This window comes from Diadema setosum, chromosome 12, assembly GCF_964275005.1.
Source record: "Diadema setosum chromosome 12, eeDiaSeto1, whole genome shotgun sequence".
NCBI lineage: Eukaryota > Metazoa > Echinodermata > Echinoidea > Diadematoida > Diadematidae > Diadema > Diadema setosum.
Window position 1 is genome coordinate 12,532,748 of NC_092696.1, and position 72,089 is coordinate 12,604,836.

The following is a 72,089-nucleotide window of genomic DNA, read 5'->3' on the forward strand; positions in this document are numbered from 1 at the left end:
ACTGACATTCCCCAAATTGGCAAGTCCCAATTTAAGCATTGCCTCTAGTATTTATAACACAAATGCCTGGCATGTTACTACCAAGGAAAGAAATCACTAGATTTCTCCCACAGAGTGCAAAGGGATGATGCTGATTTCTCATTTCCACGCTCTTGTTCTTGATTGCAAATACAGTTTATAATTAGCATACTCAGTAACCACTCCTGCAATTGTCTTGCTTGTCCCAATACTGTATACGCCATTATTTTCACGTACAGATATTTCCGCAAATAAGGAAGTCATCTAGACATTTTCGCGAGATGTTGTTTTCGCAAATTGACACCAACGCTAAAATAAATACACTGTCACCCAAGCCCATCGAGACATTTTCGCGAGTTGTTAAATTCACGATCCCACTGTGATTCATAAAATTCACGAAAATTAACCCTTGCAAAAATAACAGCTTTATAATATGAACTACAGCATATGAAAAAAACTATAGGCCGTAAACAGCAGATGTTGCACAATCTTGACTTCATTGCCAAGATGCAGTTTTTTATTCTTTTCTCTTCATGAAATTTTGTGAATTTCACAGCTTAATTTTCCAGAGCTACACATTTGCCATGTAACTATGCTCAGAAGAAAAATTCATTTAGTATGTTTTGATGTGGATTCATTCTCCATAATACAAAGATAATCAAATCCTCACCTTCAATGAAAAATCACAGATAACAGTCCCTTCTGAAACTTCTAACAACTTTTTTTCATTGGTCATCATGTGGTTTGCTATTAATCAGAAAGCATTAAAGACTTATATATCATCAATCTTCAACTTGATATACAAGGTTTGACACTAACCTCTCATTTTAGTTGTCAGACAATGAAATTTGGTGGCCCAATTGGGCCCAAAACACATCTTTTTAATATCTTTAAAATATGATGGCCTGATGTACAGTATTTCTAATGGCCCTAGGCCACCGTGCCACCTCTTATGTTGAGCCCTGTTTACTTTGTTGAATAAAATTCAAATAGCTACAACTGAAATGCACTACAACCTCATGAGGTATGGTACATTTTACGCTCAGAGTATTAGGACTACACAAAAGAATTCAGGGATGAACTGTCTTTTTTTCTTCAAATTCATGATTTTCTTCCGTCGAGATGTTTTCATTGCAACTGATTGACAAATTGCCCTGCATCGACGTAAATAAGCTCTGAATTGATCAGTGTTTTAGTAGTAGCCATGATAAAAATCATGGGCGTACATACTCGGGCAGGATTCGAACCTACGACCTCCTGATCACCGGACAGGCGTCATCTCCACTAGACCACCGAGCTTTCGCCCGAAAGCAAGTGTTGGTTCTAATCCTTATAGCATGCAGCGGGTACTGCTTTGTTATTCAAATTCATGATTTTCTTCCGTCGAGATGACATCTCGACGGAAGAAAATCATGAATTTGAATAACAAAGCAGTACCCGCTGCATGCTATAAGGATTAGAACCAACACTTGCTTTCGGGCGAAAGCTCGGTGGTCTAGTGGAGATGACGCCTGTCCGGTGATCAGGAGGTCGTAGGTTCGAATCCTACCCGAGTATGTACGCCCATGATTTTTTATCATGGCTACTACTAAAACACTGATCAATTCAGTGCTTATTTACGTCGATGCAGGGCAATTTGTCAATCAGTTGCAATGTCTTTTTTTCGTTTAAAATCTACAGGTACAATGTACTTTGTACTTTAACTGCTCTTGTACCTACAGCGAACATACAGAGCTGTACAGAGCGTAAGTGTGGAAAATATGTACTAAATGGTGTATGAAGTGACAATGATGATTGTGAAATTCAGAAGAAAAAAAAAAGTATAAAAAAAAATGCCCACTGGATTATCCAGGGTCACGTATATAAGGCTAAAAAAATTAGTGCAAAAACAGGAACCCTATCATCTTCTCAGGTCAATGTCATGTTTATCCTCTTTAATGTTACTGTTTTTTATATGAATGCAGACAAAATATGTAAGGAGTGCGCACCAACTGCAGTAAACACAATATTACAATTTTCCCTGTACAAAAAGTACCTGTCATGTGCACTACAATTGTAAAACATGGGTCAGTGTACTCAGTACTTGGCAAGCCTAGGCTGTATACTATACAGGAAACATGTGGTACACTGTACGACCTGTAGTGAGTAAAATATTTTGCAAATTGGATCTTGCAAGGCTATTTCACAAGAGGTTGAAGTCGAATTTTAGAACCATACAGATAGATTGACAGCCAGCAAGCCATGCAATAGAACACCTGTGTGTGCACAAGCTCACTCTGAAAATCCCACGGTTTGCATGACTTGCATGCTGTCTCCGCTGGATGCAGTAGGACGCTTGCACAAAAGGTACCCAAAGGCTGGTGGACGGCGGAATTCACGATTAAGAAAGTGAACCCGTAATACCTACAAAGTGATTAGTTTGCTGACAAATTTGAGTACCCACTTACTCTATCAGTGTGGAATCGTAATTTTGGAATACAGTTTGTATGCATTTAAGATCAGGTTAGTTCTGATTTTATTTTTCTCTAGTTACAAATTTAATTTTGTAAAATGTTGTCAAATTTCAGTTTCATGGGGCTGATTCATGCATGGAGAGGTAAGAGCAGGCAAAAAAAGCACCGAAAATGTCAAGTCGGATCGGTCCAATAGGTGCGGCAGCCTTGCGAGCGCTCTTGTTTCGGTTGGTCAATGCACATCAATTGATTAAAACTCAATTTTTGTCAAACACGCACACAGAAATTTTTCTTCTTTTCATCACGAATGTGCCTGTAACAAAAAAAAAAAAAAAAAAATCACTGCGCGAACTTGCAACAATTTATATGTCAGATGTGAGATGGATGATAAGTGAAAAGGGGGCCTCATGAGCATCTCGCCCCAAGGGCCTCAGCATGGCTGGGGTGCTCATGAGGAGAAGGGATCCTCGTACGAGCAGGAGCCCCCCTCATGAGCAGGTTTCCTGGACTGATCTGTGGAAAATTGGGAGCACTGAGCCAATCCGAAGATGGGTACGTGTTGACTTCGGCCAAGTAAATATTGAATTATTCCATTTTAACATGCATGATCAGATAAAGAAGAAAAACTTCATTTAAAGAATTACTGGAACTTTATGTTTGGTCCTGCAAAAAGAAGAAGTTTACAAAAACTACCAGTACAATAAATGCTAACTGCACATTACATGTTTACCGTCATTGCAGAAAGGGCCTGTAAACATTTACAAAATAATGCCACACATGGAACTGTATCTCAATCACACAACTGCTGATAACAACATGAACAATCAATCTATAATTGTACTGCAAGTCATACAGCATAATTCAAATCAGACCTGACCTATTTTGGATGAAAATTTCAGCTGTTCACCTCGCTCTCAAGTCTTCCCAGTGTCGACTGAACATGCTGAACATCACTGTGAATGAGTGTGATTTTAACAACCATCCACTTCTTCACACTACACATTTGGCTAGTGACTAAGCAAATGTTCCACGCGTGCAAGCCACAAAACCACACATGGATTAGATTAACAGACTGCAGAACATCTTTGTGTGTAAAGTTGTAACTGCCTGCTAGTAGCTGTATGTGCCTGCTACATAACTCAACTGTATTACTTGACACTACACTACACGAAAACATTGAGTACACACTCACACTAAGTCACGGACAGCTCAGTTACATTCCTGGATGCTTAATCATTAAAAATGCACTGTCTTCAACTCCTTTTTTCTTCTCACATATCTTGGATCTGATAGTTTCTAGTAGTAAAGTTAGAGTCTAGACTTTTATTGTCACACAACGGGACACCTACATTTAGCAGTCAGCCGTAACTCAATGAATGGGATGCGATGGGGTTGGGACGGCCGACGGACGGTCGGTCACAAATGCTCAGCATGCACGTAACGTCCCTACTTGAACACTGCACTGTGTAAGACGTGTAAAGTCTGACGAAGAGATTTTCATCGTGTTCGTGAAGCATAGTTACTTATTTTACAACTGTGATCAACGCTAGACACAAAAATCGTCACCAATTTTAGTCCTGCTCAAAACGATCAATGTTTCAATACTTACAATTCACGTCTTTTCCGGGATTTTCGATGAAATAGCCCCCTAAACTTGTTGTGATGTTTTCAAATCGGATGTCGGTCGATGTGTATGAGAGCGCTGTTACGATTGGTCGATTACGGCAGTTGAATGTTTGAGTCAAAGGTCTGTTTGCATTCGCCGATTAGGCTCTATTGTTAACCGAAACGAGAAGTCGGCGGGTCGTTTAAAAGCCCTGTATGACACATGGTGATATTTAGAATTTCCTCCTCTTTTCGGAGAGAATATTACGAGTATAGCAGTTGTTCTGTCGTATGGCATAAAGATGAAATTTGTACTATTTTCATTGAAAACTATCTAACTTACAGAAACTGTTAGACGGAGATTGTTTACCGCATGGTAACATATTCAGGGGAACCATGCGGTGGGAGCAACTAGTCACTTTCAGACAGATATAAAGAATGTTTTATGAGACATTGTGCCTTCCAAAGTAGGTAAATAGGTAGATTGTTTAGTGTAGATAAAATGTGTCATTAAAAAAAAAAGAAATGTAAAATTCATTTGGAAAAGTAATGTTGTACTTCTCTTTAATAATCATAATGAAATCAGTTGATAGGAATATATCCCGGGAATATAGGGACCTATACAAGAGTGAATGTAACTATGGTATACCTAACCAGAAGTGGCATGATGAGTCGAATGTGCACCCATTTTACACATATTAATAGGGCCTACCTATGGACAAAAATAAATAAATGAATGAATAGCGTTGAACGTAGCAACCAGCTGGTGCGTTAATGTTATTGTGCTAAATATAACTATTATTAGTTTGTGTTGTTTGAAGGCACTGGCGTATGTAGGGAAAACGGCGCCCGGGGCAAGCGCGGAAATATACGCCCCTAATTTCTGAAAAAATGTTCAACCCCAACCCCATCCCGGAACGGTAGGGACTTATATGCTTTTTCATAATATATCCTTTTTCAAGCACTTAAAAGGGGTCTTTTGAGAGTGATTTAAATGTAATAAATTGTGATAAATTTTGGCGAGCGAGCGCAGCGAGCGAGCCGAAGTTTTGTATTTCAGCTTACAAAACATGGAATTCTTGTCATTTTTTGCTTACTAAATCTTACAATTCTAATCAAGGTATAGTGACGGCCTTATAGATAACGATTTATACCAACAAACTAAAATACTCCAACTTAGTACGCGCGAGTGAGCCGAAATTTGTATATTTTCGCGTCATCATCACGTTTTGTTCTTATCTTTTTTTTTGTGACAAATTTTGGCGAGCGAGCGCAGCGAGCGAGCCGAAAAATTTTTGTATTTCAGCTTACAAAACTAATAGATAACCTTACGACCAACAATCTGAGGACTTGGAAAAAATACTACTACGCGCGAGTGAGCCGAAATTTGTATATCTCCGCGTCATCATCACGCTTTGTTCTTATCTTTTTTTTGTGACAAATTTTGGCGAACGAGCGCAGCGAGCGAGCCGAAAAATTTTTGTATTTCAGCTTACAAAACTAATAGATAACCTAACGATTTATACTAACAAACTGAGGACTTGAAAAATACTCTAAATTACTACGCGCGAGTGAGCCGAAATTTGTATATTTCCGCGTCATCATCACGTTTTGTTCTTATCTTCTTCTTTTCTTTTTTTTTTTTTTTTGGATAAATTTTGGCGAGCGAGCGCAGCGAGCGAGCCGAAAAATTTTTGTATTTCAGCTTACAAAACATGCAATTCTTGTTATTTTTTGTTTATTAAATCTTACAATTCTAATCAAGATATAGTGACGGCCTTATAGATACGATTTATACGAACAAACTGAGGACTTGAATTAGTACGAGCGACTGAGCCGAAATTTGTATATTTGCGAGTCATCATTACGTTTTGTTCTTATCTTGTTTGATTTTTTGCGCCCGCCCCCCCCCCCCCCCCCCCATGTTCGAAACCGTTGGCGCCCTGCTTTGATCCAATCGGCGATTGCTTCAGAACGAATAAAGTCGGTGTAACATTTTGCCTGCTAAATATAAAAATGGTTGAACACAATATACATTGTCATTTTGTCCGCATCATCATCATGTTTTGTTTTTATCTTGTTTGATTTGGTTTTCTGCCCCCTACCTCCTCCCCCCCCCCCCCCCCCCGGGTCCGGGCGAGGGTTTTTTTTTTTTTTTTTTTTGTCTTCATTTTTTTTTTCTTCTTCTTCTTCCTCTTCTTCCTCGTTTTTTTTTTTTTTTTTTTTTTTTCGTTTTTTCGTTTTTGGCGCCCCCAAGGAGTGGCGCCCGGGGCACGTGCCCCCCTTGCCCCCCCCCCCTAGATACGCCACTGTTTGAAGGTTTGCATAGTGAAGTAAATGAGGGAGAAAGATTTGCGGTGACACCATGTGTATGTAGTCCTTAACCGGATCGTTGTTTGGCAGAAGAGCTCTATAGAAAGAGGAGAACTGAAGAGGGAAGCGACATACAGCACAATGGGGGTTGTAAGGAGGGCAAAAAGTGAGAAGAGTGGGGGACGGTGAATGGGCTAGAAGTTGAAGTTGCAGTAGTGGAGACGGTAGAGAAAGGAACAGAGAGAGTGGTAAGGAAGAATAGAGTGAGAATCGCAAGTAAGATGTTCGGACATCGTTAGAAGGAGAACATGAATCGGAAGAGAAGAGGAAGAGGGAGGAGTTGTATGCTGGAAAATCATGGAGATAGGAGAGAGAAGTGAAGATTCATGAAACCAAGAGAAGAACGAAGTCGGCGAACAATGTGGACTATGGAATGCGGAATCAATAGAGAAAGGGCGAATAATCCCGCGAAGGAAAGGTAAGTAGAGGAGAGATGAGACTATGTTGAGAGAAGGGAGAGAGAGGGGGGGGGGGGGGAGAAAACAAAGAGAAGAAGAAGAAAAAGAAAAAATGAAATTCAAGAAGTACAGGAGAGGGGACTTGGGTGGATCTTAGAAATAAATGCTGCAGAGGAGAGAAAAACTAGAAATGTCGCTACGGCGACTGATGCCTCCGCCATAATGCATGATTCTCCCAATAGGTGTATAGTACAATGTCTTGACAATGTGTGATGACAGTTTCACATAACTGGCAAAATATCGAAATAACAGGTTTGTCAGAAATATCTTGAATGTTCACTTTCCACGAACTGGGTTTGCTATAATTGTCTATTAAAGAGTGCAGGTACACATATTTGGGGAATTGAAAATTTTTACTTGACTTCTGACCGACCTTATTATAAGTTTATGCATTCATGAGTATAATTTTCAAGGTATGAAGAAAGAGTGTAATTACAGTACAAAATATTTTTTTTTTCATTTAAACCTGACCTTCGACCCTTAACCTTTGACCTTTGACCTTCTGGCTGGAAATTTCCAAGAGAATCTCCATCAAGTAATACATGTACATATATTAAACACTTTTAAAAGTAATAATACAATCATTGCATATACTAGTATACATGTATGAGGGAAATACAGTAGTAACATTTTGAGGAGTTGACCTTGACCTTTGAACCCCTGACTATTGACCCATGACCCCTATATTCCCTAGATAATCCCTGCCAGTCAGTACATGCATATGTACCATGTTCCATGAAGATACATTGAACCATTTGCGAGAAAAGTGATATTGCAACATTTTCACCTAACCTTTGACCTTTTGACCTTAGACCTTATGACATGAAACTCTCTCTGGAGAATCCTTACGCAGTAGTACATGTCTACACTAAGTTTCAAGAAAATAACTGCGGGCATTGCATAGATATGGGGGAAATAGCAACATTTTTAGCATTTGACCTTGACCTTTTGACCTTTGACCTCTTGTCAATGTCACTAGAATCTACTCAACTAATTGTCCTGTGGTGAAAGCTGCTTCATCCAGTTTTGAGTTATCACATAAACAGATAAATTTTAGGATTTGACCTTGATCTTTGACCTTTGACCTCTGTCCGATTTCACTGAAAAACTAATCAAGTAATTGTCCCATCATACATCATCCTCCAACAAAGTTTGGTGAAATTTGCTCCATACAGTCTTGAGTTATCGCGTAAACGGATACAATTTCATGATTTGACCTTGACCTTTGACCTTTGACCTTTAGCCGATTTCACCCAAAATCTTATCAAATCGTTGCCCCATCATACTTCATACTTGGACCAAGTTTGGTAAAATTCCAGTAAATATTACTCAAGTTATCGCGTAAACGAAAGCGGACGGACGTACGGACGTACGGACGTACAGACGTACGAACGTACGGACGTACGTACGGACGGACGGACAACCCGAAAACATAATGCCTCCGGCACCACTTCGTGGCGGAGGCATAAAAAATATGGAGAGGAAAATTGATGACAGTTAAATCCTGAAAAGGTTCCTGTGGGAGAAATGCAAAATGAGAGATTAAAATAAGGTTAAAGTGTAGTCCTGAGGGGTGAAGGCAAGAGAAATAACCTGTGAAGAAAACTGTGAATTAATACAAGTGGTCCTGAAAAGGACCGTTGGGTTGTATGGAAGGAAGAAATAGAATGAAAAAGAAGAAAAGAAGAGAAGAAACAGACAAGAAAAGAAAAGATAAGTAGCGTAGAAACAGACAAAGGTGTAGGAGAGAGAGGAAAGAGAAATGAAATGCTGAGTAAAAGATGCTAGTGAAGGTAGAGCAAGGGATAAGAATAACTAGGAGAACCGAGGAACTTGACGTTTTGGGTAGGTTGACTGTCCTTCGTCAGAAGTGAAGCGTGACCTGAGACGAGGCGGGCTATGGAGAATTATTATTAGTTTTAACATAATCATAATCTGGTTTAAGAAAAAAATGAATTACAATGCAAACGTTTGTATTCATTACTGTAAATATTTTCATTTTATGCACATATAAGGCCTATTCATTACAGTAAATATAAGTTCATTTTTATACAGTTATTCATTATGTTCTTGTTCAGACTCTCATACTCCCGATCGGGGGTGATAGAGTTTAATAAAAAGATTAAATGAGAACTTACCTGTTTGAAATTTTATCTTTATTTTACGAGGAAGTTGTACTGTTGTAGGAAGCGAATAGAGTATCCACATGTATTACACAGGGCCTGCCAACGATGTTGACAGCGCTCTTTTTTGTACATCTAATGGGATAAGATAATTTTATAGGCCTACACCCCCTCCCGCTCCCAGTGCCTGATCCCCCCCCCCCCCACAAGCTTTCCTGGCTCTCGATGCTGTTCCTCCATACCGCAGTCTATTGGATGAGAGGGAGGGAGGGGGTGTAAAGGAGGAGGAGCTATAGTCTTCGAGAGACCGTCAGAAAATCATGCGTTTTGTTGAGTTTATTGATGATATTATTCCTTCTTCTTGTTCTTGTTCTTCTTCTTTTTCTTCTTCTTCTTCTTCTTCCTCCTCCTCTTCTTCTTCTTTTGCTCAAGCTTCTTCTTCTTCTTCTTCTTCTTCTTCTTCTTCTTCTTCTTCTTCTTCTTCCCCTTTTCAAGTGGAGAACGAAAGCCATGGGTGTAGCCTCTCCGGGTTCGGAAGTCCATGATTCAATATAGGGCCTATAAAGTGCACGAAAAGTTAGTTGGGACTGCCAGTGGATAATGTGTACAAAAGTCCACAGCTCAAAGCAAAAACAGATTACGCCATTTTCATCATTTTTAAAGTGAAGGGAGGTCATTAATGTAAGAAATAAAAACTTTTCAATGATACAAAACCCATCAACAAGGTATTTCTTATTTCGAAGCTATCATTCAATTTAGCACTTTTATACATCGTGATTAGCAAAGCTGTGTCACCAATGTCATGATTGATAAGCGAGTCAAATAATGACTGACATCGTTTGGTTGATGAAAAAAAAAGCAACGCCGCTTTAATGATAAAACTATTGACATCAGTATTTTAATAGAATCCACAATTCCGTAGATTCGTTATTCCGAATCATAAGTGATAGGTTCGTTAATCCGAGCGTCAGTGAACAACATTCGTAAACAATATTCGTAAATCCAAAAATTAACATTAGATAAGGTTCATTAATCCGAAAATGAACAGTGATTCGTTTCTCCGAAGGTCCCTTAATCCGAAGACGAAAATTTATGGCCCTCCTGTATAAATCCGAAGGTTCATTAGTAGGTCTAAATTATATACGCACCTTTTTGCACATTCTGATTAACGAATTCTACTTTTACTTTCGGATTAGTGAATCCTCATGATATCGAACATCACCCATTAAATTATTTATAATACCTAAAGATAATTAGAGAAAGGTGTGGTTTGCCGTTTCCTGATTTCTGTCTTTGCAAAAGCAAATTATAGGAAACAAATCGCGCCATTTTATTTTTTTCTGAGTAAAAGTTATACACGCAAGATTCTCTCCAAGGACTAGTGCTATTATGAATGATACACAATGTAAACCAAGGTACTCGAATCAGTAATTGCCAATCAAACGACAGTTCGATAAATTTTAAATGACAATGAAAACGTAGTAAATCTGAGAAGGCTCTGATGTTTCTTTATTTTCTCTTCTGTAATATTTACAGAAAGTGCAGTGAAGTTTTATAGATGTTTATTGTTGACAACGGATGGATTTGAATTGGTTGTTGTGGTAAGACGTGTGATCTTCTGATCTGTCTTATATAGGCATACTTTGTTTAGAATTAGTATTGAGCATACATGCTTGCCAACTGACAGCAACTTTTCAATTAACGTTTTGTTCAAATTTAACGGTCCCGAATAGTTTTACCCTAATTTCAAATTTAAGTATAAAAACAAAAATCAGCGATCAATTTGTATTGTTTCCTGGCTAGGAAAATAAGCGCTGCACTTTTCCATTTTCACCATTTTAAAGTTTACATAAGTGTCTCATAATTATTGGTTTATACTAACTATAATGCTATGGGGGGATTTAGTGCCTTTTCCGTTCGTGCACTCGTATGTTTGATCCAGTTAAAAACAAACAAACAAACAAACAAACAAACAAAAACGTTCGTTGTAGAGCTAATTCACCGCTAAGTATGTCATCGTAGAACGTGATGACCCTTTCGATAATTCACCGGATCATGATTATCTGTTTGAATAAACCTTCAGAAGAGTTTTGTAGTTTTTGTACTACAGAAATTATAGGTGTCGGATCAACAGTACGACTGGGGATTACAGTAGCCGCGGCGTCGGTACCAGCGATCTTAGAAGTAACGTGCCTGTAGATGGCGCTATTTAGAAATGTCTCTAGTCGCTGATAGAATAGATACCCCGAAACGTTTTGCTTTCCCGAGCATTACATACAAGTACAAATACCACGCATAAAACCGTTTCGGGACCATGACAATTATTAAAATGTAATCTTCATCACTACCGGTGAAGCCAGCTGAACCCTAGAATATTATCATAGTGATGATTTGAAATGTCTACTTTTTATTAGTTTTTATCATGAGTTGTACTCGTTATTGCATATACTGCTCGCTCTAAAAGCATTCTTTCAAACGCACCTTTCTCTGTGTTTCATACTCATGAGTTAGATTCGTGAAACTGGAAAAGAAACATACTAATAGGTCGATGGAGATAGAGAGATAGATATCTAAATAGATAGATAGATGTAGGTAGAAAGGTGGATCGCTGACAGACAGACAGATTAACGGGTAGATGGATAGATAGGCCTATAGTCAAATATATAGACAGACAACTAGTAAATAATACATGCATGTGTTTCTTTGTATCAGGCTCAATAGAGTTTACATAAAACATGATGAGTTTATCGATCTCACAGTGTTAGTTTTCATAATCTGGTGGGGGATTTTGTTTTTTTCCAGAAAATATTTGTTTTGGTATATAAACTTACAGACAATTTCCTAAACACATTTGCAAGTTGAGAAAATGACTGAAATGAAATAGATTAAAAAAAAATCAACAAACAGGAATACATGACACAAAAAAACCCCAAACAAACAAACAAAATAGTATGAAAGCACTCAGAGAGCACATTGATACCTTCGCCACACAACTCATTTTCACCCATGTGCTGAAATTGGCACTATTTCCCAATAATAAAAAAGTCCTTCAAAAAAACTGCAAAAAATCTTGGATCCAGACAATAACATCCACATCCTACCAAATCATATCTTGTGTCATCAACTTTTCCTGAAAGTTTCATCCAAATCCTGTTAAAACTTTTTGAGTTATCTAGCAAACACACAAACAAACAGACAAAAAAAACCAACACCAACAAAAACATAACGAACTTGGTGGAGGTAATGACAAAAAAGATGAATCTGAAGAATGAACACATATTCAATATGCTGCACGAATACTCTTTTAATATAATTCATCTGATGGTTGAACGTCAACACGAAACTCTTGTCTGACCACATTCAACAATAATATCAGTGTCTATACAGTCATTCCTTGCAAGCTCCTATAATGCACAGCTTACAGCATAATATATTTTGTAGCATGCACAGAACCCAATAAGATGCTGGTCACATTACTGTAAGTGGGTTCTAGCATAGTGCTCTGATTTGCAGCATTGCCTTGAACAGATGCAGCATTCTTTGCTGCCAAAAAACTTTCCACCGTACTTTGGTTTATCCTCCCTATCAACAAATCTACTGCCTTCTTCAAGTGAGTGTTGCACACATTCCAACCTCCAGATGTCGTGGTTTTATTTCAATCAAAAGCAATTTTAAACTGAAAGCGTTCTTTCACCGCAGCAAAGGGAGTTTTGCGATGACAGATTTGAACCTTCATTTCTGACTGGGGAGCAGGGGTCATCCTTTGAAACCGACACCCACGAGTCATACGGCCCACGAGTTCGACATTGCAAAAAGGTCCACGAGTCATACAGCCCACGAGTCATACACCTCATGAGTTTGACGATAGGCAAATATGACCCATGAGTTCGACACTAACAAGCCCACGAGTTCAACATCACAACATGGGGCTTAATATGTTGGTCTTGTGGACCTAGTTTGGTTAGTGTCAAACTCATGGGCGGTATGACTCATGGGCTGTATGATTCGTGGGTGTCCGTCTCGTGATGTACATCCGGGGAGCACACGGCTAGATGCATGCACATAGACTCATAATTTACTATCTATCTTTGCAACTGACCAACATTACATCTCTCAGCCCAACTCACTTAAATTTGTTCATTAATGCTGTGTATGTTATAATGTAACAAACCGGGAACAAGCATGGAGTCACAGACATCATTTTTTTACAGTAAAATGTTCAAAACTTGGTAAAATGATTTGATTAAATGATAAAAAGATGAGGTACACAAATGCATCATTGGTCTCAGCCTTAGCATTATGATGATAGATAAAAACCACATAAAAGTTAATGACTACAAGAAACTGTTACACTAAAACCTTGGGGCTTATTTAAATCCAAAGGATTAGTATAGTATGTTTACATGACAAGCCCCTGAATTAAGCTACATTCACACATCATGCTTGATAACAACATCAGACCACAAATTCACAAAAAGGTTATGCATTAAAAGAAAAAAAAAAGGAAAAGAACTACAAATTACAAATTGCATGCATTCCCATAAACACAGCAAATATTTTTGTGGGCCTTTTCAGCTCGTACAGCATTTTTGTGGTACATTGTAATTAAAATCCAACTATTTAATCACATTTTATTACTGTTACACACAAAAAAAAATTAATGACGATAAATTTGAATATTTTTATACATTTTGTATCTTTCATTGACAATATGGCCGTTCTTCTACGTAACAGTCAAAATTCAAAAATTCCATTTTGCACTGTTTTATACTTGTAGATACATATTCTTTCTCTTTATTAGTTGACTTCACTTTATGCGTTCTGAGCGGGGGTGTTTCATAAAGCTGTTCGTAAAGTTACGAACAACTTACGAGCGACTGGTGATCAGTTCTTGTGCTGAAATATGGAAATTCTGATACATTTAGCACATCAGAACTGATCACCAGTCGCTCGTAAGTTGTTTGTAACTTCACGAACATCTTTATGAAACAGGGCCTGATTATGAAGTAAACCTTGACTTGATGTCATTCAGTAGTGTGATCTGATTTGAATTGATTTGATTCTCTGACCACTCATGACCAGATGCTACCACAGTGCTGATTGGCACAGAAAACCCCATAGCATTGTACACACTGTTCAAAGTTCCCGGTACAGAAAGGATTAAGATAAAGAGTTATCACCATCTCTGTACATATCACCCAATGTCGCAACTACTTTCACTCAATACCTACATGTAGCACCAAATTCACAAACAGGGGGTTCTAACAAATCTAGGGTCTAAATTCAGACAGTGGACTAGAGCAATTACAAAATTGTTCATTTTGTATGCATTGTTCAATGAGCACTCATCACTGAAGGTCAGTTTGGTATAAAAGATTATGCAAAAGAATTGTGTGATATGTGAATTAATCTACCTTTGTGAATCCTGATCTTAGTGTTTCATGAAGCTTCAGCAAATAAGAGGACTCCCACATCAAAGAGAAAAGTCATATACAAATAAGTATTGCAAATAACAAATTGGGACAATCTTGGACAGATTACATTTTGCCTAGTGCCTAATTTGATACTCATATCAAACTAAAACATGATCACATAGGTTATATATGATTTGAATACTTCATTCTTGCAGTGTGTGTGAAGGGAGATTTAAAGAAGTGGTTTATTGATATATTTTCATTTCAAGCAGCAACATAGCAGGAGAAAATGGATGGAACGAAAATTTTAACCACACTTTGTCAATCAATGTAGCTACTATTAATGTGGACAGGGAGGATATCTCAAAGCTACTAACAACTGATTTTATTCTCAGATACCAAGCATATTGTTTACATATGAATTCCCTCTTTAGTCCAATTTCTCCCTCTCTCTTGATTTTTTGATTTTTTTTTTCCATGCTTTCTTTTTACCACACTTTCTCTTTCTCCATTTTTCAGGATCTCATAATCATATATTTTGGCTTTCAAAGATATCATCTAAATTGTATACATTTCATATGTACATACAGGCAACCTTGCTTAAGTCGACCTTGCATAAGTTGAATAATTGCCTAAATTGAAAGTCTTTTCAAGTCCTCTTTATATTCTATTGATTTCAATACCTCATAAGTCAAATCTTCTCTAAGTCTAAGTTTATATTTCTTCAGTCCAAATAGATTCGACTTGGGCAAGGTTGACTGTAATATTAGTTCATCTCTTTCTCTGTTGTTGGCAAAAGGAATACACATGTATATGAAAATACAGTATCAATCTAAAATAGGGAATAATTGTGGAGATATACTCAGAGCTATTCAGAAACCTTTTAAAAGCACATATCTGCTAGTTATGTGTGAACATCTTACAGTACAATTGATCAGTGCATTTATAAGTAAACAGGGTTAGTGAATGACACCAGAGGTTATCCATGTGAATACACGTATATGGTAAATTCATATAAGTTGCCAATAGTGAGGTACACACATTTGACAAAACTGTTTACAAGATGTGAGCAGATGCTATTTCAGGTCTACCAAAAAATATAATACTCTGTAGCAAACTTTATCAATCACACTATTCAAAATGAAATAAAAACAAAACAAAACAAAACAACTTCCAGCAAGAAGAGGAGAGATAAAGACCACCACCCCTACTTTGTCAAAAATAAATTTGTGACATAAAACATGAATCTCTTCAAGTTATCAAAACATTAGTAATGTGAATAATACTGGCACGTCGGATGAATATACATATCAGGGACACTTAAAATACTTCTAGGAGAAAGCAAGCTACACGAAATATATATTGGAAACCTTTAAAAGTTTAGTAGAATATCACTTTTTATTAACTATTATATGCCTCATGTCTTGATAGCTCCATATGAATTTCATGTGGGGAAAAAAGAGTGAAAACTAAATGTAGAATATTTTGTGGCGTAACCGATAACCTGTGTCTCTCATGTGAATAATCTACCGTAAACTACGGAAGTACTGGAGCTAATTGACGAAGAGACAAAAATAAACATCTATTTGGCATATATTTCTGGATATTTCCTGAGACATCTTATGGGGGGAGGCAAAAAAAAAATATATAATGACTGCACGATTTGGCACTGTATTGCATCATGTCTCTTTAAATCACACATTTAACCAAAAAAAAAGTCATATGAAATGATGACCTAAATAATCATAATCTTTCAGCCAAATGCAACATTCCAATCAAGAAGAGCCATGATGAATAAAAGAGAAATGAAGTAAAAATAGAGAAATAAATCTGCCACACATTCCCACTACATGCAATAATGTCTTCGTTCCTTGTTTTCTCTGAAATAAAACTTTTTTTTAATCCTGCCATGGATTACAATTCTTTTTAATCAACTCTTCATTTGAGAGGGAGAACAATGTTAACCCTAAACAAATAAAGGTGACTGGCAGGTCAAGGACACTTCTGCTACTAGACTAGATACGTATACAATATGTATGCATTAGCCATACACCACCAAAGGTAAAATAACCTTCAACTTGCATATACGTTGTAGGTACAATTGGTACGTCAATTATCCCCCTACAGTTAAAAACCCTCAAATTTTACATTTTGTGCTGTATCTACGAATGAGGCATGAATAGAGGGTAAACTTAAAGTGTGGTACATTAATGACCACTGACACCGATTCCCAGACTCAACGATCATAGCTACTTGCATGGGCCATATCAGTTCAGCACTGGTACACAGTGTCCCACAAAACAATCTCACTTTCAGAATGGCAGCTTCTGATTGGTCGACTGACGAGGCAGAACAAAAGCTCCAGTGACTCCAAAACAAATTCTACATGTCCGCAGACAGAGGTCAGAGTAAAAGGACATTAGTGATATAGCGAATCATTTGGTAAGGATAGTCAATGAATACAGATAAAGAGTTCTCTAAACACATCCAATTGTTGTATTTACCTGTGACAGTTTCAACAATGCACTGTCATCTTTCTCAAAACATGGCTAATTGACAACTAATGTCTGAGACCACCATACAGAGCACTCCTGTTATAACGAAACAAACATGATTATAATGAATTCCGGTTACAACTAAATAAACATTCGGGCCGCATTATCATCTGATCTACAGGGTTTTTTTTTTTGTTTTTTGTTTTGTCTTGTTTTGTTTTGTTTTGTTTTGTTTGTTTTGTTTTGTTTTGTTGTGTTTTTTTTTTTTTGGGGGGGGGGGAGGGGGGGGGGGAGTATTTGTTATAACGAAATTTTGATATAATGAAAGGACACTGCCAGTCCCGAGGACTTAGTTATAACCCGAGTCCACTGTATTGCTTGAATTCAAAGAAGAAAGTGCAGGTTATCTTAGCATGCACATGCTCAGTATGTACATGAACCTTCCATGCGTACACAGTCCGCGAGTGATCTGAATTTGGCAAGGTCTTTGTAACGGTTTCAAAATAAACTATTCAGTTATATAACCCATCATTCATCTTGTGCAAATCTGTGATCAGCATCAATTCCATCATGCTATGGCCCTTTGAATAGCACCACTTTGGCTCACAACACGTCTGGTAGGAACTGACTTGGGTCAAGAACTTGCACAATGACAAGTGCAGCAGTCAATATACTCTATATATTGCCCAATTTTTTTGTAAGCACAATGGTAGCTGGGATGCAAGACAATGTATCAACGTTACAAGAGGCAACAGTTCCGCATGTCATGGATGGCACAATTATTTATTAGTCGCCTCGTGAAAATTCATGAAAATAAAACCACCACAAAATATAATGCCGTGACAGTGGCTTGCTCATCTATATTAATATTGTGTCACATACCATGGATGCACAGCATCAAATTTACACAAAATGACAGTGTTACACACAGATTATGTTGAGGATGTGCCTCCATAAACTTACAGTAAAGAGACCTGTGGCTGGTTGCCATGGTAGCAGTCAGAAATCAATGTGTCAACTGTGAGTCTTCCAAACTGTTGCTGCAGGAACTTCAAATAGGTAGAGCTTGCAATGACATCAAAGTAATCTGTGTATCGTTCCCCTGGCGCGCATGAATGCTGTTCTAAAGTTTTATATGCGGAGCAACGAGATAGCGGAGCACTCGCGTGACTGCCGCGTCATTTTCAAGTTCTCACTGGTCATCGAAGCGAACCTGTAACCGAAAATGCCTCGCTCTCAATCTTACGTTGATATCACGCTTGCAGTACGTGCTTTTACTTTATAATAATTTGGTGTGTACATGATGTGCGCTCAAGAATATAGGCATTAAGACTAGACATGTAATACAAGACATTCAAGTGCACGGCCTTAGGCGCTTGCCGTATGGAGTTGTCAATACCGGGAAGACAAAAAAAAGGGGGGCATTGTGTCGCCGTGACGTTCATGAGATGGCAACTTTTAGGTAGGGGTGCATTTGTGCTTTAACATTGTTCGTGAAGGCAGACCATGTGCCACTACAACGCCAATTTTGGCAACTCTTCCAGAGGTTTACTCCAAGGCTTCAAGCCATGATGACGACTCTGTTTGGCACGAACGAGCCTTCACTCCCCTGGCACCACTAAGTAACCAAGGTTCAGCGTGCATTTACAAGGTATTGAATGAGGATACAGTACTATCACTACATATACTCTATGTTAAAATATCTTCTGTAAACTCTTTGTGTAGGAGAGGTATATAGGCAATGATCATATATCTCATCTATTACTATAACAATTATAGTTAGCGTGCCTTAAAGGTAGTAGTCCTTTTTTGGAAAAACACTTATGGGATCTCTCAACAGTCACATCAATAGGCTCACTGCAGCTTTAAAAGTATAATTCATACAATAAACATATGCCACATCGCTCTGTTGATTTGATAATGTATTCAACTGCATGGATATTCCCCCTCAAAAAAAAAAATAAATAAATAAATAAATAAAATCCAAGCAGATATAAAAATGTCACAGTATCACTTCACAAGGTAATGCAGTATTAAACGCTTTTTTTAAAACCCAAACATTCAATATGTCAGTGCAACATAATGCTTCATTGGGAATCTAGTATACACATATTTCATGGTGTTCTCATTCTAACCAAAGAATCAACCTCTATTGAATCAAACAGCATGACAAGGCCATTAAACATTCACACCTCCAGGAAACTCTAAAACGAGCTCTCTGGTAGATGCTTGTGAGCGAAATTAATGTCAAAAGGCGATAGTAGTCCCATAATCAAGGAGGTCCTTCTATTCTTTACCCAGGACGCTAAGAAAGAATTCATTTATTATCATTATTAAAAAAAAAAACAAACAAACAAACAAACAAACAAACAAACAAACAAGTGAGCCAATTGCAGACTCTCGAGACTTTGGCGGACTGGCGTGATAATGAGTATTTTGGCGCATCATTTTTCTTTTTTCTTTTTCTCACTTCCACCACTGATCTTATTCTTCCATAGAGATATCAGTGATTTCCACCCATATGTATGCGTGCTGAAAGTCGCCCGGTTTCCCCATATAAAATCCTTTTGTTACGTCATAAACTTCAAGCTGCGCGGGTGCCTCGCCCTAGCAGAAACTAGAGCATGCACTTTAGTGCACACATGCAAACCTCAAATACGCGCATCCTGAACTCCCTACCTGCCAAAATATCAAAAATCCTTCATAAATTCCCTAAAAATTCCCATATCACTACCAAAATTTAATCATCTGTTACTTGTGTCACTCTCAACCTTTCCTGCAAGTTTCATCCCAATCCGTTCACTACTTTTTGAGTTATTTTGCACTCGGACAAACAAACGAACACACAAACCAACAGTAATGAAAACATAACCTCCTCCCTTGGCAGATGTAATAAGTTTACAGTCAAGCTTTGTAAGACCCCAATGTGAGAGAAGCACAGCCACACCCCTGTGAATGTGATTAACTGTGAAATGTGACCATTTCTGGCACAATTTAAAATTTCCAGGTCAGAAAGGGCGAAAAATTCATTCTTCATCTCTGAAGAAGTTCCACTCTGGCGTCCCCACCCTAAGGTGTTACAAATTGCAAACAAAAACACTGCAAAATATACCTTGTATACAATAATTGCAATAGATTCCACCGCCAAGAATGAGAAATACATTGTAGGTATTACCCCCTTTCACATAAAAAAAAAGTTGGCAATTTTCCACCAACGAGTTGTTGATTTTGCCAATACCAGTCGACTCGCAAAATTTGTGCAAATAGAAAACGCCACATAATGCACCACGTAATTGCAATTCATTCCAATGTCAGGAGTGTTAATGTGCTGTAGAGCGTTTTGAGCACGATGACATGGTAGCATGGCGTGACGGAAAAAAAAAGTATACATATAATACAAAAACCTGCAGTTATCCAATGAGTTTACCCTTGTGTTTTTCCAATAAGGGCTACTACCTTGAAAATGTGTTATGAATTGAATCCTCTCTATTACAACAAAACAATGTACATGATACACATACATTTTTCTTTCTGCAGCTTCATATTTGTTTTTTTTTTTTCAATTCATCATAGGAGGGTATAATATTATAATAATCAGACGATACATTTTTTCCCTCGGTGTGCCCATTTGCATCCCCCTCGCATCATCTTCCGCGTCGCTAGTGATGACCGTCGAGTTCGTCGGCGTCCTCCTCATCATCGTCCTCGTCCTCGTCGTTGCTGGGGATGGGCGTCGACGCCCGCGAGCTGCTCGGCGACGGCGGAGCAGAGGCTGCCCGAGGGTAGCGGAACATCTGCAATGAGGACAGACAGTGTTATCTCTATCACGTATCGGGACTTCCTGACAATTTTAGAGGTGGAGTCAAAAGTGGCTGGAACTTTCAATCCTAGCAGAATCTCCGCCAGAGGCAAAATGTGACTGTGCATCACAAAACCAACAAAAAGTTGGCATTAATCATGGACAGAATGTGTTAATGGAGCATGCTCAATTTCAGTTTAATCTGATAATCCCTTCACTGTTGATTGCTCCTGTGGTTTACATCCTGTGTTTTGTTTCTTTTCACCACACAGCTAGCACGCCTTAGAAAAAATTAAGTGCTTGAATAGACACTGTACTTCAGAGCCTCTTTTCACATTTTTCCAGAGTGTCTGCTTTCTTTCCAGTATTTAGATAGGTTAGGGGAATCCATTTCAATTGAGTTATACATCATTTTAAAGCTTAGAGTCTGCTCTTTCAGAATCTGCCCTTAACTAAAAATCCATGTCTGGCGACTCTTTGTTGGTTTTGTGATGCAGGGTCACAAATGACAAACAAGTAGGGAAAGCAATCACATAAAGGACTACCAGTACTCACAACAACCACAGTCAGGGGAGGGCTAGGGACACAGAACAATGAAAACACTAAAATAGGGGTGGATTAGGAGTCAAAGGCAGGAATGGATTAAAGCAAGGGGGTGGGATCTTTTGACCCACCCCTTTTGTTTTCTTTGTTCTGTGTCCCTAGCCCTCCCCTGACTGTGCTTGTTGTGTGCAGTCCTTACATGAGATTGCTTTCCCTACTTTTTCGTCCTTTTGCCTCAGATGAACACTCTGCTAGGATCAAAAGCTCAGGCCCCTTTTGACTCCATTTTATTTGATTGGCTCGCCACTATTGAATAAGCAGTTTTCAGCAGCTTTTTTTTTGCTAATTTAACAAGGGGTCCAATTTGCGACTGTAAAGTACAGCAATGGACAGAGAAATCAGGATCATTTCCTCATTTTTGTGAAAGTACCTGTAGATATGTGGGAGGGCACTCATAATCCATGCACATGTTTGCATATCATGACGCATTATCATGCATCTTGATCATGTATTACGCATACTGCATAACAAGACATGTACTCATGCGCATTGCATCACATTATTGTATGTCAGGATCGGAGTTAATACTTTATGTGTTGTTAAATTTGCAGACAGCAATGACTGGTGAAAATTGCAGACAGCAATGACTGGTGAAAATTGAAAAAAATGAAATTCCTGCAAAATATATGGTATATACAGTGACGAACTGCAGTAAGACGGTAATGCATTATCAGTATAAATGGTACATCAAAGCATAGCAAGAACGCCTATCAAAAGTCTCAGTAATTCCATGTTAGAGTGTGTTCTACATTATTTCTCCTGCAGTCACATGAGAGTATTGTACACTACCAGGGGCATTTAAGGGTCTGAGAACCTTAAACCTCTCTATGCCAGAGACTTGGACAGAGTGTACAACACTACATTTTGTATGTGCCTTTTCCTGTTCCTTATCATTTGTGACCCTGCACCACAAAACCAACAAAAAGTCGCCAGACATGGATTTTCAGTTAAGGGCAGATTCTGATAGAGCAGACTCTAAGCTTCAAAATGATGTATAACTCAATTCAAATGGACTCTCCTAACCTACCTAAATACTGGAAAGAAAGCACACACTCTGGAAAGATGTGGACTGAGAAATGAGGCTCTGAAGTACAGGGTCTATTAAAAGGCTTAATCTTTACCAAGCCATGCTAGTAGTGCCATAAAACGTTCACGGTCACATATAACCATACATTTTGCAAGTGTTATGCTGTTACTCATATGTATACAAGGTGTATGTACTAAAGAAGCAATTGGCTTACTAGAATATCTGAGAAGCAAGATGACTATGATATAATACAGATAGATAGATAGATAGATAGATAGCTAGCTAGCTAGACAGAGAGACAGACAGACAGACAGATAGATAGATAGATAGATAGATAGATAGATTGACAGATAGATAGAAAGATAGATGGATAAACATATAAACATTTACATATTGAGGGAGAGACAGATAGAAAGAGACACCTCAGTTCTCGTTCTGTCTTTTGTAAATGCAGTTTTTCTCACAAAATTTGAGATTCTTTTTATTTCTTTTTTTTTTAATACATACCAGTCTTCCCTCTCCATTCTCAGCTCTTTCTAGTAGTTCAGGATGAGTTTTGCTCAGCGCCACGTAGCGGGCCTTGCGGTAGTACTGTAAGAGGTCAATAATGTGTACAAACAAAATATATAAACCCTTGTGACTTCATTCTGAATATGTACAATCAGAATCACAATCATCATTATGTTCATCATTATCATTATTATCAATAGCAGGAGTATCATAATTATCACCATCATTACGATTATCACCTTCAAGATGATCAGCATTCTCATCAATATCATATTCATTATGATCACCATCATCATTACAATCATCAATATCATTATAACAATAATGATCACCATCATTATAATCATCACCATTATCATAATCATGATCATTATCCTCATCATTACTTGGATCATCACCATTATCATTATTATCATCATTATTATCATAATCAAAATCATGGAACCCCTTATTGGCAGCAAAGTAGCCATCCTGTACTTTAGTACAGGAGTTGCTTTGAAAATGATAACACCTCTAATTCCGGTTTCCATATTCAAGTCATTTGGGCTTGCAAGCAAAGGTACACATTGACGATTCATCTGCAGACAATTTCAACAAAGGCTTTATGAAGTTAAGGTAATAATTTTCAAGAATCATAGATACCATGACTGAAAGCACAATTCAATGTACATACAGTACTTTGTGTTTACTGCATACCTGCCAACATTTCAAGATGAAATATCTTACTCGTGGATTGCAAAAATCTTATTTTATATGCAAACTGAAGTTGAAAATCTTACTTTCGGTCAAATCTTCAGAAAATACACATGAAAGGTATATCTAAATATTTTTTTAAAATCTGATTTCTCTGACAGAAAATCTGATTTTGCTATTTTTAACGTAAAAAGTTGAATCTGATAAAATCTTACTAGTTGGCAAGTATGTTACTGTGACTGCCATTATTACTAGTTGATATCTTGTTAGTTTTGTTCACTGGTGGGGGGCCTTGAATTTTTTTTTTTTTTTTTTTTTTTTTGGGGGGGGGGGGGGGGGGAGGGTGAGGGTGTACTTGAGGCGACTTTGACTTGTCGGGGGATACTCGAGGTAGTCGACAGAGCATGCCAGACTCACCACACCAAGGTTCCTCCAGTCTAGCAGCTCACTCAGTCTCTCCGTACGGTTTCTCTGCAGGATCCGCTGCCTGCGGTTCAGCCTCGTGAAGTCAAACATGTACTGAAGAGAACAACGGCAGTAGGGGGGCTCTGTTATGCTGGGTTTCCATGATATTTGCTCCTGTGACAATTGCTCCCATGAAATACATGTATCTACAAGCTAAGCCAAATATACACTTTACCCACAAACATAACCCTAACCATAATCCTAATCCTCACATTAAACTAAACCCACAACCCTAGCACAGCTCAAACCCTAATCCCCAAGTCCTTGGAGAAAATAAGACAGGAACAATTGTCGCAGAAGCAAATGTTGTGTCACCATTATGCAGAGCATTCAGAGACTTCTGTGTGTTAACAGTGACAGTTAAGGTGTTTCACAAAGGATTTACATCAACCTTGAAGTTGAAATCAACTTAAATTGATGGTATGGTGAGTGTGTCTTCAATGATATTCTAACTTCCAAATGAAGATGAAAATCATTCGAGACTGCTTCTTACAGCCATTAAAGATACAGTTTACCTTTGGGAGCAGTGATTTTTTTTTTTTTCATTTTTGAGTTATCACATGTGATGCATATGTAAGGTCAGTCGTATCACAAAACATCCCATCATATAACTAGATTTATAAAATGGGTTCAAGAATGTAGCCATTTGGAAGCGCTGAAATGAGTCACGTGTGCGTGCATTAATTTCTTAGTAAATGCACGGCCTGACCAGGGAGGTGGAAGAGTCTCTCTTCCACCTCCCTGGCCTGACGTACGTCACAATGTTTACACTAGCAGTGCGCACTCAATCAGTTGTTACAAGTGCGTCACGCGCTACTATACGCGCTGTCAATCCTGTAAACAACTTCTAGTTCGGGCCGCGGGCTGCCACAACAGCCGGCGGCCTTTCTTGTGCATAACACGTGGCGTACGTATACTCTTATACATACGTACAGTACTTATGTGCGGGATTTCCGAGTGCGACGTGCCTAAATGTTTGGGATGAACATCTTCAGACATATTGACTTTTGAGCGAGTGCTACATGTAGCTGACTGGTATTGACCCACAAAGGTACGTGAATAATGCTGTTAGTTTTCGACCCATTTTATAAAACAAATGATGCACAGGATTATTTTGTGGCGTTAGTGAAGGTGCGGCGCACTCTCGAGTATTGACAATGGTTGCAAACATGCACTCGGCTGCGCCTCGTGCATGTCGCACCATTGTCAATACTCTCGAGCGCGCCGCACCTTCACTAACACACTCTATCCTGTGCATCATTTGTATAATATTGCTACGGCGACTGATATGCCTCCGCCATAATGCATGGTTCTCCTAATAGGTCTATAGTACAATGTCTTGACAATGTGTGATGACAGTTTCACACAACTGGCAAAATATTAAAATGACAGGTTTGCCACAAATGTGCTGAATGTTCACTTTCCTAGAACTAGGTTCAATTGGATGAATGATTAAAAATGTCAGAGTGCAGGTATTTGGGGAACTGATGATTTTTACTTGACTTTTGACCCTTTTATAAGTTTATGCACTGAGCAATTTTCAAGGTATTGAGAAAAAGTATAATTTCAGTATCAAATGGGAAAATAGCATTATCTAAACCTGGCCTTTGACCTTTGACCTCACAGTTCCAAAGAGAATCACTGTTAGGTTGAACATGCATAAATATGTAAGTTTCATGATGATACCTTGAGTTACTTTTGAGATATGGAGGAAAAAGTGCAATTCAACACTTTCACTTGACCTTTGACCTTTGACCCTAGACCTTTTGGCAAGAAACTTCCCACAGAATATATATCGGGTAATACATGCATACATCAAGTTAAAAAAAAAAAACAAACCTTCAGGCATTGCATAAATATAAGGAAAGTAGTGATATTTTGAGGAGTTGACCGTGACCTTTGACCCCCTGACCTTTGAACCATGACCCCCAACTTCCCTAGATAATCACTGCCCATTGGAACAAGCATACATACTAAGTTCCATGAAGATACCTTTAACCATTTGCGAGATATGGAGAAAAACATGAATTTTCAACCTTTTTTTTCACAAAATAACCTGTGACCTTTGACCTTCAACCCCGTGACGCTAAAATCCAAGCAAAGTATTATCCCCCCAGGATATACCCTCATACCAAGTTTGATGTAAAACCACCACACGGTTCTTGAGATATCGACAAAAACAAAATGGGACGGACGTACGGACGGACGGACGGACGACCCGAAAACATAATGCCTCCGGCCACTTCGTTGGCGGAGGCATAAAAAAAAATTGGTCACGAAGCAAGGCCAGCGTCGCACTCACAAGCAGACCCTGTTAAATTTACTTTTTCATGTATAAAGACAGAACAAGCGAGGGCACCATCACCAAAAACAATAGGCGTCTTCGTTTTACCATAACACACCTTCATGCCAAATTTGAAGATGATCTAAGAAGAACTGCAGCCAGTAGAGTGCTCACAAGAAAATCTCTGCGGCGGACGCGGCGCAACGAGGCCAAATCCATAGTATCCTCCGAACTCAGTTCGGGGGATACAATGAGTGGATGACCTATATGTCAACACTCAGCATACTTTCACACCCCATGATAGCATACTATGCAAATGATATGCAAATGAGTCCATTATACCCATTGCATATGGATATGAAAAATTGAAAATACTGAAAAATGTGAAATACATACACTTTGTATGACTACGTTCCTCTTTAACTGGAACATTTTCTCTGTGTGTACAGCTAAAATTGTCACCTACAGAAACATTCAAATCCAAACTTCAAAACGTTACCTATTCCTCTCACACTGAGGACTATAATTGCAGTCTATAATGTTCGGAACAATTGTATTCTTTATCTGGTATGTGTTTGTTGTTGTTTGCCATTTTCTTCTCTGTTGTCATGTTTGAACATGTGTTATATCTATCTTTTCATTTATGAAGCGCCATGAGCACTAAAAAGCAGACCTGTGTGCTATACAAGTAGCCACTATTATCATTATTATTATCATTGCTACTTCTACTACTATTACTACTACTACTACTACTACTACTACTAATACTACTACTAATACTAATGCTAATTGAACTCTGCAATATATCTTGTAAAACTATGTCTGCTGATTCTTTAACTCCTTTACATGTATCAGTGTTTTTTTGTGAGTGAATATATGCTACTGTCATACATCGTATAGTACATGTGTGAATAATGTGCACAGCTATTAATATTTACCAGGTACCATATTTTTTCCTTTCATTGATTTCACATTTTTCACAGAGGAAGACATTCAAAACTACAGAAGCACTCTGAGAGCGCAGACCTCCGCCAAGCATGCAGCTCATTTCCACCACTGATTTTGTTCTTCCATAGAAGTGATTTCCACCCATACATACTTATAGCATTGTGTGCTGAAAGTCGCCCAATTTCCCAATATAGAAGCCTTTGTTACGTCATAAACCCTCAGCTGCACGGCGCGCCTCGCCCTAGCAGAAACTAGAGCACGCACTTTAGTGCGCGCATGCAAACCTCAAATATGCGCAGCCTGAACTCCCAAGCTCATTGACCCTACCTGCCAAAATATCAAAAATCCTTCATAAATTCCTCCAAAATTCTCAAATCACTCCCAAAATTTGATCATCTGTTACTTGTATCAATCTAAACCTTTCCTGCAAGTTTCATCCAAATTCGTTACCTACTTTTTGAGTTATTTTGCACACAGACAAACTATTTAAACTAACTAACTAACTAACTAACTAACTAACAAACAAACAAACAAACCAACGGTAACGAAAACATAACCTTCCCCCTTGGCGGAGGTAATATCACAGTAACAGCAGATTTGTGACAGAAAAAATCTACTTTGTCTGCAGATTATCCTATCATTATTTTGATAGCAGGAATTCTAAAGAATTTGATAGGGTTGGGGTTTTAGGTGGTATGGAATTGTTAAATGGTATTGTTAAATTCAAGTATCAGAATGGCTAATCACTTTCGACATCCAGCTGAATCCCTGCTTGGCAAACTGCTTGGCACACTCTCTTATTGCCACAAACTAGCATTAGACTAACATGAAAACATATGAGTGGGACTGTAAGGACAGCAGCAATTCTGCTTAACCCACCACCTAGGCTTCAGTTTCTGTACCCGTTCACATGGGTGAACCAACATTTAAGAATTTTTAGCTGGCAGAAATGTATCAATACATTGCTTTAAAAGTGATTGCTATACAGAATCAGAGCGTATGTGAGTTTTGTCCTGGCAGCTCATATTACAGGATATAATAGTAGTTGTTGAATTCATGTTCATGGAATACAGCAGTGAACACAGAAATGTACACATGCACGTTACATGATCAGGAGTTGATATTTTCACATGTTGTTAGATTTGCAAATAGTACCCAGATCGCAGAATTCCCACAAATAACCCCAGGAAAACAGGTATGGTATGAGGTCTCATTAATAAAGATTGTCTTTGATGCGTTTGAGGTGACAAAAAATGATTTCAAGTATCGAAACTAAATGCAATCGTAAAATTTGCTTTGTGTTTGCTCTGTGTTGTGGGCTGCTCAGGTACAGCCCTATCGCGATTTATACAGCGACTGGGCTGTGTATAGTTCGTGTACAGTGTATTTATATAATATGCACAACCCCGTACAGTGTATTTACATAATATGTGTATGCACAGGCCTGTCACATCATTATCACAGCAAGTCATGACTGTGTATAGTTAGTGTACAGTGTACATGTATTTACATAATATGCACAGCCCTGTACAGTGTACAATGCACAGGCCTGTCACGTCATTATCACAGCAAGTCATGACTGGTACTCTTAGGGGGTGTTGCAAGAAAGTTGCAATTAATCGCAACTCCACTTTCTTGCAACACCCCCTTAGTGGTCTCAGTCTGGCCTTGGGCCAGCACTTAGGCTCCTGGCCTCGGCCCGGCCTTGGGCCCCGTGAGCCCCTGGGCCCCTGGGCCACCGGGGCCCCCTGGGTCACTGGGCCTGGGCCCACTTGGGCTATGGGCCCCTGGGCCTGGGCCCACTTGGGCTATGGGCCCCTGGTTCCGGGCCATGGCCCGTGGCCTTGGGTCCGGCCTTAGGCCCCGCCTTTGGCCCGGCTGTACTTTGTACACGGTCTATGGGAAATCAGGCTTGTCTGTAACTGTATAATTACAAATAATTACAAATAATCACAAATGATCAACAGGTCCATACTACATAAAGGATTATATGAATATATGAATATATGATTATATGAATATATGAACATATACAATGTATGTGAATATATATTATTGTAATATGAATATATAAATGTGATCAGGCATTCTGTTACGGTGTCCGATCTGCAGTCATTCACATATAGCAAATTTTATGCATGCATAAATGGCATACATTCATGTGTACAGTACGCTACTTGATTGAACCAGCCAATGGAGAAAGATCACACCATCGAACAATACTTGAAAGACATGTACAGTTCAATGACTCAATGCTTGTTATAAGCCAGTTCGGAGTTCCACTCTGTGCATGAGCAGAAAAAAGGTCATTCGGACCAACAGGCACGTTGGTTTTTAAAGTCACTGGGATAAGCGTCTGTGATGTATTATTATGTATAATGATTATTCATGTAATCCTTATAAATGCTGCTTGCCAGCACATCCACCTGACAGCAAAGGTGGTATTTGGCAATATCGAAAGAAAGAGGTTGTTCTTACATTCAATGTGAGATAATGAAATGGATGCTTTCAAAAGTGTTAATTGACGGATCTTTCTGGTCATCTGGTCTATGCGAGTTCATTCTTTGTTTAAGCAGGATTGATGAATACCATAAGTCGTTACGTAAACCTTATGCATTATGTTGCTCTGAAAACGAGTGAAGAGCCCCTTAACCGACTGAGAAAAAAGAAAGGTCATTCGGACCAATGTGCCCATGAGCTAACTCCGAACTGGCTTATTATGAACTCTGCAGAGGTATGCAGCCCTCTTCAGATGGAAAACATACAGTTGGCTATCAAACAGAGCTTGCAAAACCATCAACAATTTATTGAGTTGGATGTGTGTGAGTGAGTGTGTGTGTGTGTGTGTGTGTGTGTGTGTGTGTGTGTGTGTGTGTGTGATAGAGCTACTTGGCTTGTTTCCTTTGCATGCATCATCACAAATTCCCGAAGTCTGAATAAAGTGAAACCAAGACCTTCATATAGATGTGCAGCATTGTAAGGTGCTGGATCAGAGCACTACCATAAGATTGACACCATGGCGGGAATTGTGCTAACAGTGTACTATCCTTCCTGAGCATTTATGTTAAAGTGTACCAATACCCTGAAAATCACATTTTAAAAAATAACCTGTGATCTTTGACCTTCGACCCCGTGACCCTAAAATCCAAACAAAGTATTATCCCCCCAGGATATACCCTCATACAAAGTTTGATGTAAAACCACCACACGGTTCTTGAGATATCGACAAAAACAAAACGGGACGGACGTACGGACGGACGACCCGAAAACATAATGCCTCCGGCCACTTCGTTGGCGGAGGCATAAAAAACTAGAAATGTCGCTACGGCGACTGGTGTATGCCTCCGCCATAATACATGGTTCTCCTAATAGGTCTATAGTACAATGTCTTGACAATGTGTGATGAAAGTTTCACACAATTGGCAAAATATTAAAATGTCAGGTTTGCCACAAATGTGCTGAATGTTCAATTTCCTAGAACTAGGTTTAATTGGATGACTGATTAAAACGTCAGAGTGCAGGTATTTGGGGGAACTGATGATTTTTACTTGACTTTTGACCCTTTTATAAGTTTATGCATTGAGTAATTTTCAAGGTATTGAGAAAAAGTATAATTTCAGTATCAAATGGTAAAATAGTATAATCTAAACCTGGCATTTGACCTTTGACCTCACAGTTCCAAAGAGAATCACTGTTAGGTAGAACATGCATAAATATGTAAGTTTCATGATAATATCTTGAGTTACTTTTGAGATATGGAGGAAGAAGTGCAATTTAGCACTTTCACTTGACCTTTGACCTTTTGACCTTTGACCTTTTGGCAAGAAACTTCCCACAGAATATATATTGGGTTATACATGCATACATCAAGTTTTAAAAAAAAATCCTTCAGGCATTGCATAAATATAAGGAAAGCAGTGATATTTTGAGGAGTTGACCTTGACCTTTGACCCATGACCCCCAACTTCCCTAGATAATCACTGCCCATCGGTACATGCATATATACTAAGTTCCATGAAGATACCTTGAACCTTTTGCGAGATATGGAGAAAAATATGAAATTTCAACCTTTTTTTCACAAAATAACCTGTGACCTTTGACCTTTGACCCCGTGACCCTAAAATCCAAACAAAGTATTATCCCCCCAGGATATACCCTCACACCAAGTTTGATGCAAAACCACCTCACCATTCTTGAGATATCGACAAAAACAAAACGGGACGGACGGACGGACGGACGGACGACCCGAAAACATAATGCCTCCGGCCACTTCGTTGGCGGAGGCATAAAAAATTTTGCAATAAAACCTAAAATATAGGGAAATATTACTGTGTTTTGTATTAAACCATAACTGTAGACGGTTTAGTCCAGAAACAATTTTATCATATCTATTGTTCATATTTGTATATCCAACAATACTTGACATTGATTATCCTTATAAAAGTTTTTACAGTGGTTGTTTCTATGCCTAACTCACACTTCGGAACTATTTTGAAACACCAAATCTTGGTTTTTGCTTCATCTGCAAATGGTAAATAATGCCTTTGATATACAAAATAGAATAAGTGACAAAAGTATTTTAGTTTTCTATGAATTTTGTTAACAGAGTGACCCTCACCCCAGCCAGCTGTTGGATGGACTCATCGCCGCTCTTGAACCGGCGGTCGACGATGTAGATGCCGTACGACGTCGGATCGGCGACGTGCTCCGCCATGAAGCAGCCGAAGCCGGAGAGGTTTGTAGTGACGCTAGGAATGCCCATGACGGTGCACTCAGCTGGGGGGGGGGGGGGGGGGGGGAAGGGTGAGGCAGCGTCACTCATCAAACTGATTGCTGAATGTTTACATGTAATCATCTGACAAACTATTTTCGAAACTTTGAACTACACAGATGACAGTCTTAAACAAAGATTAGTGTGGTGTGACATCATAGATCATTTTGTCTACTGATTTTCCAATGACATGGGCAAATGTTCTCTTTGAGTATTCAAAGTTAAGGAATTTTTCCCTCTTCCTCCAGAAGAAAATGTTGAATTTCTTATCCAAACCCACAGTATCATATGTATACGACAGTCTAGAGGGTTTATGAAACCTTGAAAGAAAAATCAGCACAATACAACACAATGCAGAAACAAAGTATATTGTGAGTCAAACAAGACAGAATGGGTGGCACAATAACACGAAAATCCCCCATAGGGCATCTCTGTCAAAGTTTAATCACAACTTGAGTACCAAAAGAAATCAAAAGTTAATTGTTCCAAAAGGAGTAAACTTCACATTCATGATGGACGACAGATGGATGTCATTTCAGATCCTTCTAGCCAGTTTCCACTTTCAGAGAGTACAACAAAAACTTTGTGACCCTTTGTCTCAAGTTCAAGCTCAAGTTCAAGTTGTTTTATTCCATCTCCAACAAATTGAGGATACAATGAAATGTTTGGATATATATACAACTAATGCCACAAAATCAGTACAACAATGTAATGAACATAATAACATGTAATAAAGACTCAGGTAATTGTTAACAGAGATACAAATGAATGCTATATCTTTATGGTAAACTCCACAACACACTTCTACACAAGTCCAACTCTGAACTTACCTGGTGCAACATTTCACTTCTGTGGTACTGCATGATAAATAATACCTTTACCTTGCATCTTGCATTAACCACATCCCCCTCCTCAACCCCTCTGCATCTACACTGCCTCGCCCACCCTTCACTCACCAGGGGTGTAGCCCCAGGGCTCATAGTAGGACGGGAAGACGCCCAGGTGGCACCCACGGACAAACTCCTCGTAGTCACAGGCAAAGAGCGGGTTAGTGGAGGACAGGAACTCTGGGTGGAAGATGACCTGGATGGAGATCGAGGGATTGACAGAAGAATTGAGAGACTTGGCAGAATTACTGAGGGATTGACAGAAGAATTAAGAGACTTGGCAGAACTGGAATGATAATGCGCCTTTGAATGTTGCCACAACAGATATATGGCGCTATACAAATGCTGTGGATCATCATCATAATGAGATGTATTTCATGTTTATGAGTGCATACATCAGTCATCAGAACATGTGAAGAATGACAACAATATGAATGCACTAACCAAATGGGTAGCATGAAAAAAAAAATCTCAGTATTCGGGCAATTTTAGGCACTCTGGAAGTATTATGCCAACTAACAAGTCCTCACACGTAAATCGAAGCAAGACCTTTCACAGACAAATGACTGCAAATCATTTCATAACAAAATGTAAGAAAAAAATGGCACACTAGAAGAACTAAAAGTGAAAGAATTTGCAGTGGAGGCACTGTAGCTTAGTGGTGAAGAAAACAGACTCCAAATCTTACGGTTTCTGGACCCAATAAGTCTGTAGCAGCTGTCGTGCCCCTATGTAATGACACTTAATGTAGCTCCTTTGCCTGGTCTGTGTGTGTGTGTGTGTGGGGGGGGGGGGGATTTGAAGCTTTCAGTTCCGTATTCACTTGCCTACCAACATAAAATGGCTAGCTTAGCGGTCACATAGAATAAATCCAAAGGTCAGTCCATCCAAAAGGACAGCAAATGAAAAGAACACGACAGTAGGAGAGCCTTAGAGACAATCAAAACGTTAAATGTCAGATTTTTGTCATCATCTCATGCCGAAGGTTAGGGGCCATTCATACCTTGACACGGTCGTGCCTGTTGTTGAACAGCTGCAGCCGTCGTAGGTTGCACAGGACGGGGTCCAGATGGTCGTCGAGGACGTTGTGCGTGCAGATCGGCGGCAGGTTGGGGCGCTGCGAGGCATAGATGCAGCGCTTGAGCTTTACCAAGTCCTCCGAGTGCAGCAAATTTTCTGCCTTGATGACTTCCCCTCTGAAAGAGCAAATGGATTCAATCAAACCTCTGAATTTGTAGTCTACTTATCGACTGAGACTTGACACATATTCAACCCCCTCAATATTCCCCCCCCCCCCCACGTGAGCTTGATCAGGAACAGCTGTTTCACGCATGCACAGAACAAAATTTTTCACCTAATGAGCGCATCACACGATAAACATCATAAATCAAAAGCTTGCCCCTAGCATCAACATGACTCCTCCTTACTTCAGTGCTGTTTCGAACAATCTCTGCCCCATCTTGGTCTGCAGCTCGGCCACTGTCTCCTTCAGCTGCTTGCAGATGGCCTGGCCGCGCAGCGACTCCACATTGAAGTTGTTCGTCTTCGTTGGCATGATGAGGAAGGCCACCACGGTCATCTCGCTCTTGGAGGCCTGCCGTGGGGATACGACAATCATGAAGAATAGTCACAGTAGATCCCAAATCAGTCATGTCTATAATACAGTGCACTCCCTTTATAACAAAGTCCCCAGGACTGGCAATCGTGAAGAATAATCACATCTCCAGACCTCCCAACCTTGCTGATTGAAAATGGGGATGATTAGGCTTAAAAGTAGGAAAGAAAGAGCAGTTCCCACAGGAGTGTGTAGTAAAATTATCCAGAAAAATAAGAAACTTCTGTTGAAACAAGAGCTGGGAATGGTCAAAATTAGGATTCTTTCCTCCAAATTCAGTATGGTTGGGAGGTCACATCTCAAATTAGTAATGTCTTTTATCAATACTCCATGTACACCTTGTACACATAAAATCTGGAGGGGGTGGGGATGATTCAACCCAAGTTATTGATTAAAAGATTGATGGATTTCTTGGAAAATATGTCTCCATAGCAAAATCCATTCTTCATATCTCTGACCAAAAAGGAGACAGGTAAACATTGCTGCTTTCATAAATGCTTCAATTAATATTCCTGGGATTAGAATTAATCAATGCTTATGGGACCACAATTAAAGATCATCTTTTCATTATCATCACATCATCATGATTTTCAAGATTATTTTTTTTAAATCTCATCACTATCATTGCAACTACAATCATTACTTTCTCTGTCTTAAAAAAGAAGAAGAATCTTTAACCACTATAATTATCACCTGATGGAGTATCATTACACATGTCATAACTACCATCAACATTTGGATACAGCCACTGCCATCGTTACTTGGTCTAAGCTTGGGTCAAGTGCTGGGAATACTCACATTGAGGTAAAACTTACCTTCAGGTAAAACTTACCTTGAGGTAGTGGTTGAGCTTTGCAAGGGACTCAAGGAAGAGATCCGCCCCTTTATTGCTGTACTCGTAGCGGCCAGCGATGAAAAAGTACAGGGTCTTGTCCATGTCAAAGTCGTAATGTCTGCGAAATAGCAGCGAAAAGCACACTGGTTTCACACAGAGGCACAGTCAGTAACTCCTGGAATTATCCTTCCTATTTACTAATGCCTTCCATGCATTGATTCATCAAGATAGTATTATACAAATAATGACTGCTATGAGGGGCACAGTTAAAATTATGGTTTTCACATCACCGAGGGCCTACATAATTTTAATTGTGCCCCGAATATCAAGCTGTCATTATTTGTTTTATATACCGAAAATATAGATTCTAGTCTCTTTGACAGCACTCATAATCAACGCTGATCGACAGCACGGCGGTCCTATCATTGGTGCGTACATATGAGTGATCTATGTGTACGGGTTGTGACTGTCTCCAAAACTACTTACAGGGCACAGTTGATTCTATGCCCCGGGCACAGTAAATCATGACGTCATTTTGATAAAAAATGGGGCACAGCTATTTTCATGACTCCACTTTAACCAATCAGATGAGAGGAATCTATATATGAGGTATATAATCGTTCCTATTACTGCAAAACCTCATTCATGTATGAACATATCTCCTCTCACTAATTAAGGGAATGGTATAGTTTTAGTTGAGATGGGACTTCAGGTTTCCAATGTTTTCGATGATTTTTTGAGGTAATGAGAAACCTCTTGTGAAACATGAAAGGGTATATAACCTGAAGACGATTACAAAGTCTATTTGATGAAAATTGGTTTTCAAATGGTTGAGATATTCTACTTTGTTTTCAGATATCTCTGCCATTTCAAAATTGATTTTCATCAAATAAACTTCAAATTGTTCTTGGAATTGTATGCTCTTTAACATTTCATAATGTGGTTTCTAAGTACATCCCAAAAAGTTAAAAGCTGAATCCTCACTTTAAGCAATGTTACACCATCCCTTTAAGGACCCCTCATACTCTAAATGGAAGTGTCTCCTCCTACCGTCTCAGACAGAGTCCCCTCCACTGATTCTACAACAGTCCCCATCTACTCAACTATGGAAATGTCCCTCCCACTTATCTAGAACCAAACACTCATCCACAGAAGTGTCCCCTCCAACTCATTCAGAATTCCACCACTCACACATACGTGTAGAACCCCCTCCCATTGATGTAGAACCCACATGGAAGTGTTCCTTTTCTTTGAGTCACAAAGAGTCCCCTCTCCCTGATTCTGAAAGAGTCCCCACCTACTCACTCATAAAAATGGTCCCTCCTACTCATTCAGAATCCAACCAATCACTTTATACAGAAGTGGCCCTTCCTACTGATTCAGACTCCGCCCTCTCATGCATAAAAGTGTCTCCTACTGATTGAGGGCCCTGCCTACTCACACAGAGAAGAGTATCCTCCCATTGATACAACCCCAGCCGCTCACATATTACTACCTCCGCCAAGGGAGGAGGTTATACTTTCATCAGTGTTGGTTTGTTTGTCTGTATGTTTGCAAAATAACTTGAATAGTCGTACACAGATTTAGATGAAACTTGCAGGAAAAGTTTATAATGACACAAGGAGCAGATGATTACATTTTGGCAGTAATCCATTGATTTTGGGCAGAGAGGATCGATGAACTTATGAGCTGAAGCTGCGTACATTCGAGGTTTACATATGCACACTAAAGAGCGTGCTCTGTTCAGAATAGGCGCCGCACAGCTGGAAGCTGATGACATAAACAAGACTTCCATCTTGGGAAATTGGGCAACTTTCAGCATGCATGCATGGGTAGAAATGATCTGCTTGGAGGAGTTCTGCGCTCTCCAAGTGGTTTTCTAGTTATAGAAGTGTCCCACTGATACAGAACATGCCCTCTCGTGCAGGAACGTATCGTCGCTGGGGCGACAAGACCTCGTATCTACAAAATGTCAAATGTTCAGGAGAGCCAAAAAACATGGCGGCCAAAGCACTGTGGTGAATGGGATAGCCTTTCCTTTGACATGCCTGTGGTGGCTTCATTTTTGGAGTAAGACAGTTGGAATTTGGACAGGACATCACTTAACCCATTATTTGACCATTAATCCAGAAAAGTAATTTTCACCAAAATTGCAGATACAAGGTCTTGTCACCCCAGCGACGGTATGTCTCTTCCCATTGATTCATGGCCCCGCCCACTCACCCATGGAAGTGTCCACGCACAAAGTCACAGATCTTCTCCTTGGCCTTGGCATGGAGGTTCTGGAATTCGTGCATGGCTTGAAACTTGATGACATTGAGACCATTAGGGAGGATCACATCTACACACAAAAAAAAAAATAAAGGACGAGAATGGAACGGCAAATCAAACATGCTTTTCGAGTTCGGTTTTATTTCTGCATTCCATTTTCCATACAGAACTGAACAAAGTATTGGCATGATTACATTTATAATATGCATTACATGTAATACAACCACTACAAATGTACAACGTAAAGATATAAACCAGGGCCACACACTAACTCATTTGTTCTACTGGTCCAACCTGTCTGTGGGACCAGTAGGTACCCAGTTTTTCCATCTTTTACTGGTTCATTCCTGAAAAAGTCACTGGTCCGACAGTGATTTTTACTGTTCAGGGACCGACGGACCAGTGCCAGTGTCCAGCATTGTATAAACCAATGCCACGTTGAAGGTACACTAGCTGAGCAAACTCTTCTACAGATAAAAGAATTAGTCAGAACCATCTCCTTTCACAGGGAAGAGTGACACAATGAATATCATCTATTTAACAAGCATGTAAAGCTGAAGACCATGCATCGCTATACACATCATAATTTTTGTCACTTTTCTTCTGACTTGATGTGACAGACTTCCCCCTTTTGACAAGGATGTATTCTGTGTCTGGCTCAAACTGGAGAGAGCGCTTCCTTAGTGGCATCCCTCACTCACCTGGTCTTCTCTTGAGAAGGTGTTCGCTCTCGTCAGCCGTGATCTTCGACACGGTCGTGAAGACGTGGGCCGACTGGGCGGCCGCTCTCTCCATGCAGTATCTGTGGTAGATGCCGCGGTCACCCGCTTCCTTGTCCAAGTTGAACTGGGTAAAAGGAGGCAACAATACATTGTATGTTACACTGCTCAATAGTGTACAAATTATGCACATAACACTATTTCATAAAACAAATAATGCACATGACATCAGGCAGTAGTGAAGATAATTTACTTAATAGTAATTTTGAAACAGTGTGTTTAGGACTGTTCCATAAGTTACTATCAAGTGGATAATTCTTACTAAACCCTGACCAAGTAATGTGCATTATTTGTTCTATAAAATCATGACATAATATTAATTCCGCAGCAGCCATTTTCACAAGATTCCCAGGGCAGCACTGGATCTAAGCTAACTGGAAGACACACACCAGCAATAGCAATGCATTTACGATGCACAGGCAATGCAGCTGAGGGCCCTGGAAGGCCGTGGAATCCAAAACTTCTTCCAGAGACTTTGTCATCACAGGGATACAATGATACTTTTAGATGAAAAATGATACTACACCCATAGCCTCTGAATGATTTATGGTGCAAAATGATGGGGCGGGGAAGTGGGGAATGAGGAGGGGGAATAGTGTACATGAACTTGAACAGCCTTGTCTCTTTCTACACAAAGGTATATGCTCGAGCTTCACAGTGTAAAATAATGCCGCGCTATATGATTACTAGTACTGATGGGGAAAAACAATGCAATGATGGAAAGAGGAATGCCAAGAGCGCGAAAGAGACTCAAGCACACCTTGTCCAGGTTGTTGTAGAAATCCACGTTCCCCGCGCACAGGTACCGGCCGAGCAGCGTGGCGTGGGTGGTGAAGATCGTCGAGACGTCGATGTGCTTGAGCCGGCACAGCAGGAGGCCGATGCCGGACATCCACTCGTGGAAGTGGGCTATGAGGAGAGGCCGCTCCCACTCCTCGAATGCAGCGCGGAACTGGAGGACAAGAAGATGACACAGAGACAAATACATGCCAGTTCGATGTATCTTCTTGTTTTTTTTTCTCATTTTCATAATACAACATGGATAATCTTTTTGAGATCAAAGATTGCCTTTTTTTTTCTCACTGTATTTTTACTGGACAAATTCATTCAGACTTTGAAGGAACACAAACAGATCATTTTGTAACAAGTCATCCCTAACAGATGTAAGGACTATTAAGATCCACTATTAACAGTGGTGGATCCAGGAGGGGGCGCACCTTGCGCCAGGCGTGCGCCCCCTTTATTTTTTGCTGAAACAAAAGAAATAAAAAGAAAAAATGGGGGGGGGGGCACGTGCGCCCCCCTTTAATTTTGTAAAGGTACCTCCTCTTTACAGGTTTCCTGGATCCGCCCCTAAGTTACTGTAAGAATTCCACACACAAAGACGCCAAATTCTTCAGATCACAGACCTTTCTGACCCAAAAACAAAAAGTCTTTTTCACTTCGGAATAATAAAGATTATTTTGTGACGAGTCATAGTTCACAGCCATAAACAACATCATGGTCCATTCTACAAAAAGTTTGTATAGAAATTACACATACACTGCTTTATCAAAGAAAAGCAAAAATTGTACTTATTGTTACCAGCTACTGCTTTTTCTGACTGAACACTGCACAAGTATCATACTTCTAACCCCCATAAAAATATAACAATACACATATTCAAAAAGTCTCAAAAATGTCTTTTCCCAATAAATAAGCATGTGCCAAAGGGCGTGACATGTTCGATGGGTTAGGTGATACTACACAAGTTAGAAGTACATATCAGAAAACTTGTCAAGATTCAGGTAGAGAAAACAAACGTCTACGCCCTGGACACCAAGTTTGACCGCTGTAAAATCAGAAATTTTCCTGTGTATTCTAATTTTGCAAATTTCGCGAGAGGCAAGATTCGTACAATTAAAATGCACGAGAAAGTTCTTGTCTGCAATATATGCACTGAATGCCAGTGTCAATTTACAAATATTTCTGGTTTTACAGCACGACTTTGAGATACACAAAGAGAAAGAAACAGAGAAGGAGAGAGCCAGGGACAGAATGAGGGAAGGTAAATGGATAGTGGGCAGTATATCCAACATCACAGTCCAACAGCAGGAACAGAAAACTATGGCCCCGAGTCTTACGTCGGCCAGGAACCAGGCGCACATGTTGCCGAAGATGATGGCGTCGTTGCCCTCCTTGTCGTGCCAGGGGACACCGATGTGGGTTAGGTCCCAAAGCTCATTCTTCCAGCCGTCGAGGAACTTGGCGGCCGTGCCGATGTCGAAAAGGACGACGTTTGGAGATCCGTCGATCAGCCAGCGTCCGTACACAGCCTGGACATGTGGAAAATCAGTCAAAGAATGCGGAGACAGTATAGAGGGAGATAGTTCATGGAGCAACATGATTTTGAAAAGTCAAGAATTGCAGAAGCAGTCCTTAAACAAAACTCTGGGCCAAAGTCATGGGGCACTGAAGAAATTGTGTTCTTTCAACTGCAAGTAGTCATTCTACAATGTATCCTAAAAACAGTTCAATGTAGATGCTTACAACTCATGCTTACAGGCTGCTGTATCATACATAGTATTTCTCACTTGCATTGCACTAATTTTGACCAACTTTACAATTTTCGATTTAACAGCAAATGACCTCTCTTTTGAAAGAGCCATGGGAACATACTTAGTAGCAGCTGATAACGATGATGAGGAGGATGATAATGATGATGACGATGATGATGTAGAATTTACTGATCATACACCAATGTGTCAAGACTACTCATACATACCTTGACATTCTGCTCCTTCATTTTGTTGAGGACTGTCTTTATAATGGGATTATCCGGCTCCATGATTTCCACCTCCGTCCTGACTGTGTTCTCATTGTATGGACCCAACAGCAGATACTGGTCTCCAAGTTCGTCCACGGTGAATGCCGCTTTAGATCGTATTACAGTGTAGATCCCGCCAACTTTAGAAGGTGAGCAATGAGAGGCGACACAATTTAGGAACAAATTGCACCGCAATGCATACAAAAGGAGTGAGGACGACAACCTAAAATGCTAAATGATTTATCACTCCTGTTAAAAGTTTGCACGTGTAAAAGAATTTCGAATAGTAATGTCACTACAATTCAGCATGCTCCATCAAAGAACAAAATACATGCTAACGTCAATTACGGTACGGTCGCCACTGCGGTAAGGTCGCCAGACATTCACATCGCATGTAACGCGCGCCGCGATCAGAGATCAGGTTGGGCGACGGATTTTCATCACTCTCAAAATACATTCGTAATTCACCTTTTTCCTCCGTAAAAACACAAATAATTTTAATCAAAATATATTTTACCATATGTAACAGGTGATAAAACCATTTTTAATGCGAGGATGTTTTTGATTTAGAATGGATTTCAGGTGGCAGATTAAGGGAGATTTTCAAACGCGGTGACCGACAATGCCTCCTTCATTGAAGAGTATGTATAACACACACGCTAATAATATGTGGCCGGCTATGGGCGGCGAACTAATTCAGTGCCGATATTAGTTCGCAAGCCCGGACGTGCACAAGAATTACACACAAGTGGCGACCATACGGTAATTGACGTTAGAAGTGTTAGTCTTGTTCAAGTACCGGTATCAAATTGCATGTAATTGTAATTTATGCTTGACCCATTGAAGATGGGCTGATTTTGCTACCATATAACACACATTTTCCATAGACGCCTGCCCGAGTACATAAACTCTGGACTAGTCTTAAAAAATAAAAAAAAAAAAGGTTAAAAGAAATTTTCGACTAGCGACTCGAGTATTCTCAACATGCAACACTGTCTGTCACTGTCATGACTCATGTCACTATCCCACTCCCAGACATGATGCGATGCATTATTTAAACTTAAAATGTAGAAAATCTATGTGGGAAACATCCATTACCTAGTTGGATTATTGAAGAGCTATTGGCCAAAATAAGCGCTGATTAATTGAGTAAATAAATGTAAACAGAAAAGAACTGCAAAGATTAAAAAGATCTGACCAGCTAGCTAAGGTACGCAGCGTTTTTATACCACCACACGTATTCGCACATATTTGCCAAACATAGATGTCAAGGTATGGGACTGAGTAATGACGCCTGCTCACCCTTATTGGCCACCTCCCACGCGATCTCGAAGACGAAACGATTTTCCTCTTTAGCTGATGCCCCACGATCCATATCACCGAGAAAGTGCATTTCATCGATGTCGAGCCCCCCGAGAGTTCGAAGCATCTTAGAGCTCCGGGAGCGAACAACGGTTCGCTTCGACGACGACGACGTCTCCTGCGCCATGCTGGTTGGACTCCTCACCACGTACCTTGGAATATCACGGCCTGATCCGAGCTCCGCTCTGGTATCGTCGTCACGATCACTAGCACCACTGCACGTAGTACTAGTATTCTTAGCAATGGAGTTTGGTATTGGCGTGAACATTGCGTTCATTCAGCCTGCGATCATATAAAACGAAAGAAAGAAACAACAAAAAACAATGACAAAATGAGGTCGAATGAGCACGTGCACGCTTACTCGCAGTGATAGATGAAAATCATGTACCCAACTCGTGTACCACTCATGAAAGAGTAGAGAGAAAAATAAAACTGGTCTAGGTATTGTCCTTTTCTTTTAACCTATGATTCTAGGCCTCGGAAGACCTACTAGTGCATGTTGACCTATGCACGGCAGTGGTGATTAAAAGATGTTTGCGCTGAAGGATTAACTTGACCTTTTGTTTGACAAGTCTACCCTTACAGGCTGATTGTTGTAAAGTTGCGTGAGGAGAGGGACCGTTACCAACGCGCATTGTGATGAGAACAAACTCAGTCACAAATAATTCAGCGAATATAACTGCATGAAAGTATTATCCCTCCTAATAGACTTGCTCTTTTGTGTCTACTTTTCATTACGCAAGTATAAAGTCGGAGGGGCAATAAAGATTGCATGGGCCACACATAAAGTTGAACGCGCCCCCATTAAAATTATTTCCCCCATAATTATTATCTCGACCTTTACACCATTCATTCAAACTCAAAGGTGTGTGTGTGTGTGTGTGTGTTGGGGGGGGGGGGTGAATTCTGATAGTCTGAGCGCACACAACCTGTTCAGTGTGTATAGGCCTAATCAATACATCAGTGTGTAATCACAATTATGAAAACTGCGATTTATTGTTTATTCATTAATTGTTAGTCCTCTGTCTCCCTCTCTCAATCTATGCACTCCGTCTATTAATTAAATTGATTCTTTTTATTTATTTTTTTTTCTTCTTCTTCTTCCAGGTGAAGTACTGACCTCTTGGTAGAGTATTTTCGTACTTTTTTTTTTTTTTGGGGGGGGGAACAATATTCTTCCGAACGAGGAAAACTTCAGCAAACAACAACTTTTTGTGGTAGGCAGAACCATGCAGTTGGATAAAAAACAAACAAACAAACAAACAAACAATCAATTATACCTACAGCACACTAGGCCTACCCGACATGTAGTTACAATTAGCTTCGTGTAGAATTATGATCTCATTGGCCCGTGAATGTTGTTTCTTCGTAAATACAGTTGAGTTCAAATATACAGAAAAGATATGAAACTTCAATTAACTTTTTTTCCCCATACCATGGCTAGCTGCTTCCGTCCATACACTGTACTAAGATCAAGCCCGAGAGATTCTTGGCAGTTGTAGGCCTATAGACAGATGGTCGCTAAGACAGGTTTAACTGTAGATAAATATGGCAAGGCTCATACATGAGTTTTGATTGAGAGTTTCTCTTCCATATACGTGAAATGAACAGTTTGCACATTTCGGCCGGCGGCTTTCGCAAAATTTCCCGGCAAAATACAAACGAGCTTTTGCACATTTCCCGTTGATGAAATTTAGAGATTATATTTTGCACACTGGCTCAGCGAAACGTTTGCACATTTCCCGGCTCCACATCCCGTTCGGATCCAAATTGCTTCTTTGACCTTTCTTGGGCAAAAGTGGAATTCTGCGTCAACTCTGTGGGCATCATCTCACCCAATTTTAAGGGTTTCTTTATTATGATTACTACCCTTTATGAATAATCATATCGGGTGATGGACTGGTACGAGTTTGATTAATAAATACTTACACGTAAATTTGCCACTTTTAGAGTTTTGTTTTTGTCTGTCCAATCTATTTTAATTATTTTAATTTGCTCTTAATTATTTTTTAATTGTGCAAATCTGTTGTAAATTCTGATATCTTTCTGATTTGTTTGAATTAAAAAAAAAAAAAAAAACTGAACTCCCATGGGGTCAACGCAGACATAGAGTGTATAACTTTGCATTTCGAGTCCATTCTAAGTTCTCGATTTGGACTTTAGACCTTTCAAATGCAATAGCCTGGATAAGCACAAAAGTGTTTCCATTCCAACGCAATCTGCGTTACTACCGGGCCTCTGCGGGAAAAAATGCATGAATTTTGACAGTCACGGCAAAGGCAACAAGACAACCTTTACTCGAGCCAGACACAAAAACTACATGCTGCCCTCTATTATTGATAATAGTACTAGTAGGCATGAGCGCAACGTGCGCCCACCACTGGTCAGTGGCGCCCACATATGAATGTTCAGGCTATAAAATGTAAAAGGAAAAAAAAAAAAAGCAGCATCATGTTTGATAGAAATAATTTCTGAATAATGGTCATTCTGACCCCCCCCCTTTTTTTTTTAAAGCATGAAAGTATGTTGAGTATCTTTGACAACGGAGCCAAGAGAATAAGCAGAAGGGAATGGTACGAGGGAGTGACTAGTTTTAGAGCACTTGATTTTATCTCTATATAAATTTCCTTTTCATACATAGTTGTAATACAAAGTTAATTGAATGAACTAGTCGTGTACAATATTATTTGAATCTAACAGTTGAAACAGATAAATCGTTAATTCAAATATCCGCCATTATTCCATGATAATGCAAAATGAAAACGAGCAGGATTCATCATAAGGAAAATTATGCATCAAATCCACTATAATATACTTTCGATTTGACAATCAACACCATTTTCTGTCTTTCAGAGCTAGGCAAATGTCTCGACCGGATCGGATTTGGAAAATATCTATCTGTTAAAAACAAATTATCTGAAAAGCTTATCAATGTGCTTCGGGAACCTGGTATACCTAGCTTTTTGTCAAGGCCCTCTCGCTGTATGGTGAAGAGAGCCCAGCTGCGTGGATCTCGCTCTGCCTTGACAAAAGGCTATAGTATACCAGGGGGGCATTTCATGAAGGAACTTGTCGGATAAAATGTCCGACAAGTCAATTATATCCGACAAGTTCAGAGAAATCAGGCAATCAGACTAAAGAATTTCTCAAAACTTGTCGGATATAATTGACTTGTCAGATATTTTATCCGACAAGTTCCTTCATGAAATGCCCCCCAGGCTCCCTTATAAGGAAAGGGTTAACCCATTGATTGCAGGATAATGTGAAAATTGCTAGTTCTGGAGACAAAGGGTTAAATGAAGTGGTAAAACAAAGAGGAAGTTGTGACACTTCAAACGTCCAGAAGTCATGTCACAAGGGATCTAAGAAAATCGTCAAAACGACACTCTAGTAAGTGATGACCTTACTGTGACGTCGGTCCGGTAGTGTCTGTGTAGAGTGCTGTTCAATTGCACACTATTTCTGCTCAGATTACTTGTACATAATACGTTTTTCTTTTCTTTTCTTTTCTTTTCTCTTCCTTTCCTTTCCTTTCTTTTCCTTTGTTTTTCGTTTCCTTTCTGTTCTTTTCTTCTTTTCTTTCTCTCGAGATCTTTCTTTGTTTTTTTCTTTTTCGTTTTCTGTCCGTTTTCGGCACCGCATCCACTATTTTATTTATCTATTTATTTATTTATTTATTTTTTTTTTTATATTTACCTGTCCGAGACTGCATGTGAATCTGACTGAAAAAGAAAAAGAAAATCAGTGGTGGATCCATAGGAGGGCGCAACCGGCGCACCCCCCCCCCCTTTATTTTTCGTTAAAAACAAAAGAAATAAAAAGAAAAAAATGAAATAAAACCCGGAAGAGGCACATATTATATTGGTTGCACCCTCCCCCCCCCCTTTACATAATTCCAGGATCCGCCCCTGAAAACAATTATAACCAAAAAAAAAAAAGTAAACCTCTGGTGTGAGAGTGGATACCATGCCTGCTGCAGATAGTGCGGTGAGTTTCACTTACAAAGTGTGATGTCACATTAGTAACCATTGATCGTCATGGACATTGGTTCTATAAACATTCACCTGGCCCGGTCTGTGAACACTATTGTTGCTAACTATGGTCGCACCTGGTTCGAACCCAAGCTATAACAACAGACCGTGACAATCATCACTTCGGAACCCTATCATAAGTTTGACCAAATCGTGTTCCCTTCTTGGTTTTGTATAATGTCGTGTGTGACTATACCGTATTATTATACATATTGTACGACCGGTCCTTCATAACTGTCATGTTTTTTGTCTAAGAGGGCGCTGTGACATCTTATTCTCTGGACTCCTTTTATCTTATTATCATTGAAGGGACTCTATTAGTCTGTGACTGAGCGACGAAGCCAGCTGCTTCATTCTGCTAAGACGGCAAGCGCGTTGCCAAGATATAAAAAAATCGATATACATGAGCACTATTGCATTGTGATAAGCGGTTTGAGGGTATTGCGTTTTATTTGATCAGTTCTTAAACCCGGATATGCATCATTCCGCAATGGTAACAGGTAATATAATTTGTTGGAAAAAAAAAAGTTCATGGCTTGTTGGTCTCCCCGAAGTAAAAGCAATTTTGAATGGTTGGACAATTGTCTTGATTTGTGAGGAACGGCTCTCGTTTTGAGACACTCATCTTAATCAAATGACAAAACTTACCAAGAGTGCCTCATATCTGATTAGTTGTTATTACTTTCAATGAATTGCTTTCCATGTTGTCTGACATATGCCTGAGTGTCTGTCGTTTGTTTTTACAAATTACACTTGAACATGGATTGAAGTTTTCTCTCAAGCGTCGATAACATTCCACGCCCAGGTGTTTCAAACTTCTATAAATCAACATGATAATACTGATTCAGAAAAGTGAATATTTCTAGCCAGGAAGTTATTTCGGAAGGACATGAAGACATAAGATTATTTGATCCCCCTTTTTTTTAACAGCCTCTGCACAATTATTATTACCAATGTAGGAAACGGAATCTGTAGCTGCTGCCCTAGAAGACGACTGTAGTGCCAGTCTATCATCTTTGCTACTAGACGGTAGTTTTGAACTCGCCAAAGAGACTGGGGAAAATCTCTTTGGAACTCGCACATTTTCACGGATCCGCGTACTTGCGGGAGCGCGCCCTCACTGTCGACTCTGCGCAGTTTCTGATTGGTTGACTGTTTGTGGGCTTGATCTGCGCGCACGCACAGCTGCTCTATTGCGCATGTCCAGTTGCTGACGAACAATGGCACCTGCTATCGAAACTGGTGTGCAGATTTTTTTTTTTTTTGTATAATTTTACTTGCCTTGTTTTTTCTGCTCATAGAACATAAAGATGCGTTTCATATCATTGGAGCACGTAATTATTTTCAAGGCATTTGTGTGTATAGTACAACTATAGGAAATTAGAAATGATATCTAAGAAGATTAGGGATTTTAAATGTAATTTGCTCCTCCCGCTACCCCCCCCCCCCAAAAAAAAAGACAGAAAATAGTTCATTGAGGCACAAGAGTAACTAGAAATTGTTTATTGTTATCATTACTACTATTATTATTATTATTACTATTATAATTGTTATTATTACTATTATTATTTATTATTATTATTATCATCATTATCATTATTATTATTATTATTATTACTACTACTGCTAATACTACTACTACTACTACTACTACTATCAGATTGTGTTTGACTAAGGGCATGATTAGGATAAGGGGAACGATATGGGATAAGGATTTGGATTAAGTCTGCCATGTGGCTAATCGGCGGTTGTTGATTTTTATATCATACGAAATAAAAGGTAATCCTGTTTGGAGCTATACCTCCATGGTTGGAGTATAGTTGACCAATGGATAATTCATTGTGATACCATGGAGGTAAAATCAATGTACTTATTGTAGGTCTTTATCAACTTCACAATAAATGTCAAACAGAATTTAAAACTGCATTTGCACCACCCACGTAATCAATGCTGGATTATGAAAAGAGATGATTATAACAATGACAGGTCTTCGAGAGTGAGGTAAAACTAGTTAGAAATCGGACAAGAAAAAATGTAATTCTACCATTCGGTGATTTATGTTTAAAACAATAAACCCAGAAACAGTGTCGTCACACGTCCCCGTATTAACGTGTTTCAGAATTTCACTACTCGTTTTTTTTTTTTTTTTTTTTGCGTGCATAGTGATTTTTTATTTCTTTTTCTTAACGACTTCCCATTAATATTACTGTCATCAAAAGAAGATGCTCGAATTAGTACAGGACAAGATTTATCCTGTTTCGAAACTGGTCGTGACTTCCGAACTATGTTTGGATTTTTATTTCCTTTTCAACTATATAAAATGAGATTTTGCAACATTAAGATCTGATAACGAGCTGTGTAAGTTACTGACGCCATAATATGCAGATAAAGGACTGGGGGCGGGGTGCGTCATTTACGATTATATTTCGCAATGATTCTAGGAATTCCTGATATTTCTGAAAACAATTTTACATGATATCTGGTAAGGCATTTTACATGTATTATATCTCGTATCATTTTTCTTTTGTTTTAAACACAGTCTATACTATAAACAAAACTAGAAGAACACGCCTTAATGTCTTACAAATATCATTATTATGTAACACCTACGGAATGGATTTCACTTCGTCGATTGATTATAGAGGCGAATAGCCCTTATTTAAACAGCCTCTCGATGACTTAGAAAAAAAAATGGAAGGAACTGGAGATATAATCTTTTCACATGATGACGTTGACGGTTATCTATAAATGTAATTCCCATTTCGATTCAAAAAGGGCTGAAAATATCATTTTAATTGCTCTGTATCCGTCGCATTGCGGTAAAAGTGCACGAAGAGGATGTTTATGGGGTTTGAAAACAAACAGAGATCGAGATGAAGCATACACTTTCAGCGTTTATTTTTGAGTGCTTCACCTATCGGTGATTTGAAAAAGATTCTGAGTGCCGCCATGAGTTTATCCTTCTCACAGTCGAACGTTTATGCATATTATGTTATAATTCCCGATTTATTCTATGTTATGTTTAGTTGGAAAAGAGAATGAAAATAACATGAATTGTATTGAATTGAACTGAAATTATTGAATGAAAAGAAATGTGGTCCAGCATTCTATTTAGGAAAAGCAGAAAGGAAAAAATACTGTTGATAAAATACATACCATTACATACAACGTAAAAATAAACGGCCTGCGATGTAAATGATATGATGATCAAACTAATTGATCTGAGAGAATAGTATGATTTTGAACAGGGAGATCTGCAAACAAAATTCATCATAACATAGCCTAGAATCACTCCTCCGATAGTAATCATACGTGTTAACATAATGTGGAAGAATAACCATTCCTCTCCTGCGTAGACTCGGATACCATACACCTTCCGCAGAAAAAAAGGAACGAAAGAAAGAAAGAAAAACAAACAAACAAACAAATAAATTAAAAAAAACAAAAACAAATGACAACCAGACTATTAAACCAAAACGAACACTAAAGAATCAAATCATCAACTTTGCTGGAACCAGAGGGGAAGAATCTCCAAGGAAATATCGATTAAGTAGCTCATTATTCAAAACAAACTTATACATGACTGTCCATCTTTTTCCCCCCTCACTCTCTGATTGTATCTTTGTAAACAAAACTGGATGATCCTTTCAGTGATAAAACCCCAGACTTCACTTCGATATTTTGTATCCATCTATGATACTTACCATCAACGCATTACAGTTTGATAATCACCTAATGCATAGACAAGCAGGTAACTGAATGAATAAATGAATGGATTTTTTTTTTTTAATGAGACATAATATTGCATATAATATATGACATATATTTCATATATTTCATATGTTACTTTTACCACCCCTATATACATGTCTTTATGAACAATCTATTTGCAAACATGCAAACATCATATAACTTATTTTCAAAAACAATAAGTGACTATCTCAAGGTCACTTTGGAAACCCCAGGAAGAACATGTTGTAATATATGATCATACACATTTTACATAATTATATTTCATTTATTTATCCTTTCATCTATTCGTCCGCGCCACAGGGAAACAAAAACAAGACCGACGAAAAACAAGGGTAAAAAAATGACAGGAGAAGAATACAATCTGGAATAGGGAGGGAAAAAGCAAAGTACCCCAACAACAACACATGACGTGGAAACAAATGATCGCTGTTGTCTCAGCGAAATGCAGCTTGAGTCTTCAGCTAGGTAACTAAAAACTTCCTCTGATGCGGTTTTTCATCAGCACACAGCGCCAGAGCGTGCATCATCTTTATGAATGGCACGCCGAACCGTGCCGTTTGGCCGTGGTCCAAGTCATGCTTACCATAGATTAATCATACCCCGAGTTACTGGAGATGGCGGAATCTCCCCCCTAGTAATTCGGATTTATTATTCGCAATGGAAGCTTATAAATACTATGAAAATGAATAACATTTGCCACGCAACATTGACAGTAATTGGTCATCGGTTTGGGGTTGGTGTAAGATTATTCCATTTGTAGATGGAGCATGCCTTCAGATTCTTTGCATAAGGGTGTTGTTTTTTCTTCTTTCCCCTCTACAATGGGAAAAAATGGATATGTCAGATAAGAAGAGATGAAGACAGGCTGTGCGGAATACAATGGCTCGCCTGTTCGCGAAAGCACATCCGGTGCGTTTGGGGCAGGGCCCATAAAAGAATAGCAAAGCCTTTTATGCTAATGATCCTCCAGCCCAAATTGACGTGATAGGAATTTCAAGATGGCGAGGGCATAGGGAGAAACACAACATCTCATTGTTGTATCGAAGGTTACTGGCTTCGACGGACGGGATTTTTTTTCCAACAGCATCGAGCCCTGGACACGAAAAGAATAGGGGTAGAGACTGCCATCCGTGATTCAAGCCCCAATTCAATGTCTTCCACTTTTAAATTGCTTCCAAAAACCAAGGGACTCGCGCTGGGGAATATCAGTCAGCGCTCGAGTGTCTTGCATTGATGCATTTTGTGAATGGCGCATAGAAATCAGCTCGTATGCGCTCGGCGGTACTAACAAAGCCCATTGTTTGCCTATTGTTCGGCGCCTTTGTAACCCCTACAATTGATATTTTCATGGAATAGCTACTCAATGTGCTGGACGCCCGAAGCTGGGAGAAGGTGTGCAGTGGTTCCAGGGAGCAAGAAGCCAGAAATAGGGACAGAACGTGAATTTTGGTGAGTTTAAATAAGGGTCTGTTTTTGGCATATAGCGCGAGCTATCCCGTTCGCTGCTTGGGGACTGCTGGCTGTGTCCCCTTGCCCAAACGTGTGTGTAGCCATGCTGCATGCGTGGTGTTTATATCCATATATAGCGGGCCTTGCGGAATGGTGCTGTCGAGTATCGGGCAGCGCCCGGCTGCATACACCACTAGGCGACCGTGTGTGGTATACCACCGAGTGTGCATTGTGCGCTGTCGGTAGGCGTCTGTTTATAAAGAAAGGAAAGATTTTGTCGACATGGCAAGTAGCGCATGATAGTCATGTAGAGTTTCATACCATCAAAGTATTGCCATGCTATAAGACACAAGTGGCTATATTATATAAAGTCCTTTCAATATTTTATTTGGATCTTTAAATCAAATGATACACAGACAAAAGGCATTTATAAACAATTTGAAATTTAATGATAAGATTCCTATCTATTAAAACCCTTCTAAAACTATCTACAGTTCTGTGGTGTCTATAAACACGATAAATCAATCTTTTCGTACCACATGAGCCATGTATTGTACTAATCCAGTTGAGGGATCTACCTAGCTTGTAAAGATCAACCCGAACACCTCTTTGCATTATTGTACAACATACTCTTCACTATATATATATATATTTCTCTCACAATCATCATTGGCCTGATATGGAATACCGGTACAGAATTAAAACTTCATATAGCATGTCAGAGTTAGTTGTTTGAATACATATGTATGTCAAAACTGGGTAGATATTTCTGCAGACCCGCAATTGTGACTTGGTTGGACGCAGGATACCTTGCCTATGTAACCAGTGTGTGTGGTGACACGCACGATGAGACGGTATATTTAGCCACAGGCCACATGAGCTATCTCTATGAGCAATGACCTGTATTTCCAACATGCACACTGTAACCTGTACTAGACGAGCTGTGGGTACACATTACGTCTACGAGTGTCCAGCTGGATATTGTGTAATCAAAAGACAGTAGGGGCCCTCTTAGATACCATTGGCTATAGAAAATGATATGAAACTGCTTGTGAACGATTAAACTGAATTTGGAAAAAAAAAGGAGACTTTTTTTTTTTTTTTAAAGTTCCTGTTTACCTTTGGGAACAGTGATTTAAAATTTTTTCAAGATATAACATTTAATGCATATAGTATGTGTAGGTCTTTTGTACCACAAAACATCCTATCGTATAAAATTTTCGAGATAAAGCCTAAAATATAATATAAGGAGATATTTGTATTTTTCTCAATAAACTGTAACTGTAGACCTTTTAGTCTGGAAACATTCTTATTACAACTATATTTAACAATACTTAGCATCAATTTTACCAATTTAAATTTTTACAGTGGTTGTTTCTATCCCTAACGCACATTTTAGAACTATTCTGGGTTTTTGTTTCATCTGCAAATGGTAAATTATGCCTTTAAGGCAGAGGTTGTGAAGTATTATGGATGTATCAGCTGGTTATGACCATTTGGATGTAACATCAAAGCCATTTCTAGTCTGCATTTATTTGCAAAGCATGCTGGGATTTCAAATGAATATAGGACTCACATCACGGTCATATTGCACAAAATTTGGCAGCCGTACCACAACATTCACATCACATTACCCAAACCATACTATAACATAGGGCCTACATATACGAAAGCTACAGTCTGTATACATTGTATTGAAAAAACAAACAAGCCACAAAACAATATTGCAATATTCTATTCTTGAGGATGATGTGTTTGTTAGTCAAAGGAAATGTGAAAAAAAAAAAACATTAACAAAGTTGATGCCCTCAATTTCCATTATGAATCACGTAGATTTTGTATGATGCTGTTTTTTTTTTTTTTTTTTACCATGGATACAATCTTCAGGCAACATTTTACGGAATTTGATGGAAATTTTGTGAAACTTCATGGAAATTGGGGAAGCTCTGGAAAGAGAACGTGTACCTTTGATCTGTCTATAATTCCATTGAGATACATTGTACATTGTAGTATGCTTGCCATCTCTAGTCCTGTTTGCATGTCATGCAAGTGTCTACAGATTAAAAAAAAATGGAGAAATGTGAACAAGTAGAAATGAAAGAGGTTGTGTAGTGCTGCATTATAAATGTCTGGTTTGTGTGTGTGTGTGTGTGTGTGTGTGTGTGTCCGTCCCTGTGTATATATTAGAATTTTGCAAATATTTGGCGATAAGTCGGCAGCTGTGTGTGGGCTTGTTGTGGCTTGATGTTATTCTTGCACATTTAAACAAATACAGTGAGCCTACTGGGAAGGGGATGCTTGTGTGGTGAAAGAGAAAGAAAGACAGAGGACAAAGAGAAGAAGGAAAGAAGAGCTGAAAAGATGAGAAAGAAACGGAACCGCAGGACACAAGGTTGATTTCACATGCAAAGATAATCAAAAAGCTGAAAGCTACAGATGGATTACTCTACTGCATACTGCATTATATGGTGGGAAAACAGAGATAGTAAATAGATAGTTTGATGGAGAGATAGATAGAAAGAAGTAAAGAGAGAAAAGAAACGGAGGGGATTGGGGTCTTTGAAGGGAGAAATTAGTGGGGAGAGATTAGCGGGAAGAGGTAGAAAAATTATTTCCCCCATATGTGTGATTGGAAAAGTTAGTAAACAACAGTGATTGTCCACATTTTTTTTTTTCTGAAGTCACATGCCCAACTATACTGAAAAAAAAAAGGAAGAAGAATTTGCTAAGTAAGCAGCACTGCACTTGCCATAATGCTTGAATTTCAATTTCTCATGTTTGCAGTGTGAAGTGATCAGTGTTATCCTTTTGCATTAAAAACAGAGTGTCTTGGCATTTATTTGTATACTCATGTACCACATTATATACACGTGTAGTTTCCTCTCTCTCTCTCTCCCTGTTTGATCTTTGTCTTTAATATGCTCCTGAGGATGTGGATACGGTAATTCATAAGTGTGGTTTCATGATTTGGGCAAGTGGGCCTCATTAGATATGTTTAGTTGTCCTACAGAGTCTTTTTGTTGCCCTGAACTGGTATTTCAATTGTGCAGAGGCAGAAATGATGGGGATAGGAGGGGGTACATAAGGGGTGGGTAAATGACAGCCCAACAGTCCTTTCCCTATTATCTTCCCCCCACCACAGCTGATCCAACAGGTATGTTATGAGTCATATTATAGACAAGAGTGAAGTGAACTGTGGTGGCCCACTCTGGAAGAATTCACTCAAGAGTCTGTACGTGTTTTTACTATTAAAATTCATAATCATATTGATCATCACATGACTGGAATCAGGATTTTTAAGGGTGTGTACAGTTCTGGTTGAGGCGAGGATTTTTAACGTTTTGCGAGATATTCAGAAACCACTCTATGAGATGTCAAAGAGCATGCAAGTCTAAGGGGTATCAAAAGTTTACTTGATGAAAATCGGTTTTGACATGGCTGAGATATCCAAAAACATGGTGAAACAAAGAGATCTCCTAATAAAAGGTGTGGTCTGTCGTCTTTTATTATTATCACCTTTTTGGATATCTCGGCCATTTGAAAACCAATTTTCATCGAATAAATGTTGAATCCCTCTTAAAATTACATGCTCTTTCATATTTCATAGGAGGTTTCTCATTATCTCACTTAGGAATGTTCAAAACATGAATCCCCCACCTCAACCAGTACTGTACAGTCCCTTTAATGTGTGAGTTAGCAGGAAAATTCATGATTTTTACTGCCAGGTGCGCACTAGTGAAACCCCATTATAAAGAGACAGGATGTGATTTTGCTGGTCCTAACTCAATATTTCTTTGTTTTTTTGTACAGTGATAAAGTGAGAAAAACCTATAACAAGATACATCATACAAATTTTAATTGTTGGTCTAGGTCCTGTTTATAATAATGCTCCCCTGTAGCATGGAATTGTGCTTTTAATAGCTACCTGGGTTTGTTTGAATGTACATGTATGGGGCCAGAAAAAGTAGGGCCGTAGCATTTTCCTCAGTGTCGAATGCAAACCACTTCTGCAGCGACGACGCTGTGTGATAGTGTTAATCTGATAGGCACTATTGTTTGAAAAGATATCAGCAAAAAACAGGATGGCTGTCAGTTATTTGCTTTTCACACACATACACACACACACACACACACACACACACACACACACACACACACACACACACACACACACACATACACTCTCACTACCAAGGACTAACAAACTAGTTTACATCTCTATAGACACCATGGCCAAAATTCGTGAAGGTATGTGTAGTTTAAATTTAGTCCATGGTTTATGCATAATATATATTCTGCGTAGATAATGCTTGTGACATACAGTGTACTATAATGTTACCAGGACTGACAAACCTGTCACATTTTTGTCAGTTCACGTAACCTACGTTCATCACTACATTGTATGTCTAGAAATGATATAAAACACAGTGTTCAATAGAATTTTAGGGCTGAAATTTTCTTTTCTAGTCAATATGCCATTCTACTGAAAAATAAATTTTCAATGAGCATTTATTATTTGACCATCAAATGTACTAGTACATAAAAAGTGGATGTCAGTCCAGTGTTTAATAGGTATGTTTGCCCCAAAATGTTCACTTTGGCATGAATTATACTGGATTTCCTAATATTTCAACCAATTTGGGGGCAAAGTTATCGAGAGCTCATTAAAAGTATTCTCAGTGATCATATTATTGGGGGAGGGGAGGGGGGGGGGTTAATGTACATTAGAGATACAATGTAGGAAGTATGACATCCCTGAAATTGCCCCTTTTACATAAAATTTGTATATTGGAAATATGTACCCATTTATGCGTGCATCAAAGCGTATCGTAGGTATTGGTCAACTCCGGTCAAATTTCTTCTGCTGTGTTTTACATACATTATAGAGATCAGTGATAGAGCTGTGTACGATTTGTTATATTCAGCAAGGAGCTTGTGTTTGAAGCTCCTTGGTTTCAGGGATTCACGAATACAGAGACTGGGCCAACCTTCGCACTGCATGGTACAACCCCACGCTACACTTGTGAGATGAAAATGTGTGTGTATATCTTGTATTGATGTTTAGTAGGGTTTTCTGATCATTTGCTTCCTGATTTTTGGTTTGTTTGTTTGTTTATGTTTGTTTGTTTGTTTTTTTTTTTTTTAACCCAACCAATTCTACTGACTTGATCTTCATCAGCCCCAGATATTCTTCACCCTGTCCAAGCAACAATATACATACATTTATGTGGGCCTCGTAACATTGCTGTTTTATCATTAGCACAACGAGCTTGATCGTAACGGTTCAAAGTTTGCAGAATGCTGGAAAAAGGTGGTAGTGAGAGGAATGCATACTGTTCACTTGGTCCAATTTTTGGGTGATGTGACAGACAAGCAGATTGGTTGGAAATCAGACAATAACAGGAACTCTTTTCGCAGAACGGCCCCCATTCATTTGCTTTCCGCTTCATTGATTCTACAACCCTGGAAAAAAAGAACACCGGCAGTCTGTGGGCATGGCTCTGCATAGTTTAGGGTCATCCAGTTTTATCCAGCATTATTTCGTTATCCTGTATCTTCTGATGTTGTACTTGTGAGCTGTGAGCTGTATCTGTTCTTGTACATCACGGCTGACACAGACACACATATGGACACACACTTACTTAACTTTGTTGAGTTCGTACTTGTAGTTGAGTTCGTATTTGTGTAATTTTTTAGTTGGAATATGAAGAGAGGCAAACATAATCTCGCAGAGAAGTCAATCTTTCCTTTTTTATGTTAACGTTACTAACCTCTTTTTACATTACAAATTATGTGAGACCTACAATGTAGTAGGCTTTGATTTTTACTAGCAAACTTTGGAGGATCCATGCATTCTACATACAAATGTACTAGGCAGCATAATTCAATGTTCAGCAGCCCCACACATGACTGACTTTTAATAGTGTGCTAGTAGTTTTGATCCTCTGCTTTTATGATTTAATTTTAATTTTTTTTTTTTTTTTTACCACCAGCAACATGTTAATAGTAAATGTGGACACACAGTATTGACTGCATTTTGAATGAGTAGGTCTTAGAACATTAAAAGATTAGTCGACCCTCGCCAAATACGGCACAAAATACCGTGGTATTTTAATAGGGTAGTAATTTAAATTTCATGCGAAATACGCATACGAGATCTGAGAGTGAATCATGTCACGAAATACCACCCTCAGCACTGCGATACATTTATTTTTCATGTGACCTGACCTACTTTCTTTCTTCTCCCAGTAGGAGATTTCAGTATGTGCAGTGTTTACCTCAAGAGATACGTCCATGCTTTTGGGCCAGAAAATACCACAGTATTTCTTGAATGAGAGCATGATTAACTTGAATACTGTAGTACGTGTAAGGCCTACAGAAAGATCTATTACTGTGGTATTTCGCTAATGAGAACAGTAACAACAAATTACCATGGTTTTTAAATACGACAATTCTTTAATAATGTGAATGCACGTACTGAGAAACCATGTTCTCATAATCATGCTTGCAAAATGTATATCCAGTACAAATTGTAAAAAAAAAGAAGAGAAAGAAATGAATTTGAATAGATATGATTTTGAATTTGTTTATTTAATATTATCATCAAAGACATATTTTGCACTTTACACACAGCATTGCCATGGTTTTGATAGTACTATGTACATCAGGATGTTCTTGTTGTTACTTTGTGTATTTTGAATTAATTGTTGTACTTGTTAATTGTTATTCTGTTACAGGGCCCTCGAGAATAAAAGTGTATGAAGAAATTATGGGGCTACCCTACTGTAGGTAAAGAATACTGAAGTTGAATAATATAATAAATGAATGAATGAATGAATGAATGAATGAATGAATGATTAAATACATAAATAAATGAATTCAGTGTATAATTTACTTTCTTTAATAAATGGGCAAGTGAACTTCTTTATGTGGGTACCTCCTGCCCCCCCCCCCCCCCACCATTGCCTGGAGGTACACATGATGTTTGGAACATTGATAAATTTAACGCTCTTTCTTGATGTGATACCCCATACAACTGTACGGCCGAAAGCATGGAGGATGGGCTTTGTGTTGTGGAATCACCATTGCACACAGGTGAAGGTGTAATGCGTTGTCTCGTGTGCTATTACTAGACTACAGAACAAAAACAGAAAGGGTTGAGGCATACCTTGTAGCCTCACTTCAAGGCTATGGTGTTTTTTTTTTTTCTTTATGACAACTGAAGCTTCATCCTGCCAAATTTAAAGGAATAAAGCTATTAACCCTTTTCATACTGAATCCTTCAATCCCCATTGACTTATTACAGAGGCTACCAGGTTCCAATAAGGAAGGGGTTAACTTTACTACAAACTTGTGTATTCAAAATGTTGAAGGACAAAGAACAAAAAGCCAGCAGCCTGGACTTGAGGCTAGCTATGCTTGGCTGCTGGGTTTCAAGTCATTCTTTTGCTTTTAATTGCTTCCTGTGGTGAAGGTGGCTGATTGTAACTTTTCCCATTGTTCTACCAAGGCCTCCTGGTCGAAAATCCTTTCCTAGGCCTCAAGTTTTGTTGTATGCGCAATGCCTTACCATTGTTTCAGTGGACTTTTATAATGTAGTGCCTAATCCTTGTACTTTAGGGTTATGATATAAAGAGAGATAGGCCTATAGAATAAAAAAAAAAAATGAGCTGGGATTTTGTTGTGGCATGGTATACATACATGATTGTACAGTATGTATTGTATACTGAGGTTCAGGGTGCTTCTTTTAGTGTATGTGTCTATTGCCATATGAGCATCTGTTGTATAGCTGGTTTGCTAGATTTGGTTTGTGGAGCTATACCTTTGAGGACTAGCTGTAAGCAAGTGAGTTCTTGCGGGGTTCTCGGTGGAACGTCACTGGAGGCATTGATTGGTATTCATGTAAGCTTTGCTTGAACAGAAAGTTGTCTCACAAGTTCGCAGAAGTGCATTGCTGATCTTAGCATTGACAATCTAAATTTGATACAACAGAGAGGACCTCGGGTATTGCAAGTGGAGGTTGCAATAGTTGACCACAATCATTCTATCACATTTTTTTTTATTTCAGGCGTACTATAATTCGTAACGTGGTCATTTAAACTTCACTGCAAGTAGAAACTATGTTTGAAAGCTTTTAATCCTCAGATTTCCTTTAATCAGCTATTCATCTGCAGACCCCAAATCCACCACTGTAATACCAACAAGCGTCAAATGTGTTGAGAAAATGATTGTGAAACGAGGGGGAAAAAAAAAAGGCTTAAAAACATGTTTGCAGTGCCATGGTTCAACCGCAATGTATCTAGACCTTGACATAATTCCCATTTTACAGAGATCAACTTGCAGGTGATCATTCCAACAAAAAACGTACAAATCAAAGCCATTTGGGAATTTAATATGAACCTTCGTTAGTTATCTATTTATGGGAGTCAAGTCAAAGGATACATGTAGCATGCAGTCACAAATTTATGCTCAAATGCCTGTTATTTATTTCCATAGCCCTTGTTACGGTGGGACTCCACTGCATAGGCAGGGAGACATTTTCGTTGTGTTGTGTTGTGTGGTATTGTATTGTATTGTATTGTATTGTTTTGTATTGTATTGTATTGTATTGTATTGTATTGTATTGTATTGTATTGTATTGTTGTCCTGGTTTTGTGTTCATTTATGCTCTATTGAGCGTTATATTTTCACAGGTATGATATGTACTTTGTTTCATGGCAAATGTTATACAGTGTTCAATAAAAACAGAAAAAAAAGCCTGTGTTGCTGTCCCATCCTTTCTGTCAGTGTTCCCCATATGCAGTGTTGTTGTTGTTGTTGTTTTTTTTTTTTCCAGAATCATTTGAAGATAAAGAATGGTCTGTGCATCCAAACTGCCTGGAAACCAAATCGAAATATTTTCAAGACATAATGTTCTGAATGTCTTATTGTGTATTGTATCTGTACATTTATCTCCTTCCGCCCCCAAAAAGATTATAATACATGTGCCTACAAGTATGTGATTCTGGCGAGCTGCATGTAAGCTTTTGTTCTATATTATCTGGTAATGAACCAAGCATAATGTGTGTGTTTTTTCCACTATCAAATCAGCATGCACACTGCACTGATGGGGGAAGTTAGTGGTAGGAAGTTGTGGGAAAGTAGGGAGGCTTGCCCCGGTGACAGTTTGATCAACCGCACTTGGGCTACGAAATGGACTTGCTTTGAACTACAAGTCCAAACCAGACCTTTAAATGCCCAAGTTGGAAAATAGTGGGTTTTTTTTTTCTTTTCTTTTTTTTTTTAAGGGAGATTTTAACATTTTATGCTTCAAAATAAAAAGCGCTCTCTCAGAATCTGTGCTGTGTGTGTTACTCCATTGAATCAATGTTCGAGTTTTACAGCACCTCCATGAGATGGGTGCGCACTTGTCTTGGAGCCTGTGAAAGTTTATGCATTAACAACTTTAAAGGGATTGTAAAGTTTTGGTTGAGACCTAATTTCAGGTTTCTAACATTTTTTGTGAGATAATGAGAAACCTCTTATGAAATATGAAAGAGCATGTAATTCTATGAGGAATTCAATGTTTATTTGATGAAAATTGGTTTAGAAATGGCTAAGATGTCCAAAAGAGAACGATTCTAATAAAGTGTGAGACCCACACCTTATTAAGATCGCTTTGTTTTACTTTGTTTCAGTCATTCTAAATCCAATTTTCATCAAATAAACCTTGAATTCCTCTTAAAATGGTATGCTCTGTACTATATCATAAATGTTTTCTTGGTATCTCGCAAAAAGTTAAAAGCCCAATTCTCATCTCCACCAATACTGTACCATCCCTTTAAAGGGAAGGTAAACCCAAAGAGCAATGTGGATTGAATGAAAGCAACAACATTAGCAAAGCACATCAGTGAAAGTTTGAGGAAAATCGGACAATCGATGCAAAAGTTATGAATTTTTAAAGTTTTGGTGTTTGAACCGCTGGATGAGGAGACTACTAGAGGTTATGACGTATGAGTGGACAGCAATATAAAGAAAATATAAAGGAAAATCAACAAAGATTCACTTTTCTAGCATCATGAAAAGGCACTTGCCTAACCGCTTTCAGAAAGCAGGGGGAATAATTGCTACCCTTAACATATGTCAGCATCAAGTTGATGGAATTTGTGGTTTTCATGAAAAATGAATTTTTGTGAAAATTTCTTTATATAGCCTTTATATTGTTGTCCTCTCATACGTCATAACCTCTAGTAGTCTCCTCATCCAGCAGTTCCAACACCAAAACTTTAAAAATTCATAACTTTTGCATCGATTGTCCGATTTTCTTCAAACTTTCACTGATGTGTTCTACTAATGTTGCTGCTTTCACTCAATCCACATTGTTCTTGGGGTTTATCTTCCCTTTAAATAACTTGTTGGTCAAGATAGGCCCTTGTCGGTGAAGATAGGCCCTTGTCCTCCGTCAACCCGTTGAGGACGGACTGATTTTGCTAGAACGCACATTTCCCATAGACACCTGCCCGAGTATATTACTTGGGACTCGTCCTCAATGGGTTAACATACTCTGGCCACGGGAGGATGAAGGTGGGGGGGGGGGGGATGGGGGAGGGCAGGGGATATTTTATTTTTTGTCTCCCGGGGTAAAGAAGGAATGGGAAAAACTGATATCAGCTTGATTTCGATGACAGTCAAAGCACCATTTTGCCAGTTAAAATTTATTTTCGAAAGCATTCAAAAGCGCTCATGAAATACTTCAGATTGTTCAAAGGAAAGTGTAAGTTCTTATGATGGTGCTTCACGCATCACTATGCAAAGCAAAGTGTGAAAAAAAGAACTGTTGCCCCTATACTAAACCATTGCATGGTGTGTGACCGACACACACGACAAGATCGCTGATTGACTAGCTGCTCAGTTGTGCCCAACACCGGGACGAGACGCTATTTTGGCTGAGGACCATTCTCGTTTTAGGGAGGTTTTTAGCTCACCTGAGCCGAAGGCTCAAGTGAGCTATTGCGATCGCCCTTCGTCCGGCGTCTGTCGTGCGTCGTGCGTTGTGTGTCGTGCGTAAACTTTTTACATTTTCATCTTCTTCTTGAAAACCCCAAGACCGATTTTCATCAAACTTGGCAGGTAGCATCCTTAGGGGGTTAGGAACTCAATTTGTTAAAATGGGCACCATGCCCCACCCAGGGGGCCCCCAGGGGCGCCCAAACCCTCCAAAATGAAGAAATATGTAAAAATCTTCTTCTCTAGAACCAGAAGTGATAGAGCTAAGTTAATACTATGAGTTAGTACATTGATTACTGTAGTTTCAAGTTTGTTCATGGCAGAATCAGGGGTGCCCCCCTTGGGACCCAGGGGAGGGGTCCTAATGGGGCCTAAATTGTACATTTTCATCTTGTTCTCGAGAACTCCATGACCCATTTTCACCAAACTTGGCAGGTAGCATCCCTAGGGGGTTAGGATCTCAACTTGTTAAAATGGGCACCATGCCCCACCCAGGGGGCCCCAGGGGGGCCCAAACTCCCCAAAATGAAGGAGTGCACCATCTTTAAAAATCTTCTCTAGAATCAGAAGTTATAGAGCTAAGATAATACTATGAGTGAGTACATTAATGACTGTCAGTAGTTTCAAGTTTGTTCATAGCAGATCCAGGGGTGCCCCTCTTGGGGGCGGGCGGGGTGGTTGGGAAGGTCCAAATGGGGGCCTGAATTGTACATTTTCATCTTCTTCCTGAAAACCTCATAATGGATTTTCGTCAAACTTGGCAGGTAGCATCCCTAGGGGGTCAGGATCTGAATTTATCAAAATGGGCACCATGCCCCACCCAGAGGGCACCATGCCCCACCCAGAGGGCCCCAGGGGGGCCCCAATCCCCCCAAATTAAGGAATCTTCAAAAATTTGGGCCCTCATTGTACATTTTCATCTTCTACTTGAGAATGCCTGGTCAAATTTTAGTAGAGCTGTGAATAATTTAGATTAGTGACTGCGTGAAAGGTGAACTTGCGATACTCAAGTGAACGCTAGACCCGCGGGTCTCTTGTTTGGATTTGAGCCTGCGCACAAGCAAGTTTTGCACATGGCACACTCAACTAGTGGCCGTGTCGTGCCTGCAAAAATTCCCTAATAGCAGAGAGTGGATGACCGAGTGATACCTATTGTATAAATGTAGCCTTTTTAGGCTTGACACTGCTGGTGACAGTTTGATACATGCGCACGTATTGATATGCCCTCTTTCCTGCAGAAAAACAAGCGAACAAGAGACAGTAGATCTGTGAAACATGGTCAAACCTGCCATAATGGTCACTTGTCCCTAGTGGTCACCTGTCTACAGTGGTCTCTTATCTGTTTTGGTCACCTCTGGTCAGAGCGCTGACTCCCTGTTGTAAAATAAATTACATATTTGAGACCTTGTGTGTTAAACGCCACCTGTCTACAGTTCTGTACATTAAATACACCCAGCAGCCATTTTTATCTGTCTCCAGTGGGCTATATTTCACTGTGCTAGTACCCACAGACTCTGGGATTTGCCTGTATTTGTTGACACACCAATAACTTATTTTTTCCCCCTCCCCAGTCTAGAGTTCCTTCATCTCTGTAGTAATGACCCTTTTAATCCAAGGGTCAACCAAATTGATGTTGGTAGGTAAAAACATAAAAAAAAAAACACAACTTTAACATTAGGCCAATTTACACTTGCTTGGAAAAAACGTGATTTTTCTAAAATCGCGACATTTGGGTGCAAGTTGCTAAGCAACTACACCCAAACGCCCTCAAAACATCGCCAGAAAAATCGCCAGCCGGAGTGCGATTTTTTTAAACATCGCGAAGTTTGAGGCGAAGTTAGCGAGTGTAAACCCAAGCTGCAGAAATATCGCGATTTTTCATCACGTGACTTTCGGTATCGGATTGCACCGGGAGTTTACGCGCGCTCCCGATCCCTATTTGGAACGTGTAGAGAGTATGTCGGTCACTGGCCAGAGTACTAAGTACACGGTACAGTGTACAGGTCTATTAAACGGCCGATCCTTGATCGGCTCGTGGTCTCTCACCTCACTCTCCCTGATGAAACTAGTACGTGAAAACTACTACTAGTAGCAAACCTGAAGTTCTCCAACCACGTATCATCACCCCATGACGACTTAACAAAATAATGTTCTCCCAGAAATGCGTTGATTCTGGGAGTGCCCATACTGCTCTCGATATACGTTGTTTGAGGAATACAGGAGTACGTAACAAGTGTGAGTTCTTGCTGTTGCCTGATAAAATACCAGTCCTAACTTCCAAGTCCTACTTCTCATGCACTTTTGTCATATCGGCGAAGTTTCATGATCCTCCTGAATGCTGCTGTCATCAACTTTTCCATACTTAGATGAAGTTTTACACACCTACTACGTATGTGATCTAATATAGCAAGCTATATAGTTTTACCGTAAGTAAACAGTCTCAAGCACAAATTTATGTGTGCATTGGTGCATTGTACTGATAAAAAGCCCTGGCTCAACGTTCCAACCAGCTAACTGTGATCAAAATATACTGCACTGCAGTGAAAAGCGCGCTTTAGCCACTCAGCTACCGTGTTGAAAAGAGGTAAATTACGCATGCGCACTACCGACCAAAAAAATCGCGATGTTTCGTGAAGCTCAAACTTCGCATGCTTTTGCGCAAGTGTAAACGGTGGAACTAAAATATCGCGATTTTAAAAATCGCGATTTTAAAAATCGCGATGTTAGTAAGTGTAAATGCGGCTATTATGATACATTAGGCCTACATGTATGTAGGCCTAAATAATAGTATTTAACATATCTTGAATGGATTGTGCAGTACTGGTTGAGGTGAGGATTCAGGTTTATAACATCTTTTTTTTTTTGAGATAATGAGAAACCTCTTGTGAAATATGAAGGAGCATGATTTCAAGAAGGAATCAATGTTTAATTTGATGAATATTGGCCTTAGATGGCTGAGATATTCAAAAAAGCAATCCTAATAAGATTGACAGGCCACAACTTTTATTAGGATCTCTTTGTTTTTCCTTGTTTATAGATATCTCTGTCATTTCAAACCGATTTTCGTCATATTTCATACTTTCATATTTCATACATCATATTTCATATACTTCACATTTATACGTTTCTCTGGTAATGATTTCTATGAATCCATATATCGTCAGTTGAGAACGAGAAGGCCGCTATTGCAGTTTTTTTTTTTTTTTGGTATTGAATTATTGGTATTACATTGTAGAGCTTGATTTTTTTATCTTACATTGTAGCTGTCAATACTTAATCATTTTCATTGTCAATAAAACATTCAAAATTGAAAATAAAAGGGTGCTTTTTTACACCATATTTGGAACGATGCTTATAAATCTACCCACTTTTGATAGGATAGACTTTTGTGTAATGATTTTTTTTTTTTTTCATTTCCACTCAAATTTGTATACATGATAGCGCCCTTCTGGTTCTTAGCTGATGACCTATTTGAGGCAAATTCAGATGTACTAAATGTACACCTTGATTGCAATTTTATCATCAGTAAATCATTACGCACGATATTCCAGGGGGTGTCTTTTTAGCTATACATTTTTCTAATCGCTCAAATGTCTAAATACCTGTTCTACCAGATTTCTTCCATAGTTTTCATAATAATAATAATAATAATAATAATTATTATAATAATAGTAGTAATAGTAGTAGTAGTAGTAGTAGTAGTAGTAGTAGTAGTAGTAGTAGTAGTAGTAGTAGTAGTAGTAGTAGTAGTAGTAGTAATAATAATAATAATAATAGTAATAGTAATAATAATAATAATAATAATAATAATGATAATGATTCATTACATTTCTAATGCACTTAAAGATAATATAAAGTTTTGGTATTACCTCAAAAGTTTCCCTGAATTTCCTTGTCTTAGTTTGTGTTTCAGGTTAAAGTACCTTTCATATAACTAACACTGTGAGACTTACTCGCCCCAAAGTGCTCTCATGTCTTAGTAATCATTCAATAATGGTTTCGTACCAGAGCCGGCGAGGTAGTACACGTATTGTGCGAGATAACTGCGACCAGCAGCGTGCAGCCCCATACGCATACTGTGTAGCTAACTGCGACCAGCAGCCCCATACGCATAGCTAAATGGGGCTTCGCATTGTAGCTTACAGGATCATGACAGATTTACTTAACTGTAGTATTGCGGGTAAATATCAACTTAAAATCCAAAAATTTCTTCAATCTGAAGACTTACCAGTTAAGTTGAAGTATTGAAAACAGGCTTTGGGCAACGTTTGGTTTTGCCAATAGTCCCTTTCTGTTCGAATTGATGAACGAATGTGACTCAGTCGAGAGGACCTTGGGAGAGCTACACTGAATTGACGGCCAGCGCATGCGCACACAAACATCTTATCCGTTCATGGATTTGAAATTTGTTCGCTTGTGATGTGTGCGCATGCGCTGGTCGTAGTAATCAGTGTATGTAGCTCTCCCAAGGTCCTCTCGACAGAGTCACATTCAGTCATCAATTCGAACAGAAAGGGACTATTGGCAGAACCAAACGTTGCCCAAAGCCTGTTTTCAAGACTTCAACTTAATTGGTAAGTCTTCAAATTGAAGAATTTTGTGGATTTTAAGTTGATATTTACGCGCGATACTAAATCTGTCATGATCCTGAATGCTACAATGCGAAGCCCCATTACGCTATGCGTATGGGGCTGCTGGTCGCAGTTAATTGCATGATAACTAAGAAATGAGAGCACTTTGGGGCGAGTAAGTCTCACAGTGTTAGTTATATGATAGATACTTTAACCTGAAACACGGAAATTCAGGGAAACTTTTGAGGTACCAAAACTTTTTATTATCTTTAATACAATGTTTCTCAGCGCCTAATAACTCCTTCTCTTGGGGGTGTAAATCTCAATCAATGCTTTTGAGGCCAAATTTTCTAGAAGCTCTCAAAATCTGCAGAATATTTCTTTAACTGTAGATGCTGTAAAAAAAAAAAAAAAAAATCAGCGGTAATGAAAGTTGAGGAACTCTTCTTATATCTGAGTAGTAGGTCTTTTCATCTCCAAGTACCATGGACGCTTACTGTTTGAATCATATCACCATATCACACAATTGGAGATACTTTAGAGATTTGCATTTGAATAGCTGGACAAAATGTCTAGGTGTCATTTTCATTGATACAAGTGGCAAAACTTGGCCTTTATCAAAGCTTGCACAATTGATTTTATATCTTCATACAAGTGGACTTGATATTAAGTAGTTTTGTTTTTCAGTTTTGTTTAAAACAAAACAGACATATTTTGTAAAACTACTTTGTCTCAAATGTCATTTGACTTGTAGTCCTAGAAGGAGTTTTCCTCTCCTTTTCCCCCCTTTTTTTTGAGTTTGCTCTACTTTTCAAGTGCTAGTAAAGTTGACATGAATGTAATCACTGATAACGGGGGAGGCACTGGAGACAACTCCCTCCTTGATAAGTCAGGAATGCCTCAAACATCGTTGACCTTTTGTTGAGCCTTCGTGTGTATTGTTTCAGTGAGCCCTTTGTTTATGCTGCTCCCTTGCCAAAAAAAAAAAAAAAAAAAAAAGAGAGAGAAAGAAAAAAAAATGGGCTAGTCTCACCCCAGGCTTGTTCATGCTAAGAGAGAGAGAAAGAGAGAGAGGGAGAGATAGGGAGAGATAGATAGAAAGGGATGTGGAGAGAGGGATGCAGTCTGTCAAAATGAAAAGAAATGTTGATTCTGTTGTGCAGATGGCTTTTCTTGAACTTTCTTTGTACATTTAAAAGTATGCCTTCATACAAGGAAGTCTATGGGTATTAAATAGCTGCATTCTGAATTACAGGCCTAATGATGACACCTAATGAGCAGAATACATTGTACTAGAAAAGTGTATCATCATAATGTCAACAGTAACTACAACAACAATGATAATAAAAACCATTTTGATGTAGTCATCCCGTGCATTATATTGATATTTCCTTTTTCGCGGTGTAATATAACTTATAACATCTATTAAAAGTGATATGTTATATTTTTCCCCAAGAGATTGTATTTGCTTCAAAGTGTGCTCCAATGTGGGAAAATATATTGTCTCAAGGCAAAAATAGTCAGCTCCCTACGGAGTGGCTGTCAAGTGTCATATTATAACAATAGACAAGGCAATATGGCATGGTATGTTATGCTATGGTCTATATCTGTTTTTTATAGAATTAGAATGGTCTACATTATAGACATTTCATTCTAGCATGGAGTCAAGTCCCCATTGGCTGTTTGTCAAATTCTTGAATTATATTGCCTGATGTGATGTTACTGCTCACAATATAAAGTTTTCCACCCTCACTGCATTAGGTCACATGATTGCATCATGACCAATCGCCATCCAGTATTTATTTTTATGTAGACCATTTGATATAATGTAGAAACAAATAGGCCTATTGACTGCATGCTGTGAGAAGTCTGGTCAAAATGTTGTATGCCCTATTCACTGATCTCAGAAATCTGGGTATACAGTTGAACCTCTCGTATCCGGACAAGTCGGGACCGGGGCACATCCGGATAAGGGATTTGGCCGGATACGGGAGACTCAATGCTTTATATACATGTACATATACATACACATGTACTGATGTAGCCCATTGTAGTACCACATGTAGTAATGTGTATACTGCAACCTTTTCATTGTTACATTTGGGGATGTTTCGGGATGTTGAAATGTCTGAAGGTAAGCAATTTGGAAGGAAATTTGATGCAATGTATGTTAATCATATTGGAAGTAATATGTAATTCATGTGTGTTTGGGTAGGAGTTCTCAAGGAGTTGGGAATCCCCCTTTCTTCCCGTAATTGTTAAAAAAAAAAAAATCATGGCGAGATTGCGTCCGGATAATAGAGAGATCCGGATAAAGGGAGGCCGGATAATAGAGGTTCAACTGTACATGGTGTGGCCATTCTCATGAACTTTAGAACATACATGTGACCCGCTACAACAAAAGGATCCTAAAGTCACTGACGGGTGAGCCGAGAAAATCTAGTTTGAAGTCAGATCATCAAAATTTGTCAAAACATTCGGATTTCTGTTCTTTACGTAATTGTAGTCGAATGTATCGTCTGTCATCTGCCGAAATTTCGAAGCTTAATGATTAAAGGAAAGGCAAGAAAATAGCATTTTTCTGGGCCGTGATTTTACGACTTTCAATGGAACAGAAACGTGCCCGAAGATTTGGATTAAGCGCCACAGCTAGACTCCGCCCCTAGCAACGAGGGGGTGATCTCATTGGTCAGTGCGTGGCATCCTGGTTACTGATAGGTCATGCGTAGACCATTGGCGCTAAGCTTGAATGAACATCGCGGAGGTTGCTAGGAGCATACCTTCTATTGTCAAACGGTGAAAACTGTCTTGCTTCCCCTTGATCATGATAGCATCGGAAGGAAACCTTTGAAGGCAGTTTTCTTGGAACGCTTATTTCTTAAACCACTCGACATGTGCTAATAAAATCATCCATATCTCTGCAACCAAGTACTTTTATGAGTCTTTTTATATGTGACATTAAAGTGGAAGAGTAAGGGAATAATGTCATGTCATTTTCAGAAAGGCATAAAAATTGTCCTCCCCCGACTTTCAGATCCTTTTGTTGCAGCGGGTCACATGTACCATAACAAGAAGGGAGATATGACCTGATCTCTCCCCCCCCCCCCCCAACAAACAAAAACAAAGTGAGTTTCAATTATCTTTTGCTCTGCAGGAAAATAAAACTCAATGTTGGTGTAGTTATACTTTCCTCGTTAAACATGTAACTACTTCTTATACACAGTGGAAAAGTGCTCATTGATTTGAAGACAGTGTAGCAAAGGGAGGGTAAGTGGTGGGTCAGACAATCAGTATGTATGCTGATGTGCAAACTGTTGTACAGCAGGAGTGGGTGTGGTCCATATATATGATGATATTTTCGCTTTCGACCCGTAGGATGTTCAGAATTCTATGAGAGATCTGTCTTGTGCTGCCCACTGTACATGTACATAACCTCATTTTGTTTTGTAAAGTTTCTGCTGATGTTCACCTTTTTTTTTTTATTAGTGTCAGTTTATTACTGCCTGTTATGGTCTAATCTACACATGACACATTATATATTTACTGTACATTCTACACTTAAAGGCACAAACGCTATTCGATCACCACACATGATACACACACAACATAATCCATTGATATTTGGTTAATTTGATAATTTTGTCATGTAGATATTTGTTGATTTTTGTAACTGACACTGTGTATATATAATGTGCATGTGTATTCTTTCATTCATCTCTCTTTTTTTTTTTTGTGGGGGGGGGGGGGAAGAATGCTTCTCCAGAAATTCTAATCAACGCAAAAGAGCCTTGAGAAAAGACTAATCCAGCCCATTGTTTCTCCCTCCCTCTGTCCTGCCCGACCAGAGTACTGTTGTTGGTTAAGAGCGGTGACCTCAGCTTGTGACCTTACACTACTCTCAACTTCTCTAGCCAGACACCAGCTTGTCTGATGATGCAGAAAAGACAGGGGTGTATCCCCAGCATGATGGTGGTGGTGGTATATAGCGCAGCCGAGCCATGCTTAGTGGCGGATGTTCACCATGCAGTCAAAACCACTCGTATTGCTGCAATTTGTCACACTTGTTTTCTTCTGAACTTTGGGACAAAGGGGAAAGGGCTTATTGTATTCCAAGGCAAGATGGCTTTCTTGAGTTGCCTCTGTATAGAAGCAACTCGAGAAGGCTGTCTTTGGAGCAGTGATGTTGTCGGAATGTAGCCCAGGTTTTTGCGACATTCTGGTTAGGTTCATGTTCTTATTCAAAGGAGATATTAGGCAACATCTGGGCCCTGTTTCATAACATTTGTTATCAGTGACAAGTTGTCATAGTTGTCGTAAGTTACTGAAATCCTTGCATCTGATTGGCAAGGAGCAAATTTGTCACAGAAATGTGGCAGTTGTCACTGATAACAAGTTCTATGAAATGGGACCCTGGTATGCACCACAACACACATATATAAATAAGAAACAAAACAATGAAAGAAGAAATCACTGAAATATTTGGAAAAAAAAAACACACCACAACAACAACCTCCTCCTGTGTTTTCCCAGTTTATGTCAGACAGAAGATGAAGTTATTATCCTAGCTCAGTGATACTCATTGTTGGAAAATCTTTATTTTCCAGGTCACATGACTTTTTCCTATTCTGTACAAACTGTATTTGTGAGCATCCATTGTTGCTCTCATTCATGTGCATACGACGACGACAACAACAACAACAACAAC

General features: G+C 39.1%; 2 protein-coding genes and 1 non-coding gene across 4 annotated transcripts in view; 2 read left to right on the plus strand and 1 right to left on the minus strand.

Annotated features, from left to right (window-relative positions):
• Positions 1 to 1,502: 1,502 nt before the first annotated feature.
• On the plus strand, positions 1,503 to 1,575 carry Trnat-ggu (transfer RNA threonine (anticodon GGU)). Its single transcript has one exon. It is a non-coding gene; the product is annotated as a tRNA-Thr (tRNA).
• A 19,006-nt stretch (positions 1,576 to 20,581) lies between these two features.
• On the minus strand, positions 20,582 to 42,732 carry LOC140235998 (glycogen [starch] synthase, muscle-like). Its single transcript, XM_072315984.1, has 14 exons — positions 42,535 to 42,732; positions 41,191 to 41,372; positions 40,550 to 40,741; positions 39,187 to 39,378; positions 38,349 to 38,493; positions 37,600 to 37,717; positions 35,374 to 35,494; positions 34,354 to 34,520; positions 33,930 to 34,122; positions 32,996 to 33,122; positions 31,887 to 32,044; positions 23,989 to 24,090; positions 22,876 to 22,959; positions 20,582 to 20,733 (listed from the first exon to the last, which is right to left on the minus strand). Exons 1-14 carry the CDS (start codon positions 42,719 to 42,721, stop codon positions 20,599 to 20,601), a joined length of 2,103 nt encoding a protein of 700 aa, XP_072172085.1. The 5' UTR covers positions 42,722 to 42,732; the 3' UTR covers positions 20,582 to 20,598.
• Positions 42,733 to 51,396: 8,664 nt separating this feature from the next.
• Positions 51,397 to 72,089, plus strand: part of LOC140235955 (transcription factor Sox-6-like) — a 171,610-nt gene continuing 150,917 nt past the window's right edge. For both annotated transcript variants that reach the window (XM_072315949.1, XM_072315950.1), the window contains exon 1: positions 51,397 to 51,827. The gene's annotated coding sequence lies outside the window, so the exon portion shown is untranslated. The remainder of the gene's footprint in view (positions 51,828 to 72,089) is intronic.

Bases quoted from the DNA above. Each gene is read 5' to 3' on its own strand.
- LOC140235998 (XM_072315984.1), bottom strand. From the start codon at position 42,721: ATGGCGCAGGAGACGTCGTCGTCGTCGAAGCGAACCGTTGTTCGCTCC. The intron at 34,123-34,353 runs GTAAGGAGGAGT...TTGCTCTTTCAG, and splicing joins TTGTTCGAAACAGCACTGAA to AGGGGAAGTCATCAAGGCAG. The intron at 22,960-23,988 runs GTGAGTCTGGCA...GACCTCTTACAG, and splicing joins ACTGGAGGAACCTTGGTGTG to TACTACCGCAAGGCCCGCTA.